This window comes from Protomyctophum parallelum (genome assembly GCF_964188405.1).
Source record: "Protomyctophum parallelum genome assembly, chromosome: 14".
Classification (NCBI taxonomy): domain Eukaryota; kingdom Metazoa; phylum Chordata; class Actinopteri; order Myctophiformes; family Myctophidae; genus Protomyctophum; species Protomyctophum parallelum.
The window spans coordinates 49219561-49290881 of record NC_139709.1 but is presented as its reverse complement, the minus strand read 5'-3'; the positions used below and the strand labels follow the sequence as shown (position 1 = coordinate 49290881).

At 43.5% G+C, this 71321-nt stretch overlaps 1 protein-coding gene across 1 annotated transcript; it reads left to right on the top strand.

Moving 5' to 3' along the window:
- Positions 1-31962: 31962 nt before the first annotated feature.
- LOC310871372 (sodium- and chloride-dependent glycine transporter 1-like) lies at positions 31963-46947 on the top strand (the record flags this gene model as incomplete). The annotated part of the gene is made up of 7 exons (XM_083782858.1): positions 31963-32111; positions 43502-43739; positions 44115-44249; positions 44833-44932; positions 45339-45439; positions 46238-46408; positions 46693-46947. The coding sequence occupies 7 exons, from the start codon at positions 31963-31965 to the stop codon at positions 46945-46947; spliced, it is 1149 nt and encodes a 382-aa protein (XP_083638984.1).
- Between the last annotated feature and the right edge of the window lie 24374 nt (positions 46948-71321).

The following is a 71321-nucleotide window of genomic DNA, read 5'->3' as shown; positions in this document are numbered from 1 at the left end:
TGGACAACCCAATTAAGCATTACACTTGTTTACAACAGGGTCCACATTGTTCAATTCATCAAAACATTTAGAGACATACAAATAGACACTTCTATGTAGTTAAAGAACAGAACAGGAATTCATCATATAGGAAGCAAAAAGGGAAAAGATACATACAGTGAGGGGGAAGGGGGGGGGGGGGGGGCGGTGGGGGGGATTCAGATTTTACAGAGGCCAGTTTCGAATTGCAGCCATCCGTAGGTGCCCTTTGAGAGCGGTTTTGAAGGAGTCAAGGGATTCACATGTCTTAATGACTGTTGGTAGGGCGTTTCACATTTTGGTGGCATAGGAGCGAAAAGAATGTAGTCCCTTGTTTGTGCCGAATCTGGGTTGTACATGGTTTGTTGCACTCCCTCTGGTGTTGTGGGTGTGGACTTCGTTTTCATTAAGGAAGTATTTGGACAGGTACATGGGTATCTTGGTGGTGTATTGAATCTTGTGGACCAGACCCATTGCAAGATGCTGTACTCTGTCGTCGACCCTAAGCCATCCCAGCCTGTCAAAGTGGTTTGAGGTGCTGTGGTACCAAGAGGTGGATGCATAGTCAAAGAAACCTTGTACGAGGGCTCCTGTTAAGGTCTTCAAGGTGTTTTTGTTGACCAGTGAGGAGATCCTGTAAAGGAATCTTGTTCTTTGATTGACTTTTTTGATTACGTTGGGGGCCATTTTATCACCGGAAAGATTAGCCTCCAGGATGGAACCTAGGTAGGTAATTTCATCTTTTCGTGTGATACTATTGTCACCCACTCTAACCAAGAAGCCATCTGCCTTGCTGAGATTACTATTAGATCCGAAGAGAATGGATTCTGAGAATGGTCTTCTGTCCTTCCAGAGAGCAACATGGAGTCCACCGTACGGTCTTCGCAGATTTGCGTCTGGCCACTGAGAGCACTTCTATGTTTTACTGGCAGGTAGCGAAGGCCAAGGAATTTTCACTGATCATTGCAACGGTTCACGAGATTAGCCCCGGGCAGACATGAGGCAGGCAGACAGGCAGACAGACAGACAGACAGACAGACAGACAGACAGACAGACAGACAGACAGACAGACAGACAGACAGACAGACAGACAGACAGGCAGGCAGTGTATATGTATACAGTATGATATGTATACATATGTATATATATATATATATATATATATACATATATGATATATATGATAACAGTGCCTCTCACTTCACACGGGTGTGATTTGTTTATACTGTGCGTCGTGGTCGATCTATCATAATCTAGCTCTATGTTCTCCACACGGTCATGTGACTGCTTTGCTCTGGTCACACTCACTGTTGCCATGTCCGTTTATTATAAGCGACTTTGGGCTTATTTTTTCCTTTAAAGTTGCCTGTAAATTATAGATGGTTGCGGCTTTTGTTTCTAAAGTGTAGTTGTTTATTTGGTCCTGTTTCTAAAGTGTAGTTGTTTATTTGGTCTTGTTTCTAAAGTGTAGTTGTTTATTTGGTCTTGTTTCTAAAGTGTAGTTGTTTATTTGGTCTTGTTTCTAAAGTGTAGTTGTCTATTTGGTCTAGTTTCTAAAGTGTAGTTGTTTATTTGGTTCTTGTTTCTAAAGTGTAGTTGTTTATTTGGTCTTGTTTCTAAAGTGTAGTTGTTTATTTGGTCTTGTTTCTAAAGTGTAGTTGTTTATTTGGTCTTGTTTCTAAAGTGTAGTTGTCTATTTGGTCTTGTTTCTAAAGTGTAGTTGTTTATTTGGTCTAGTTTCTAAAGTGTAGTTGTCTATTTTGTCTTGTTTCTAAAGTGTAGTTGTCTATTTGGTCTTGTTTCTAAAGTGTAGTTGTCTATTTGGTCTTGTTTCTAAAGTGTAGTTGTTTATTTGGTCTTGTTTCTAAAGTGTAGTTGTTTATTTGGTCTTGTTTCTAAAGTGTAGTTGTCTATTTGGTCTTGTTTCTAAAGTGTAGTTGTCTATTTGGTCTTGTTTCTAAAGTGTAGTTGTTTATTTGGTCTTGTTTCTAAAGTGTAGTTGTTTATTTGGGTCTTGTTTCTAAAGTGTAGTTTTTTTGGGGTCTTGTTTCTAAAGTGTAGTTGTTTATTTAGTCTTGTTTCCTATAATGTTGTTTAAAACAGTGATTCTCATACATTTCCATGTCAAGTACCTCCACATTAAATGTATTAAAATATTCCACAAAATGTGTTCGTTTTTTCCCCATGGCTAGTTTTTTTTACCCCCCAAGATTTTGTTTTGGGAAAATATCGATCTACAAGCTCACATCGCGACGCGTTGTGAGCTTGTAGATCGGATATTTTCCAAAATCAAAATGTTGGGGTATTAGATATTTTCAATTATCATATTAGTCGCATCTTGTTGGGATTGTTTTTGGATGATTTCCTTATTTTTAATTTTTTTAAATAGAAGTGTATATTTGTACGTCTCTAAATGTTATGATGAATTGAACAAGGTGGACCCTGTTGTAAACAAGTGTAATGCTTTATTGGGTCGTCCACTCGAATACTGGACCACTCGCCCCGGTGCTTGCCCGTTTTTCCTCCCGGAATTTTCCCCAGTGAGGGGGATAACTTTGTAATTATGCTATTGGCTGTTTGTATTCTTTTTGGAAAAATATAAAAAGATACTCCTGTGGAAAGGCTATATTATTTTACTTATATTGACCATATAAACAATTTAGTATTATGTAAGGTTTTGCCCACTCAAATGGTACCTCGTCAGATAATCCCCACATATCCTAGAACAACTTCACTGTACTAGCTTTTCATAAATTATATTTGTACTTAGGCTGTTCTGCTGTCATGAAAGTTTATAGTTAGAAAAATTCAAAGTCCAGCCCACCCCTCACTGGGGAAAATTCTGGGAGGAAAACAAAAACGGGGCGAGTGGTCTTGTTGTCGTCCACTCACAGTTAACAGTCTTTGTATTGAGTTTGTGCTTGAAATGTATTGTAATTCTGCAAACTGTTAATCAATCAAATCCATGGACCTAGCTGCTTATTTCTTTCACGCAACCACACAACCTGGCAACACTGGTCACACTTCCTGCTTGGTGTTAAAAAAGTTTGTAGGAGATTTATTTAGTTGCTTTGCTTTAAAAAAAAAAAAAAAAGTTTATTATAATTATTATAATAATTATTATAAAACAACACTTTGACAGTGAACACTGTGACATTCATAGTTCTCATAACAGCAACAACAACAACGTCGTACAACGAGCAGCAGCCAGGCGGCAGGCAGCGGGCCGGAGGCTGGAGATGCCTCTATGTTTACAGTTTATTGAGATGAAAGTTCCAGTCCCCACACAGTGACAGCACTCCATGTTTACGGCACGCACAGACAGACATAATATTCTGTAGGCTATAATACTATTAATTACACTGCACTGCACATTGTTTGCTTCATTTCCTTTATTTACTGCGGATTGCACCGAGGTTTCCATTGGGAAGCTTCTTGTAAAGAAATTTCCCCTGAAGCAAACCCGGGTTCACAGAGTCCTGCATGCTGACGTTTGATGTGGCACGCCGCACTGTTCATTAATTTCACCCGTGTCCGGTTAGGTTAGGATTTGTTACCACCCGCTCTCAGAGTAATTTATTTCACCTTGTCCCTGTTAGGTTAGGACTTCTCCCTCCCACAGAGTAATTCCGCCAGGTAAAACTATCAAAGTGAAATTCCTAGTTTGCTCGCTTTATGCAGTCAATGCAGACCCAGCTCCCAGACCCAACTTTGAGAATAGAATGGCGATAATTTTTTTGTCGCGTTACCGCAGCACGTTAACGCTGATAACGGCCCAGCATTAATATATATATATTTATATATATATATATATATATATATATATATATATATATATATATATATATATATATAGTATAGGGTTGGTATAACCGTATACTTCTACCTACTACCTAACTGCACAGGACAGCAGTTGTATCCCTGTTTACTTTAGTGTTTTAACAATTTTTCGGTTTTGTTGATAAATTGAATACTAGAGCGTCGCAGTCCCGCCCCTACCAGGGCCCAGGAAATGATTCCCCGTTCATTTTCCTCATAGACATTTCAAACAGTATTTATTTAAAAACCTTTTAAGCCTCGTACAAATTTAAGCCAACTCGAGTTGTGACAAATCATGACAACAAACACAATTTGTCAGGCCGAACAAATAATTAGAAAAAGAAGAAAACGGCAGGTTACAACACATTTTTGTTGTTTTTCTTCTTTGTAATTATTTGTTTGGTCCAAATTATTTGTTTGTTGTCATGATTTGTCACAACTCGAGTTGGCTTTGTCTTTGGCTTATAAGGTCTTTAAAAAAATACGTTTTGAAATGTCTATGGGAAAAATGCATTGGGATTTATTTCCAGGGCCTGGCGTAGCACGCGCACACACACACACGCACACGCACACGCACACACACACACACACACACACACACACACACACACACACACACAGGCTCGGAACTTCGGAAGTGGTGGAAGCCAAGGCAACGTGTGCATTAAGCTGTGGAACCTGCCTGATGCATGCGGCGCAAAATTGTATAGGCCACTGTTTGTTGTGTTGCGGCGGTAGCTAGAGGAAGCATGCCAGTGGGGTAACAGCGAGAACGGTGGCCTGTGATGCAGGTGTCGCGGAGGCGGAGGTTGCGCATTTTAATTAACTAATAAAGTAATTATTAATGTTACATTTGTGAAATGGAAAAAGGCGCTTACGACCTCCATAATATTATGCTCAATGCCTGTGTGAAAAGTGAGAGTGATTGGTGCAGGAGCTACGACAGTGTTTCTGACACAGACAGACATTCATTCAGACATTGAGTTAATTATAGTTTGATGATTGATGATGATTTGATTTGATGATGAGCAAGGTATACACTTTCATGTAATGACATTTACATAAATTAATAATGCATCATTATGAAATTGGTATGCTTTAGCCTTTATGCAAGTCATTCTCACCTTGTGAAGTTTCTAATCTGTGAGTCAGCCTTCAAATCGATGTAGCCCAAACCTACATTTCAGTGACAACTTCAAGTCCTCCACCCGTTTCTTCAGTCGAGTGATTTCATCCTTCATCTCATCCCTCTCACTCGATGCCAGGCCAACAGCGGCAGGTTCAGGGGCTGTGCAGTAGTCGTGGTCACAACAAGGCACTTTTATCGCAGTTTCAGCATCACCATCCACGCCTCTGACAGTCTGATCTGGGCTGTTAGTGGGTCTTTCTCTCCTCTGCCAAACACTAACGCGTTGACGGACTTCATATCCATTCCACTAGAACGCAGGCAAGGCCCCCTTTCTAAGCCAATGAAGTCCACCTGGAGTCTATCACGTTCTTTAATAAAGTGCCTATAGCACCGAGGAGTGACGGTGAAGCTTGCATATCTATGCCATCAGATGCCAAGAATATGACGTATGACCCCTTCCCCCAATATTAAGCATCATCATTCAACCTCTGTTATTTGTCCAAAGTCTGCCATAAAATAGTTAACGGTAGGCTTAGCCTACTTACTCATGCTTTATCCTCAGGACGGCGCGCCATACATCGATCCACTGAAGTGACATGAACTTGAAATGACTGGGCTGAATGAGAACAGCATGTGATACTGTACGTGTAGTGTACAATTAATCTAAAATTTACCTTTGCATACTTCATATTCATATTTTATAGAAACAATGTAGTCAGATATATTATATTCCTATAGTATTACTTTCAACAGTGAAAGTTAATTATTCTATTGCAATATTTTGGCTATGAAGAGAAAACACTTTTTATCTCCTCAAGTGGTCCCTGGACCACTGGTTGAAAACCACTGCTCTAGTGAGAACATAGAAATAGAATATGTTTGCAGCTGATGTGGACATGAAACGAAACATGAAATATGACCCCATATTATGCTACATCAACTAAAAACAAAACAATAGTGACAACAATCCTCATTCCCCATACCTTCTCTTTAAATAGAACATTGTTTCCACCTACTGGACCTGTGCAGTTACTGCACCATGTATCACTCCCAAGCAGAGTTGGACATAATTTCTGTTTTAGTTTAGGCCTACTAAAGAGCTGGTGAATACTCATTCCTTTGTCAATGTGAACTTCAAACAATATGTAGGGTCTTAATAATGCCCGGTATGATCTGTTTACATTCTTACCTTGTCTCTGCATTCTTCCACCAAAGAACATGTTGAAAATATGGGGGACCAATATTGAACAAATGGAAAGTAGTAAAAAAGTGCTTTGGACAAAACCACTTAACTAAATTGGACCCTCAAAATGTCTGCTAAAGCAACTAACTCCACCACCTCTCCCCCTCTCATGGAAGTCATTGACAATATATAAAGTCACACCAACTTTGAGGCAGTATTGCTTTGTTTTCAAAATGAAGGTTCTTAATTTCCTGAAAAATGAACATTTTGGAGTTTCCTCCCGACAGCAGAGATATAGTCCATATAGACGACACCATCAGTGGCTGGCGACATCAAGTCTACAATGTTCCCATGTTGATCCACATGATTAGAATTATTTTGGCACCCTAGTTTTTGAGGGGTGCTATTCCCTCCGACATCTGGCTTTCGTTATTACATCATGTGGCAGCCAAGTGACGCCAAGTCTATGGACTTTTAACATTAAATGGTTTGAGCAACAAGTTAACTACAGTATAGGGTTGAATAGAATTGACACTGTGACCAATGTGCATGTGGAATGATCAAAATGGTGAATGGGTAAAGATGCCGTCTGGGAAACCGAAGGTCTCCAGTGCACCCCCTGGCTCTGGTCTATGGGCCCAAGTGTCTGTGAGCAATTACTGCTTCCCCACATTCTGTATCGAAAGATGCCTCCTGCTCCTATACAGTGGTGGAAAATGTACTCACATGTTTTACCAAGTAAAAGTACCAACCAGATTGTAGAAATACTCTGTTAAAGTAAGAGTCCAGTCATCAAAATTTAAAAGTAATTGCATCAAAATATACTTCAAGTACTAAAAGTAAAAAGTACTCTGTGAGAGGGAGGATGACTGATTTAAGCAGTCCCACCTGGCCTGAGTAAAACTAGAACTGGACTCAGAGCTGGGTGTGGCTGTGCACCTGTTGTGCATGGACTTGATCAAGGCACAACAGGTTAAATCAGTCATCTCCACAAACACTCGGGAGAGAGCCTCTGTCCGGACAGTAGAGAGCCATCTGCTCTCCTGTGTAAAGTATTATTGTGATGCTTTCAAATGGTTATGCCTGGCTTAAGAGGAATAAAACAGCCTACTTGAGAACAACTGCCTGTGTCGTGTCCTTCCATGCCCTGGGTTGTGACCCACTTCAGCCGCGTCAACTCCGGGGGTGCAGAAGCGCAGCTGCACCCACTGGCATTCTGTTTTAATAGCAGAATATGCACCCACTGTATAGTGACTGTCCTGAATGAAAATGTCACGTAGTCACATACCAGCTTGTGCAGCGTCGGGCGTGGGCCAGAGAGGTGTTGGGTCGCCGCCCATGGGCATTCAAATGCTAATAAGGTGGCTTTTGTTCTGCTGCCAGGTAGAGAGTATGTCGCATACATACATTACAGTACAGGATGCATTTCCATTTGACTACGAATCTACGATGATGAACACCGACTCTACAAGTAGCTGCCGAGGCTGACAGCACTATCTTCAGCGCCAACACAACGGCTCTTTTAAGAGCAGCTAATAGCCAGCCGCAGAGCAAAAGCCGCAAAATATGCCCGAAAATATCAACCCTACTGGAAAGAGACATTTACCTGGATCACGTACATTAAATGGTACGTCAATAAGCGACCGCCAGAAAGCGACTGCTAGCTGTTTATCATTGATCATGCTGAAATGTTGAAACAAAATACTGAAACAATTTAATGTGTTCGTTGTGAACTGAAACACTGTGTTCATTAGCAAATTGTAAATAAAGTAGGGGAGAGCCGCCAACGATGTAACACTTTGCACGTTTCATTTTTTTACTCAGAGATCCGTTTATCTACACATGTAATATTTTCAGGCAACGGACCTACACATGTCAGCTACCATAAACCACTTCAAGTTATTTTTTTTATAAAACAGGTCGGGAGTTATTAAACCGAACGTGGACGCTGTTCCAGTGTTACAATTGCTGCGCATGTCGGATTAATTGGCATGCATGATAAATGTAACAACGCTAAAAAACATCATTAAACATATCGTTTTCAGCTTAAAGCAATTATATTTCATTGAAGCAACTCCTTAGCATTGTTTTCATACCATAGACGTGATAAGAAAATGTATCAAAAATAAGGGAAATATTAAATAGTAGCCTATCGGGTGTACCAGTTTGGGCTTTTTTTTATTATTATTTTTTTGGCACCCACCGCCGTTATAGGAACGTGACGCGCCTGACCCACTTGGTAACATTTGGCGCCTGAACAGGGACATGGAGGGACAGCAGCGAACTCCTGGGACTCTGCAGAGGTGCAGCAGAACACTGCCACTCGGCATCAATTTCAGGCATATTTATCGACATGCGCCTGCAACAGGCGGAGGCACAGCGGCAGCAGTTGGACCTATAGGTACAAACCCCAGCTCTCCTCGGCAGCAGCAGCGGAAGGCAACAGTGTTGTCCACCTGAGGGTGGGGAAGCAGAGCATCAGCCACCATGGACAACGGCCTGCAGCTGGAGAACTGACCCCGCAGGAGCTGCGGGTCACTTCTGGTCCCTGGGTAGTGACTACACTGTCACATACTCATTATGCAGAAGGTCCCGTTTCACAGGTTTTCAAATGTATAAGTTATTTTAAAATGTCAGAGCTACAAGCTCACTTTGGCAATTTGAAAATAGCCGAAGTGATCTGATCAGAGGCTCAGAGCTAATAATCAAAATCTACAAAGTAGCTATAACTAAAGTTTTCAAACAATTAAGATCATTTGTATCACTCCCTCAGCTCTTGTCCAAAAATGAATCGGTTGTTCTGCATACTGCCACCAACGAAAAACTCCCCTTTAGGAGAGGAGAAAACGTCAGGCAGAACCCGACTCTGGGGTGGGCGGCCATCTGCCTCGACCGTGTCGGGGGGGGGGGGGGGGGGGGGGGAAATAGCTATTGGAAAATAGCAGATCTGCCGCAATACGAGCTTGTAGATCTGCCATTTTTGAAAAATTGTGAAAATGTGGCGAAAAATCTTTGACTATATGTTCTTTCAGAGCAAACGTTTTAATTCAAACCTTTGCTTCTGGGGGTGTCCCTGGAACTACATAACTTTCAGATGGGGGTCAGCGGCCAAATACAGATAATTCTGGAGGTCCTTGACATGAAATAGTTTGAGAACCACTGACATAGAAACATGGGTTTTTCAGAAAACTGTCAGGATTTAGAAGGCATTTGTAGAATCATCCTCAGGTCTAAATATGGCTTTTAAGTCAAGCCATTAAAGGTATATTCAGTGATTTCACTCAAAAAACCTTAGGTTTCGTTTTTGGCTGTGGGACCCAGCCTTTCGTCCAATCAGGATAGAGAGTCAAAAACGAAACCTAAGGTTTTTTGACCCCCAGGGGTTAACTGGGGACAGGGAGGAACTCCTTATATGGCCAGCACACTCTATAGTAGGGAGGATTATCACAACAAAACAAAAAAATAAGTGATATTTGAATTAAGTGAAATCACTGAATATACCTTTAAGCTATAACTAGACTAAGTTTGAACTTAGTTTGAGGTGGTGCAACTGGCTCCAAGTGCCTAACCTTAAAATACAATCGAATTCTCTCATAGAAGTTCAAGTGCTTAAACTTTACACAAAATGTAATCCTCCCATGAAAGTAGGCTACTAATAAAAGCATTCTGTATTAATCCATACAATTCTATATGTGTAAGGTATATGAAATAAAAATGTCTGCCCCAGCGATGGTCATGTTGTCATGGAAGTCTCCAAACACGGTGGGCTGGATGGCCACGCCTCCTCCCCAGTCCACACATCAGCTTGGCTCCTCCTTCCCACTGCTGATGTAGTAAACTGCTCCTCATCCACCTGCACAGAACAGGTTGTGTTTGATGGAGCAACAGGCCAAGTTGGAGGCACCGTAGTTAATGCTGCAGTAGTGGGCGAGTACTTTACCTCTTACCACACCCAGACGCCCCATAGGCAGACGTTGCAAGACGCAACCTAGAGCCTGGCCCCGCAAGACGCCAAGGCCAGTGACCATCACAGGGTTGAAGGGCACCTCAAGCTAGCCCACCAGACGCGAGGCCAACTGACTGACGATGATCAGCACGCAAGACTCCGTCAGTAGAAACCTGCGGAAAAACTAGTTAGTGCAGAAAACAGACAGGCAAACAGACAGACATTACTTTTTTTTGTTGATGCAATACTGGTCAGAATACTGCTCCGTTCTGCTGCTCTGTGGAGAGAGAGGGGGTTTTATTTATTCGTTTTCTCCGACTATTATTACTTGATGTTAAAAGTTAAACCCTATAGAGTAGAGATACAGTGTCAAGTTTCTCTGTGAGGCCTAGCACATGTGGAGGAACAAGATCTATGCCTCCAAGATCCACTTCCTGCTGAAAAGGCACCAAACCAACCTGTAGCAGAGGTCCTTAAGAGCTGCTTGTCATCTTGGAAAACAAATTTATTTTTATCAATCAATTAATGCGACCACTAATGGCAGGTATTATCTACACAGCTTAAAGTAAACAAAAAAAAAACTAACTAACCCTTTAATCTTGTTCCATGTTGAGTAGAGCTGGGACTCGATAAAAAAAAAAAATCGAATTAATCAGAGGCTTTGCGATTAATTAATCTAGATTAATCGCATTTTAATCGCATATCATTATTTGACCCGAGAACAGTGAGAAAGCAATTTTTTCAAATGGATTTTGGTATACTAGTGAATCAAGGAATAGTGAATACATAAGTTTAAGCAATACAACATTGTTTTTGTAGTAATAGGGGTAATAATTCTTTATTGAATAATTGCACACAACTGTGCTGTAATCCACGCTACCATCGGATAGCCTTTTAAATCCTATTTCCAATCCACGGGGACAAGCAAAGTGATCTCAGCGGCTTCCCCCAGTCTGGTGAACTGTCTGCGGTTTCTGGTGGTGTTATTGTCTGAAGAGGACACGGACACTTGGTGCGCAGGTCCGTCTGAAAACTGTCCAGTGACAACGTTCCGCGATGAAGAAAATAGTGCGATAAAAATGCGTTAATTTTTGGAATGCATTAATTTTTCTGTAGTTAATTAATCGTAATTAATCGCAATTAGTCCCGGCCCTAATGTTGAGACATGCCAGTAAATGCAAAGGTGTATGACAGTATGGGCCTGTTGCAGAGTCTGTTCTGTACAGCATTCAGTAAAGGGCAAGCCAAGGCCACAAAGCCTCAGGAGTCAGTACAAGCTAGCCCCTTTCGGGACCCTCGGTTACCTTTTCTGTATTTTGGACGGCGGGTACCGTAAGTTAGGGTCCCTTGAAAGTTAATCCACTCTCAAATAGACGCAGCTGTACCACTGTCTGGTCACGGACACCGCTTGAGTGTGTTTGAGATGTTTAGATGCAGAGTAGCAGTAGGAGACTGCGGGAACGTGTGCGAATGAGCGTTAATCGGCGTTGCCGCTTCTCTGAAATTCTCTCTTCCCAACTTTTTTCAGAAATCAGAATTGGATCTTGAAGAGGATTGCAGTCCTCGACAAGTCAGAGATAATCATTATCTCATGAATCCCCATTCATCATGTTCTGAAACAGTTTCCTCTTTAAAACTGTGTTTCTAAAATGTCTGAGCCCAGAGCCTAATAGAGGAGTTGCGATTAACGCTTCGCACACGTTTCCACGCTCTCCTGCTACTCTACACATCTTTGAAACATCTCATCAGCACTCCGTCTATTTGAGAGTGGATTAACTTTCAAGGGACCCTAGGGTACCGCCGTCTAAATTACAGAAAAGGTAACCGAGGGTCCCGAAAGGGGCTAGTAGTCCCAAGCCTCATCCACGATGTCTCTGGCTGGGTCTTTGCATGCTATTGGTCAGCCATTTCCACACCATGCTTCCAGAACGTGTCAGACCGGCTGGTGGAGAGCTGAACGATGCCCGAGGCTGCATGCTGGACCGCCTGGACGAGGCCCAAGGCTGCAGGCCGGCCAACGTGGGCTGATGGGCTCTGTGAAGAGGCACGGTCACACTCGACAGTCAGTTGGCTCCATGGTCCACGGAACTGCGGAGTGGAAGACAAAAGAACTCCAGGGAGTGACCCCCCCGGATGTTGAGTTAGTGGCAGGCCTTACTGGAGCCTGTTGTACAGTGTTGATTACAATATAAAAAAAGATATATACACACACACACAATTTACAGATTAAACAAGTGTAATTCTAAAGTGACAAAGAATTGAGCAGACAGCATTGGAACTTGAACATTAAAAAATTAAGCTGATAAATGGCTACTCTCTCTTGATTGGCTGAAACGAGAAATGTATTTTCTGTTTATTAAAGAGCTGGAGAGACAGGGAGACCCCTGTTACTGAACAAACACTCTAGTCTATAGCAATGATTATGGCCACTATCCGAATATTCATGAGTTTCAAATGTGGTCTTACGCCTGCAATATTGGGATCAACACAGGTGTTTCAAATGTGTCTGATTGGCATGATAAAACTATGTTCTACAATCAGACAAAATGATACACCCGTGTGTCCCCAACATGGCAGGTGTAGAACTACCTTGAAACGCATGAAGTGATTTAACAAAACACTTTTTGTTTTAACCAAAAAAATATCACGTACCGTAGGAGTAGCCCTAGGAGTGACCAGAGTCAGGACTTAGCTCTGGTCCATGGTTAGCCCCTCTCGGCACCCTCCATAAAGTTTCTGAAATTCGGACTGCGGCAGATAGGCTCATCATATGGAAGGTATTGTGCATTTTATGACTAAAGCATGAAACTTTCTACAGTGTTTCTATATACTATGAAGTTTGTTTTCAGACGTGGAACCACTTCTGAGTTGATGTCTGTAACTCGTTAGAGGCTGTACACATATCGGGTTGTCAAAAACATGCATTTTTCCCTTTTTTGCAGGCACAAAGACAGTATATCAATAAGAAGAGTTCTGGAACCCACTAGTCATCATCAAATTGCTTTAATAGGTTAAATTAACAGTAGAAGATATGTCAATTGGGTTTCATGGGTCATTAGGTCACACAAACACCTCACATAAACACAGACACAAAAATCGGATTTTCAACCATTTGTGTTCAATTGGATTGAGCATTTGACATATCTTCTTTTATGACTAAAGCATGAAACTTTCTACAGTGTTTCTATATACTATGAAGTTTGTTTTCAGACGTGGAACCACTTCTGAGTTGATGTCTGTAACTCGTTAGAGGCTGTACACATATTGGGTTGCCAAAAACATGCATTTTTCCCTTTTTTGCAGGCACAAAGACAGTATATCAATAAGAAGAGTTCTGGAACCCACTAGTCATCAAATTGCTTTAGTAGGTTAAACTAACAGTAGAAGATATGTCAATTGGGTTTCATGGGTCATTAGGTCACACAAACACCTCACATAAACACAGACACAAAAATCGGATTTTCAATTGGATTGAGCATTTGACATCTCTTCTTAACATATCCTATTTGCAGTAAAGAGTGTCTACAATGCAATGACATTATTAGAGAGGCCTAACAGTCTCCTGAGCATGAACAAAGGGCAGAATTTTTGCACTTGCATCGCTTCGTGCACCCTTTCTTACAACCACAATGTATCAGTTCATAGCAGCTCTGTGAGGCTTCTGGAAGGGTGGTCCACAGTGGCTGCCATCCCAATTCTTCTTTCACCCCAATCAGAAGGGCTAGGCTGGATGAAGGGAATGGCATAGAAGCCACATTGATGACCAACAGGGCACATTGGCACAAGTCCTGTCGAGTAAGATACAATCAAACCAAACTGCAGCGACGGCGGAAGTTGCCAGAAGAGGTGAAACAGTCTGTAGTACCCAAAGTTCACACTCGGTCTACTGACACTGACAGCCATGTCTGTACTAAGGACAGGGTGTGCTTCTTCTGCAACAAGTTAGCAGGCTCTCAAAAAAAAAAAAAACTCAGAAAAGTGCTACGTACATGAGGCTTCAACAAAACAGTTGGACTTCAATGTTAGACAAGCTGCTTTGGAAACGGAAGACACTGAGTTACTAGGCAAACTTGCACCTGGGGACATGATAGCCCTCGAGGCAAAGTATCATCGAAACTGCCTCCGGATGCTCTACAACAAATCAAGACAGGCTCATTCAAAGGATGGACATGAGGAAGAGACTCAGGTGCATGGTATTGCTTTCGCAGAGTTATTGGCCTTTATGGAGGAAAGTATAAGGTGATGACTGCGCCCCAGTATTCAAACTGGCAAACCTGGGTAAACTGTACCAAGAACGACTTAAACAGCTCGGTGCTACAGTAGATTATCGTGTCCACACAACCAGACTGAAGAACCGGCTTATGTCTCAGTTACCTGATTTAACGGCTTGTACACAAGGAAGGGACACACTATTAACATTTCAGGATGATATCGGAGATGCTCTCAAGAAGGCCTGTATATCTGTATATCACAAACCCTACTGTTGCGATTCCCAATATTATTTCCATCTTACATAACTTTAGCTCTTTCTCAGGCTACAAACTCAATCTCCAAAAAAGCGAATGCTTCCCCCTTAACATAACTGATTCCCAACTTCAACAACTTAACTTACCTTTTAAGATCACCCAGTCAGGATTTAAATACTTAGGGGTCCATGTTACTCGCTCCCAGTCGGCTCTACTCTCTGCTAACTTTACACCGTTAATGTCTCAAACAAATTCAGATTTTCAGAGATGGAAGAACCTTCCTCTAACACTAACGGGTCGTATTAACGTTATTAAAATGTCCATCCTGCCTAAATTTTTGTACTTATTTCAAACTATTCCGTTATATCTACCCAAATCTTTTTTTCAATCGCTAAACAAACTGATTACAACATTCATTTGGGCAGGGAAGCATCCCAGAATCAGTAAAAATGCACTACAGGAAAGCAAGGCAGAAGGAGGCCTCGCTCTCCCAAATTTTATGCATTATTACTGGGCTGCAAATATCCAAAAAACACTCTACTGGTTACATGATATCAATACTTCCTGGCACCCGACTGAAGCCAACTCCTGTATCTCTACATCCCTCCCGGCCTTACTGTGTTCACCTTACCCAATATCTCTATCTCAGTTTACAAAAAACCAGGTTGTCCTAACCTCATTAAAAATTTGGTTCCAGTTTCGGCGACACTTCAAATTCAGTTCTGCTTCCATTCTAGGTCCTATCACTAATAATCACAGATTCCCCCCCTCTGTTTTAGACGCTTCATTTTTACTGTGGAAACTAAAAGGAATCACTAGTTTCCAAGATCTTTATCATGACAATATATTTTCTAGCTTTGCACTTTTATCAAATAAATACAACCTTCCAAGTACACACCTGTTTCGCTACTTTCAGGTGCGACACTATATCTCCACACAATTTCCCTGTTTCCCATCATTACCAACTTTTCAACCATGGGAAAAAATACTAAAACTTAACCCCAATCAGAACTCACTCATCTCTAATATTTACACTAGCATTACATCCCTCAACAGTAATACAAATACAATTAAGAACAGAGCCGCCTGTGAGAATGAAATTAACACAACCTTCTCGGACAATTGGTGGGGTAAGGCAATTGAAAGGGTTAATTCTTCCACTTCGTGTGCACGATTGAGTCTTATACAGTTTAAAGTCCTCCACAGGATCCATTACTCCAAAGCCCGACTAGCAGAGATATATCCTAATGTGAACAACAGATGTGACCGATGTAACCACGCCCCTGCTGATCTTAGTCATATGTTCTTTTTTTGCCCTAAACTATATATATTTTGGGTCTCTTTCTTTAAAATCCTATCAGATGTCCTGGCACTGGACATCCAACCATGCCCTCGCATAGCCATCTTTGGGGTCCCCAGTGACACACTAATCCTTCAATCCACCCATGCAGATGTAATCGCATTCACCTCCCTTTTGGCAAGAAGGAGGATTCTGCTCATGTGGAAATCCCCTTCCCCCCCACCTATATCCACCTGGCTGGTAGACGTGATGTTTTTCATAAAGCTCGAAAAATTCAAATTCAAAACTAGAGGCTCAATCGGGAAATTCCATACTAGATGGCAGCCCTTCATAACATACTTCAACAGCTTGGTAACACTCCCGAGCGATCAGTCGTAATTTTATCTATTTTATTTAACTGCCCAGCATCAATTTCAACGTCCCAGGGAGGTATGCAGTAGGCTATATTATAATGTTTGTATCTTATTTTTTGTCTGTCACGTTCCTTTATTATTTTTTAGTTTTTTATTTATTTTCTATTTTGTTCATTCGTTGTTCTTTTTTGTTTACCTTGCTTACTTTACTATTTGTTTTCTCCTTATTGTGTTGTATTTACATTTATTTTGGTCCTTGTGTTCTGCCTCCCCTGTGACCCATGGGAGGGTGGGAGGGTGAACGGGAGGGTGGGCTGAGCAACCGTGACCACTTTTGGTCACTCTGCCCAGCCCAAGGGGAAGGGTTGCACAAAAAAAAAGAAAAAAGGGCGGGAATGTCACCAACAACAATGACTATGTGAAACTAACTTTGTACACCTCCCTGAATAAATAAATATATATAAAAAAAAAGAAGGCCTGTGATCACTACCGTGACGCCATGCATTTAGTGAGAGCAGCACAAGTGGTACGGAGAGAGATGTTTTCCAAGAAGTTAAACTTTGATGGCTCATTCCATCCTAACTGTCAGAAGGAGTCTGTACCTACATCTCTTTTGGCCTTGGTGAACATGATCCTGGATGGGGCCAACATCAAACACCAGACTCAGTTCTGGAAAAAGGAACTTCTACCGCTGCTCTTTCAATCTCACAGCTGTTGGTTTTCAACAGTGTCAAACATACACGAGCAGAAAAGTCATCAGGTAGGCCTACAGTACGTCACAACCGTAACCGTGGAACTCCACTTCCTCTGTATGTGGCAATGAAAGTCCATGCTGTCACACACAATAGAGGGCTAATTGACACTCTCTTCAGTCTGGGTATGTGTGTGGCATATGATCGCCTGCTGCAGGTGTCAGCTGACATTGCCAATCGAGTCTGCCAGCGTTTCATGGCAGAAGATGTTGTGTGCCCGCAAGAAATGCGCAATGGACTCTTCACAACAGCTGCGGAGGACAACAATCCGAGCTCTGGAACAGCAAAGGACTCCTTTTATGGCACTGGGATCTCCTTGATGCAGCACCCCGTGGTGTGCTTGTGATTAACCAGTCCACTCTATCCACTAGGTCATTCATGCCACTGCCACAAGCCTACACCAATGTGCCACCAGTTTCTCGGAGACAAAGACCTTCAGAGCCCCTCCAGTAAAAGGCCCAGTATCAAAGTCTTGATAGCAAGAACAAGAGAAGAAGAAGATGGGTGGTTGAGAACTGTGAAGGCAGCCTTGGATGATCCAGAAACCAACCAGGCAACCTGGGTGTCATGGTCTGCCTATCATGCTCACATCCAGCAGACAGTAATCCCCCCTGCAGCCATCAATGCACTATTGCCTTTATTCCTGGACAACGCAAACTCTGCTGCCATGATAAGACATTCAATGGACCTCATCAGAGCAGCACACGCAATAACCCTCTATTGCGTGTGACAGCATGGACTTTCATTGCCACATACAGAGGAAGTGGAGTTTCACGGTTATGAAACGCTGGCAGACTCCATTGGCAATGTCAGCTGACACCTGCAGCAGGCGATCATATGCCACACACATACCCAGACTGAAGAGAGTGTCAATTAGCCCTCTATTGCGTGTGACAGCATGGACTTTCATTGCCACATACAGAGGAAGTGGAGTTTCACGGTTACGGTTGTGACGTACTGTACGTGATGACTTTTCTGCTCGTGTATGTTTGACACTGAAAACCAACAGCTGTGAGATTGAAAGAGCAGCGGTAGAAGTTCCTTTTGCCAGAAGCTGAGTCTGGTGTTTGATGTTGGCCCCATCCAGGATCATGTTCACCAAGGCCAAAAGAGACTTCCGCCGTCGCTGCAGTTTGGTTTGATTGTATCTTACTCGACAGGACTTGTGCCACTGTGCACTGTTGGTCATCAATGTGGCTTCTATGCCATTCCCTTCATCCAGCCTAGCCCTTCTGATTGGGGCTGGGTGAAAGAAAAATTGGGATGGCAGCCACTGTGGTCCACCCTTCCAGAAGCCTCACAGAGCTGCTATGAACTGATACATTGTGGTTGCAAGAAAGGGTGCACGAAGCGATGCAAGTGCAAAAAGTCTGCCCTCAAGTGTACTGCCCTTTGTTCATGCTCAGGAGACTGTTAGGCCTCTCTAATAATGTCATTGCATGGTAGACACTCTTTACTGCAAATAGGATATGTTAAGAAGAGATGTCAAATGCTCAATCCAATTGAACACAAAAGGTTGAAAATCCGATTTTTGTGTCTGTGTTTATGTGAGGTGTTTGTGTGACCTAATGACCCATGAAACCCAATTGACATATCTTCTACTGTTAATTTAACCTATTAAAGCAATTTGATGATGACTAGTGGGTTCCAGAACTCTTCTTATTGATATACTGTCTTTGTGCCTGCAAAAAAGGGAAAAATGCATGTTTTTGACAACCCGATATGTGTACAGCCTCTAACAAGTTACAGACATCAACTCAGAAGTGGTTCCACGTCTGAAAACAAACTTCATAGTATATAGAAACACTGTAGAAAGTTTCATGCTTTAGTCATAAAAGAAGAGATGTCAAATGCTCAATCCAATTGAACACAAATGGTTGAAAATCCGATTTTTGTGTCTGTGTTTATGTGAGGTGTTTGTGTGACCTAATGACCCATGAAACCCAATTGACATATCTCCTACTGTTAATTTAACCTATTAAAGCAATTTGATGATGACTAGTGGGTTCCATAACTCTTCTTATTGATATACTGTCTTTGTGCCTGCAAAAAAGGGAAAAATGCATGTTTTTGACAACCCGATATGTGTACAGTATGTGTACAGCCTCTAACGACTTACAGCCATCAACTCAGAAGTGGTTCCACGTCTGAAAACAAACCTTTAGGTGTGTAGATGATATGCTGAAAGTTTCATGCTTTAGTCATAAAATGCACAATAGGTTTGCTTATCTGCCGTACTATTACTGAAATTCTATTGACTGTACCGCCTCCAGCACCGGGACTGGCTAGCTGCGTGTCCCTACGTTCCTGCCTCTGATCTGCTCTGTCTATATTTGTCATAATGACTGGATACCCACAAGAAATGTAATTGGGCCTTAGATGTCAAATTCTCAGGCATCTTCAAATCATGTATATATTGATTGATTGATGGATTGAAATATATAACAGTTTGCAGAATTACAGTACAATTGAAGCACAACTCAATATAAAGACTGTGAGTGGACGACCCAAACAAGCATTACACTTGTTTCCTCTGTAGGACAAATTCATCCTGAAACAAAAATAATTGTGGGTTAACGTCACCAACTCAGCGAGGGTGGTGATGCTATGACTTTATGGTGTAGAAGGAGCACTGTGACTCTAAGAAATGCTCAAGAGCCTGAATGCCTCCATCATGTGGAACATTTGTGTATAGCGCTTCCACAACAAAAGTCACCAATATACAATCTGAGGGTAGTGGGGCCAGGGACTCCAACATTGCAATTAAATGACCAGTATCTTTTACAAAAGAAGGGAGCTCTTAGGCTATAGGTCTGATAAAATAATCTACAAAAGCAGAGATATTAGAGGTTAGAGAATCGATGCCTGACACTATGGGGCGCCCAGGAGGTTGTGTGGGATTCTTGTGGACCTTAGGAATGGTATAAAACACCGGAATTCTGGGATTTTGCACACAAAGGAATTTAAACTCTTTTTGGGTTATTTCTTCTGAATGAGAAATAATAACCTCCGAAATAATCGTTTGGAATTAAAGGGTAGGATCGCCTGGTAGACGACTATAGAAGTGTCCTGCAACTGTCGTGTACACAATTATAAAATATTAACAGACATTCGTTAGCCAATCACAAGCACATATTTTCTGTGGTCACATGGTACAAGTATACCATTAATTATTAATTGGACTGTCATTGTAGAATTACTGTTGCCATAGTATTGTGCATATCATGGATATATATATTCTGGTTTATTTCACTTCATATTACACATTTAGTTGTATTTCTAGGGACTCTGTGTACTAAACCTTAGTTGGTCTAGGGACTTTAGGCACTAAACCTTAGTCAGCTGGTCTAGGGACTTTATGCACTAAACCTTAGTCAGCTGGTCTAGGGACGTTGTGCACTAAACCTTAGTCAGCTGGTCTAGGGACGTTGTGCACTAAACCTTAGTCAGCTGGTCTAGGGACTTTATGCACTAAACCTTAGTCAGCTGGTCTAGGGACGTTGTGCACTAAACCTTAGTCAGCTGGTCTAGGGACTTTATGCACTAAACCTTAGTCAGCTGGTCTAGGGACGTTGTGCACTAAACCTTAGTCAGCTGGTCTAGGGACGTTGTGCACTAAACCTTAGTCAGCTGGTCTAGGGACTTTATGCACTAAACCTTAGTCAGCTGGTCTAGGGACGTTGTGCACTAAACCTTAGTCAGCTGGTCTAGGGACGTTGTGCACTAAACCTTAGTAAGCTGGTCTAGGAACTTTGTGCACTAAACCTTAGTCAGCTGGTCTAGGGACGTTGTGCACTAAACCTTAGTCAGCTGGTCTAGGGACGTTGTGCACTAAACCGTAGTCAGCTGGTCTAGGGACTTGGTGCACTAAACACAAGCACAACTACTACAGACGTAACGCCTCGGGATCTCCCAGAAGGAAGCCAATAATGTTGCTCTGGAGAAGGAAGTCTGGAGCACTCTGGTGGAGCTGTTGCCCCCCGTGACTCGACTACGGATAAGTGGTTGAAGATGGATGGATGTATGAACATACTGAACTGACATATTTCCTGAAACAGAGAGCTGGTTGTTCTGTTGGAACAGGTTTTCTGCATAAGTGATAATTATTACACAATAGTCAACGTCATTTCTAAGTTTACATTTATTGTCACATCACATGGTACAAGCTCTTTGTGTGTGTTCACAAAACTAAAAATTATATTTCAATTTCTCTTTTTAAACAACAATTTGAACACATTGAAAATAGCAGATCTACAGTATAGGCTATTCTCACCAATCTCACCCCAAAAAACTATGGGAAAATACAAATAACAACACTTTAACAACAAATACAAACTTAACTGAAATTGAAAAAATAAGAACAATGATAAAAGTAAAACAAAATAGAACCTTTTCTCCCCCCCCCCCCCCCTCTCTTCTGATTGGATAAAGTTGGTATCCCGACCCAAAAATGTATTTTCCATTTGCTAGAGATGAGAGACATTGAGACCCCCATTGAGACACCAAGCTTGTAGGTCTGCTATTTTAGAAAAATCGAAGAACCACTGACATAGAAACATAACTTTTTCAGAAAACTGTCAGGATGTAGAAGACATTTTTAGAATCTGATCTCAGGTCAAAATGGGTTAAATAAATACTTTTTGAAAAGGGTTTCTAGCCACGGCTAATTTAGAACCCCTGTATAGATTCTCTGGAGCTCATGCTGAACCCTTTACCACATTGGTTACATTATGGTGCTTGTCTCCTGTGTTTCTCTGATCATCTATCACTGAACCTTTTCCCACCCTAATCAGTGGTAGGGCTTCTCTCCTGTATGGATTCTCTGGTGCTTTTTGAGAGACCCTCCCGCAGTGAACCCTTTCCCACACTGATAGGGTTTCTCTCCTGTATGGATTCTCTGGTGTTGTTTGAGAGGACCTTCGCGGCTGAACCCTCTCCCACACTGGTCACAGTGATAGGGTTTCTCTCCTGTATGGATTCTCTGGTGTTGTTTGAGATGATCTCTGCGGCTGAACCCTTTCCCACACTGATCACAGTGATAGGGTTTCTCTCCTGTATGGATTCTCTGGTGCTTATTGAGAGCCCCTCCCTCACTGAACCCTTTCCCACACTGATCACAGTGATAGGGTTTCTCTCCTGTATGGATTCTCTGGTGTAGTTTGAGATGAGCTCTGCGGCTGAACCTTGTCCCACACTGATCACAGTGATAGGGTTTCTCTCCTGTATGGATTCTCTGGTGTAGTTTGAGATGAGCTCTGCGGCTGAACCTTGTCCCACACTGATCACAGTGATAGGGTTTCTCTCCTGTATGGATTCTCTGGTGCTTTTTGAGAGTCCCTCCCTCACTGAACCCTTTCCCACACTGATCACAGTGATAGGGTTTCTCTCCTGTATGGATTCTCTGGTGTCGTTTGAGATGATCTCTGCGGCTGAACCCTTTCCCACACTGATCACAGTGATAGGGTTTCTCTCCTGTATGGATTCTCTGGTGTTGTTTGAGATTATCTCTGCGGCTGAACCCTTTCCCACACTGATCACAGTGATAGGGTTTCTCTACTGTATGGATTCTCTGGTGTAGTTTGAGAGGATCTTCGCGGCTGAACCCTCTCCCACACTGGTCACAGTGATAGGGTTTCTCTCCTGTATGGATTCTCTGGTGTAGTTTGAGATGAGCTCTGCGGCTGAACCTTGTCCCACACTGATCACAGTGATAGGGTTTCTCTCCTGTATGGATTCTCTGGTGCTTTTTGAGAGTCCCTCCCTCACTGAACCCTTTCCCACACTGATCACAGTGATAGGGTTTCTCTCCTGTATGGATTCTCTGGTGTAGTTTGAGAGTATGTCTGCGGCTGAACCTTGTCCCACATTGATCACAGTTATAGGGTTTCTCTCCTGTATGGATTATCTGGTGCTTTTTGAGAGTCCCTCCCTCACTGAACCCTTTCCCACACTGATCACAGTGAAAGGGTTTCTCTCCTGTATGGATTCTCAGGTGTAGTTTGAGAGTATGTCTGCGGCTGAACCCTTTCCCACACTGATCACAGTGATAGGGTTTCTCTCCTGTGTGAGCTCTCTGGTGTATTTTGAGTCTCTTGCTTGTTGAGATGTTTCTCCCAGCCTGATCACAGTAGGTAAGTTTCTTCACAGGTAGATGGTCAGGAAACACATCTAGGATGTGGGGAGATAATTAATCATAAAAAAAAAATATTATTTATATATATATGTCAGAGTCTGTTCCATGCACAATACAGAATTCAGGACGGCAACAGTAACTTTCAGGCCATTGGAGATTTGGCGAGTCGGGGACTGATTTGTTCCACAGCTGATTATAAGGGGTCCCCAAACTACAGCCCGCCGTAGTTTGGGGGCCGTCATTTTATGTGGCCCGCCTGCCTCAAGCAAAAAGAAGAAAAAAAAATATATATATAGGATTTTATTACATTTTTTCATTAGCACTGGATGAGAGCAAATAATTAGATTAATAAATTAAGATTCATTTGTATTATTGCTCTTGTATTGCTATTGGAGACACTGGGGAGGCACTGGGGGGGACAATGGGTGACGCTGGGCAGGCACTGGGGAGACACTGGGAAGGCACTCAGGGGGACACTGGGGAGGCACTGAGGGGACACTGGGGAGGCACTGGGGAGACACTGGGGAGGCACTCAGGGAGGCACTGGGGAGGCACTCAGGGGGACACTGGGAGGCACTGGGGAGACACTGGGGAGACACTGGGGAGGCAACTCAGGGGGACACTGGGAGGCACTGGGGAGACACTCAGGAGGACACTGGGGAGACACTCAGGAGGACACTGGGGAGGCACTGGGGAGGCACTCAGGGGGACACTGGGAGGCACTCAGGGGGACACTGGGAGGCACTCAGGGGGACACTGAGGCACTGGGGAGACACTGGGGAGGCACTCAGGGGGACACTGGGGAGGCACTCAGGGGGACACTGAGGCACTGGGGAGACACTGGGGAGGCACTCAGGGGGACACTGGGGAGGCACTTTGCAGACACTGGGCAGACACTGCAGGGCAGACACTGGGGTGGCACTTGGGGAGGCACTGGATGAGAGCAAATAATTAGATTAATAAATTAAGATTAATTTGTATTATTGCTCTTGTATTGCTATTGGAGACACTGGGGAGGCACTGGGGGGACAATGGGTGACGCTGGGGAGACACTGGGGAGGCACTCAGGGGGACACTGGGGAGGCACTGAGGGGGACACTGGGGAGGCACTCAGGGGGACACTGGGGAGGCACTGAGGGGACACTGGGGAGGCACTGGGGAGGCACTCAGGGAGGCACTGGGGAGGCACTCAGGGAGGCACTGGGGAGGCACTTTGCAGACACTGGGCAGACACTGCAGGGCAGACACTGGGGTGGCACTTGGGGAGGCACTGGATGAGAGCAAATAATTAGATTAATAAATTAAGATTAATTTGTATTATTGCTCTTGTATTGCTATTGGAGACACTGGGGAGGCACTGGGGGGACAATGGGTGACGCTGGGGAGACACTGGGGAGGCACTCAGGGGGACACTGGGGAGGCACTGAGGGGGACACTGGGGAGGCACTCAGGGGGACACTGGGGAGGCACTGAGGGGACACTGGGGAGGCACTGGGGAGGCACTCAGGGAGGCACTGGGGAGGCACTCAGGGGGACATTGGGAGGCACTGGGGAGACACTGGGGAGACACTGGGAGGCACTGGGGAGACACTCAGGAGGACACTGGGGAGACACTCAGGAGGACACTGGGGAGGCACTGGGGAGGCACTCAGGGGGACACTGGGAGGCACTCAGGGGGACACTGGGGAGGCACTTGGGAGACACTGGGGAGGCACTCAGGGGGACACTGGGAGGCACTCAGGGGGACACTGGGGAGGCACTTGGGAGACACTGGGGAGGCACTCAGGGGGACACTGGGAGGCACTGGGGAGACACTCAGGGGGACACTGGGGAGGCACTCAGGGGGACACTGAGGCACTGGGGAGACACTGGGGAGACACTCAGGGGGACACTGGGGAGGCACTCAGGGGGACACTGGGAGGCACTGGGGAGACACTCAGGGGGACACTGGGGAGGCACTCAGGGGGACACTGAGGCACTGGGGAGACACTGGGGAGGCACTCGGGGGGACACTGGGGAGACACTGGGGAGGCACTGGGAGACACTCAGGGGGACACTGGGGAGGCACTTTGCAGACACTGGGCAGACACTGCAGGGCAGACACTGGGGTGGCACTTGGGGAGGCACTGGGGAGGTACTGGACATTTCATATCACACACACACCATGATTCACTAGGCCCCTGGCCTAAAAAAAAAAAAAAACAGCTTGGCATGGCACGATTTATTTCAAGCATGGCGCAGCGCCATGCCAACAACATTGTGCAGGAAACCCTGGCACTGTTGCATGTACAGTACATGCACTATGCAGCCCTGTAGTGCTGCATGTACAGTACGTGCACTGGTTATCAATATTTGGTTATGTGTGGCTTTCTGGAGAAAAAAAATGTTTACGTTTAGGCACCCCTGCGATCGTCACACCTTTTCTGTTACAAAGTCACAGAAAAGAAAGAAAGAAAATCACATAATAGAAATATTCGGCGATGTACTCCAATCCAATCCACGATTGCCGACATATTCGTCCCATCGACCAACCTTAACTCCTGCGAGTTGCTTGATTCCATATTTAGATATTATCTTATCTTATCTCTTATTGACCCATAACCGATTGGAAGTTCAAACTTGGTTAAAACTAAATGTTGACTCATTGAAAAGTAATTCTTGCTTGGATACATATTTTTTTAGCAGACCTTGATTTGTACCGTTCTTCCCCATGCTTGTCCATGCAAACTGTTAATCAAGTTTTCAATCAATGGATCAATGAAGCAGCACATACCTATTCCGTGTAACTTTACGACAGGATTCAACATGGCTTCCTCCAGCAGTCTGCGTCCCGAGTCCATCTCTCTCAGTTCAGCCTCTGAAACAATAATAAGTTTGCACTTAAGTTTTCACACAAATATTCTTCCAAATGTAGTTTTTTTTTGTGGAACTGAATGCACGCCTTCCTGAGAGATTGTGTGTTAATTTTATAGAGCGTCGCAGTCCCGCCCCCCTTTCATGACGACGTGAGATCCAGAAGTGAATTCCCCCGTTAATTTTCTCCTTAGACTTTTCAAAAAGTATTTATTTAAAAGACGTTTACGCCGCAGACAAAGACAACTCGAGTTGTGACAAATCATGACAACAAACAACATTTTGGGCAGAAACTAATAATTACAAAGAAGATTAACAGCATTATAACTTGGGTCTCAACCCATGTGGTATACATGATCAGATGTCCCTGTGGTTTAGCAAATATCGGTGAAACTACTAGACAGTTAAAACAGAGAATGAGTGAAGAGTGAAGAGCTCTATTCGAAGAAATGACCGTGAATATCCTGTTGCCAGGAGGCAACAGGATATTGGTTCGACATGCGTCCGCACCTCCGACTAGCTTGTTATGGTTAGGTTAGGGTTTGAGGTGGGTTGTCGTTTTCCGGACCAATGGTATGTCGGACCAAATGCATGCACCCCCTGTTGCCATTCATTTCAATGATCTTAAACATGACATCTCCACTTTCCGCTTTATTGGTATAGAACAAACTACCAGCAAGAGGTGGGAACCATGATGTCCTTCTCAAACAACGCAAGGCTTACTGGATACACACATTGCAAACCCTCCACCCAAAAGGGCTGAATGATGAGCTATTATTAAATGTTATGCTGTATGTAATCCATAAAATGTATTCATTTCATTATTGATTTGAAATTCTTGTCCAGTGGGGTGCCACAAGCACTATGTGTGGTTTTTTTATACTTCATGTCCACTCTTGTTTGAGTATGGGTATGAGTATAACCTTATTTTGATATTAATTTACTTATAAATTGTACGTTGCGTTTGTGGCACGACTTTGATATTATTCCCTGTATTGTTGCAATTGGTGACTTTCAATAATATTCTAGGAATGTTCTGCAGAAGTACTGCACCTTAAGTCACATGGCTGGGTTTTTCACAGCTGCTATCTGATGAATGATTAATATATTCAATTTGATTGGTTGTCTAACCCTACAGTTGTGTATTTAATGAATGTCAGCCAATTCTTAAACTATGCCTGAAGAAGGCCGAAACGTTGCTACGACTCTTATCTAAATAAAAAACTCCTATGACCAGCTTTACAGGTTGAAGACAAAAAATTTAGGGCAGAAAAGTGAAGACGGAAAAGTGAGGACACGCATTGTACATTTGTGATGATTGCATTGGTTGAGCATGGAATTTGATGTATGATCATAAGATCTTAAGAGCGCCCCTCACTTCACACGGGTGTGATATTTACACTTAAAACACACACACACACACACACACACACACACACACACACACACACACACACTCACACACACACTTTTGCAATTCATACATGTATTGAAATGTATTGTAAAGCTCCAAGCTGTCCATTATCCTGCACTCTTTCTAAATAAACATGCATTTCTTCAAACGTTGCTATTCCTCTCCTGCAGTCTGTTATTCACCAGCCTGGGGGTCCACCTATGCTTTCTATGGCAGTGGTTCCCAAACTTCTTCATGTCAAGGACCCCCAAATTGACATGAATTAGCCCGCGGACCCCCATTTGAAAATATATGCCAGGGACCCCCATAAGAGAAGTTTTTTATGTCTCTAGCAGTGATTTTCAACCCGTTTAATTTCAAGGACCCCCCCAGTTTGACATGCATTAGTCTACGGACAGTACATTTAATAATGAATAGCATTTCTAATTAATTAGAGCGACAGAGAGAGAGAGAGAGAGGGGGGGGGGGGGGGGAGTGCGTGTGTGCGTCAATTTAGCAAAGGTGCAGACGATCAGAAATCAGCAGAAAGAGACCGAGGTTTGCGCTACTCTATGCCGAATTGAAGTGGACTCGCTCGGACCCAGACTTTTTCCCCTCCTCCCTGGAAATAAAAACGTCTGGGTTTCCATTCCGAGGCTAGTTTTGTTCACCACCATTCAGTCATAACTTAAGTTCTCAACGGTTAGACCAACCTGTTACTCTGTGTAACTTGAGGACGGGCTTCAGCATGGCTTCCAGCAGTCTCTCCATCTCTCTGTGTTCCGTTGGAAAGCCTCTGGGCGACATCATCTCTCTGTTGAAAAGCTCCAGTAGTTCCAGCTCGCTCCGCGGTGACAGTCCGCATTTGAGGTATGCTTTCAGCAGCTCTGATACAGTGACTGACATGGTCTCTGTCTGTCTGTGTGGAACAATAACAATAAATACTAATAATAAATATGTGACAGTCTAGTAACTGGAGATGCGTGAATCTTCGTCCGAGCATGGACATGTAAACACCCCGCCTGCCTCTGATTGGCCTACCGACACCCTCCGAGGTATGGAAGCCAAAAGGTGCCAAAATTCAAATTAAATGGCAAGTATACGAAAAGTCAATTGAAATAAGAGAATGCTTTTTCATTTTAAGGTCATTAACACTTTTTTCAGACAAAAATACATCTAAAATGCAATAGCATTTACATTTCATCTCCAGGTGTGCTCATTCTATGACAGAAATAAAATGATAAATAAATGATAATTAGATTTTACATTTTCATAAAATTGTCTGCTAATTTAGTGGACAATATTAAAATGCTATTGCAATTGTGAAAATGAAAATAAAAAAAGATAAATACTTTTTAATCTTCAGGTCATTAATGCATTTTTTGAGACAAAAATAAATAAACAATGCAATGGTATTTACATTTCATCTACTCATTCTATGATAGCCCTAGAACGGCTCTTGTTGTTACATACAGTATGTACAGTATTTACGAAGTATAATTAAATGATCACAGGCATTCTAGGTCTAATTCTATGACAGAATGAAAAAGCAAATCACATTCAATTCAAATGGATCCTTAAACCAAATTCCAATACCCCAAATCTCGGCCACTCGCTCACTCACACTCGCTCACTCCAGCATGGTGGTGTTACGGTGAAATTGGTGACCTGCTGAAATATGTGAAAATCTTGCAGACATCACATAATGCAGTGTCCGAATGAAAATCGTTGCAGTTTGTTCATTAGCAAAGTTCAACCTAGCGGTATTCAGGCCACATATTTAAAGACCTCCATGTAGTTGTGTGAAGTCCACAGGATGGTAACATATTTCGGCAGGTCACCAATTTCACCATACTTTGCCATGCTGTAGTGACCGAGTGGGAGTGAGCGAGTGGCTGAGATTTTGGGTATAGACCGATTCCGTACCGGTTTCATGGTCGCAGCCTACGTATTTCCTGTAGGCGGACTCGACGTAGCTGCGGGGGTAAAACCCTCACCAGGCGCACCTCTTCCACTACAGTGAACGGCAGAGTGACTGATGTTAGTTTGCCTCAAACTTTACTCCTTTACCTGCTTTTTTACTAACACTAACATTACAAAGATGCCCAGAACATCGAGATGAACCTGTGTAGTTTATGGCTGCTCCAACAGTAGTGGCAACATAACAAATAAAATAAAACGGATTGTCTAATATCCACCGCGATGGCTGAGACCAGAGCCATTGAGTAATGGTTGAGACAAAGCAGTGAAGAATCCTGCAAGATACATAATTTCAGTCTTATCCAATACCCAATCTTTCTGTTTTATGAACACAAGGCTGCTGTATTTTATACCTCATACTAAGCATTTAAAGTATGAGGTATAAAGTACAGCAGCCTTGTGTTAATAAAACAGAAATATTTGGTATTGGGTAAGACTGGCGTTATGTATCTTTCACTGCTTTGTCTCAACCATTGCTCAATGGCTCTGGTCTCCGCCACCGCGGTGGATATTAGACATTCCGTTTTTATTTTATTTTTATGTTGCCACTACTGTTGGAGCAGCCATAAACTACACAGGTTCATCTCGATGTTCTGGGCATCTTTGTAATGTTAGTGTTAGTAAATAAGCAGGTAAAGGAGTAAAGTTTGAGGCAAACTAACATCAGTCACTCTGCCGTTCACTGTAGTGGAAGAGGTGCGCCTGGTGAGGGTTTTACCCCCGCAGCTACGTCGAGTCCGCCTACAGGAAATACGTAGGCTGCGACCATGAGACCCGCTACGGAATCGGTCTATTGGAATTTGGCTTTAGCTAAAGTGATGGCTCTGGAAAGTGACGTCATAGGCCGACACCTTAGAGGTCTACTCTCCAACCGTGAAAGGTGATAGGTGGCAGTATGCTCATGCAGGTAGTGCTGCAGGGAATGGAATATCTTCTCTGGTATGGAAGCATAACGCAGTTACCTTGAATTGTAAACCATCGCAGACTAATGAATCGTATCAAAATAGTTTTATGGTATGCTAACAACACACGGATCTATCACTCATCAATCTTCAATCATGAAGCGACTTTATCCTTCAGGAAATGATAAAAAGATAAATAAAATGCGTAAGGATGAACTGCGGCAGCAGCAATCATGTACATAAACTGTTAAAAATGTCAACTTGCAGGCTGAGCCACCCTGGCTATAGCGGCCAGGCTAACAGTACTGCTGCTGCTTGCTGCAGTTTGTAATCAATAATCATCTATTAGTTGAGTCACATACTAAGGTTATGTGACCATCCTCTGGCAAGGATGTTTTGATGATTGATTTTACCTCTATGGACCCTTTATAAAAGATTTAGCTCCCAGGTCCCTCGCAAAAATCCCGGCATTTTTTGCTAGAGGGCCAAATTCAAAATGACGTCCGGCGCCATAGCCAAAAATGAACTTTTGATCTCTAGATGACCTAGAATCATGTATGAAGACACTTTTCCATACAAGTCAACCATGAGGGTTCCACATTTGACACAATTTTAATCATAAGACCTCGTTTTGGCCCCGGAATTCAAGATGGCCGCCATCCAGTGGAGTGAAAACATTACTTTTGAATAGGAAAGCAATCTATTTGGGGGTTGTAATTTTTACAGACACATAACACATATGTGTCAGATAGCATTCTGTCACTGGTTTCTGAATCATCAGATTCAGGTGACTCCACCCTCCTCTGTGCATCATCCTCCTCCTCATCCTCATCCTCCTCCACCTCCTCACTCTCAACTTCCTCGTCATCTTCAACTGGTAGGAGTGTTGGGAGAGCAGGCCGCAGGTGGAAGACAGGACGACAGCGACCACCCACCAACTCTCAATCTGTCTGAGTGGTGCTTCAGTGTGGGGTGGAGCACTAGATACACCAAGTAGTTGGTGTGGAGGCAGTGTTGGCGTAGGCTATCTCCATCTGGAGGGAGACCGATTCATTATTTTTTCTTCATTATCTTCTACTTGGCAGCACAGGCTTCTTGTCTCCATAGATTACCTGTCCCGTATATGCAAAGAACTATTGTTCTACCTCCTTCTCAAGGTCAAGGCTATCTCCACACCGTGAGAGCTGCTGCTTCAGTGCAGGTTTTATAGTGGTTTAGTTCCCGAGTTTTACGGACACGTACTGAATGATCTACAAGCTGAGTTGTAAGCTTGGAGATTTGCTATTTTCGTCACAACTGCGCAATCGTAACCATTAAACTACCTGTAACTAAATGACCCCGTGACCCGGACTACAACGAAATGAACATGTCTGACAGTGAGAGTGGCGTGCCGGCCTCCTCAGCAAGTTCAAGTGAAGATGAAGATGATGATGATGATGATGTGGCGATTGGTGGTGCAGCAGCTGCTCACGTCCAACCTTTTAGGTTTGAACCTGTAGCAGCTGCACTTGCAGCTCAGCCTCAGCCAGGCCCAGCTAGAGGATCTCCTCCAAGAGTGGGCAACACCAATTGGTAAATAATATAGTCTGCATAGTTCATTTTCATATCAAGTAGCTTAATAGTGGTAACCGTAAATCTATATTGCTGTTGCAGGTGTAACTGTGGGAAGTGCACTGTGCGGCCAACCCATGTAGAGTGTAAGTGCTGCCATAGCTACGCACAGACACTCAGCACCATGGCTGAGACTCAAGAGCCGATTCGATGCATCACAGACCACCCTGGGTTCCCAACTATCTGTCTGGATGTCAACGTCCTCAGAACAGCATACCATCATTGGTTCTACGACCACAGAGATGATGCTGAGGAACTTCACACTCAGCATGAGTGAGTGTCATATACATACATAGTCATAATAATATACATTACACAACCAAACACTTTACCTTTCCTTGATTCCAACATGGAGCTCACGCCTCATACATTGCTTTGCTTGCCAATAATTATAGTGGTTTTTAAATCGTCATTTAAACCTTGTCAAAGTGATGATACATCTCTAGAGGACCCCACTGACCAAATGGCTATGTTACATTATACTACTCACATCTCCTTATACAGGTTTTTTTACCAAATTGACATTTGCACCATGTAATTTACCTTGCAGTGTAGTAATTGATACCAACACATTACTCATTTAGTTGCCACAACATAACACAATGTCAAAAACAATATTTCACCAAAACCAGAAAACTATTTTTTTATTTCTTCTTTCTCAGGAAGTTCCGCTACATCGCCTACAGACAGTTTATTTGGTGGAACTGGCACAGACTTGGGAGACGCAACAGAATCCCCATTCCCTCATGTGCTGTTCATGTCATTAGACAGACTTTTCCTAATGACCCCGGAATTCCCTACACTGGCTTCAGGCTGCCATAAAATCCCAATGTAACCTTTTAATTACAATAAATGGCTCCTCTACATATTACCAACTAGAAAAAGTGCCCTACTGGGCACAGGTCTCCACCAGGATGAGCAGATGTGAAGAATTCCAGGCAAAGGTTTTTCCTTGGCCTCTAGGGAGTTGGCATACAAAGTTATCCACAGATCCGTGCAGTTAGAGGTAAAAACACTTTTTGGCCAGTTATAGCGCCACCTTGAGGCTGAGTTGAAATTGTTCATGTGGCATTTCGTCCTCTGCCTAGTGGGAATGTGGGTGCACAATTTCACGGAAATCACGCGATGTGTTCATGATTTGCAGCATTTTGTTTGAAACTGAGCACTCCTGTGAACTTTGGAAGCCAATCTTAACCAATCAGGATGGAGTCTGAGAAATCTGAAAGACCGGTTTCGTTGAATGGCTCTAGAGAGACTGTGTACCAATTTGCGTGATGTTTGGACAAAATCTGTAGGTGTACTGTGCAAAAACTTGTTTTGCACAAAGCGGCCTCCTGGTGGCGCTATAACAGGCCGTTCTGGAAATCTGAAAGACCGGTTTCGTTGAATGGCTCTAGAGAGACTGTGTACCAATTTGCGTGATGTTTGGACAAAATCTGTAGGTGTACTGTGCAAAAACTTGTTTTGCACAAAGCGGCCTCCTGGTGGCGCTATAACAGGCTGTTCTGGAAAGTTTGGGGCAGAGGTTCATCGTTGGCATCCAGGGAGTGTGTGTGCAAAATATGGCATCGACCGGGTTAACGGTGGCCGAGATTAGCTGTTCACGGACACACGGACGGACGGACACACACACGGACGGACGGACACACGGACGGACGGAGTGCAAAACATACTCTCCCCACATGCCTTCGGCCTGGTGGAGACAATAATGGCTTCAGGTGCTTTCATTTGTGCTTGTAGTAAATGTCTTTGTGCCCCTTCATATTTTGATTCTTGAACATAAATATCCAGACATAAACATGTACTCTGTGAAAAGTTCAGGTCGTAGGCATTTCGGCAGGATCACATTGCAGGCATAGTAGATTGTAAACATTGAAACGATTTCCTGGATCTCAGATGTACTTATTATTATAATTTATTAACTAACAGCTTTGATGGATAAGCACAGGGAAGTACAATCTGCTAAAAGGATGAATCCAAGAAATGCTATGGCTTGTTTCCGTTGGGGTCCTTTTGTACTCAATTCATCAAAACATTTGATAGACAAATACTGTATACAATACTATGCAAAAGATCATCATTAAAAGAAAACAATGCGTGTTGTCTTCTAGTATACTTGTCTGCTTGGAGGTGCAGGGGCAGGTAGACCATATGACATGCCGGGTGCATGATTATGAAATCCGATTATTTGCAGGATCATATCTGCCGATACCGATTCAGATATTATACAGATGACCACAATGGAAACAAGCCTAGGCCCTAGGGGCTTGGACCAAAGCCTGTTTATAAAGTATACAATCAATCAATACTCTTTCCCCGTTTCTATTTTCACTACTGAAGGAAGGACTAACAAATGAGATTAGTACACAAATTAAACCAGCAGAACCAGCAGAGTAGTTCTGGAGCAGCGGATTGTGTGTCCCTTGTTTTTCCCTAATGGGACTGATCGAGGGTAACTACTGGGACGTAAGTCGGGACTTGATCACCCCGACTGGGTCACCCGAGTGAGGGGTATGATGTTGGAAGACCTGAAACCTGTGTATTCTTTTGGTATTCATTTGTTTTAGTTTTTGTTGGGATGGGTAGATCTAGGGTAGAGCTGGCCAGAGCTGGTCATTTGATCTCAAGTGTGGGCGCCCCTGGTTCGATGCTGGATGATTCTGGGCTGTCCTATCAACCTCACCACCATCACCACCGCAAATTCTGTCATTGACACACACACACACACACACACACCAACACACACACACACACACACACACACACACACACACACACACACACACACACACACACACACACACACACACACACACACACACACACAAAAGCAGTATAACAATGACGGAAGTATGCATAGTATATAGGGATATATCAATGTAATAACTGCGTGAGACAACATAATGCTATTGTAGAAACTCACCGTAGATTGCTACTTGTTCTTGAAGCGACTCACATAGGACGCTACGGCATGGCTCACCTCAGGGCGAGTAGCATCGTGGCACAAGGGTGGTGGGGACAGAGGCATTGCGATCTGGGTGCCATCAATGTCTCCCGACACTTTGCAGACAACCATCTGCATCATTTTAGCTGTGTATTCTGTAACCAAATGGCAATATGTTCAAGATAACTGCTACAGCAGCAATAGTTGCTACAAGGCTGCTAAATTATATTGTAGAATGTAGACACTCACCATAAGTGGCTTCAGTTTTCACTGGGCGAAGTGAATACTCTCCCTTCTTGGCCTTCGGGAACACAACTGACCATCTGAGCCTACCATCTTTTCGAACTGCCTGCATGCGGCCACTGTTCTCATTGTAGTGCATGGCAGCAAGGTATGTTCTAATGAACGAGTAGAGAACAAAAATAGAGCATGTCTCTGAATAGTAAAGCCATACATACAATCGTAATACCAGGGGTAAGCAACCTTTGGCACCGGTTCCATTGGCACAAATGAGGGTTATCACTGGCAAACTGGCATATTTCGGAGAGAGACGATTTCTGGTTTTAAATATGTCATTAAAATGAATGTTGACACGGCACGCTGATTATCTAGAAAATAAAAACATGGCACTTAATTTAATTAGGTTGCAGACCCTTGGTTTATACCATAACATTATTTCAAAATGTATTGCCTACCTGGCATGCATTCCTGTGTAGGAGAAGGCTGTGTGCTTTGGGAGGAATTGGAGGATCAGTGAATGGTACGCCTCTAAACTGGATGTCTGGTGGTCTGTGGACAGCAGTGAAATGTCCTTCGAGATCATAGTGAAAGAGAACAATCTGCCACTTGGCCAAAATCATGTCTCTTTCTTCTTCTGTGCTTGATGCAGCAGACCAGTACAGGTGGTTGATGATGGACTTCCGCCAAAGCCCCGCATCAACGCTTTCCTTCCTGGAGGCCAGCAAGTCGATCTGCTTGGCGATGCCTACACATAGTATACATAAGTATATGTAATTAGTCTACAATATAAACACGATTGTTTGATTGTTAGTTACAATTACTAAATATTAGTTATTGATTAGAAATGGTGAGTTTGTTGGTTTACTAATTCAAAATAAATACAAAATAGCACAAGCACTGTAAATACACATTAGATCATACCTTTGGCAATGTGCCATATGTCAAACCGATGGTTGACTCCAATCCAGAACTCCCGAACCCACTTTGCTACCTGACGATTTCTGTCAGTGATGAGTGTTCCCACTTAATCCAGCAGTGTCTAGGAACACCTTGGTTCTCTGCAGTCCAACCAGTTCACACCATGATGAGCTCTTGACCTCGTTACTCTAAGATGGAGAACAAACAAAACAAAACAAAACAAAACACATGTAAAGGAGAAACCAGATGGATCAGCCACTACAGATCATTGAGCATTTTACAACTTGAAATGAACACAACAGAACATACCTGGACAATCTCAACATGCAAAATTGTGTTGATTCTCTGCTCAATGACGCTGACTGTTCCAAACTTTGCCGAGTGTCCAGGGCTGTCACTCCTTCCATCCCCTGACAACACCAGTGGTCCAGGCATCTCTTCAAGGGACCTGATGATGTCACTTTGCTCATCCTTCCACAGTTTGACAATGGCAGGTAGAAGGTGTGCTTTCTGGTGCCTGAAGAATGTGTTGCGATGGATTGTTGCCAGTCCCATAATATTGAGCATTCGAAGAGCTTTGGTCGGCATGCTTCCCGAAACAAGAATGGCAGCGGAAAGCAGCAAATTCCCAGCAGCAATCTTGCCAATCTTTGGCTGGCTGTTCCACTGCTTCACATGGCCACACGATGTGCAAGACTGAGTGATGTAGACTGCTGTTCCATTTACTCTGACTTTGCCAGGTGTCTTCTCAAAACACAACTCACAGGTTTGGAAAAGGGTCATTAGCTGCGACTCAAACACAATGTATTTCTGGTCCTCCACAGGACCTCGGTATGCGGTTGCTGGCTCTCTGGAAAAGAAAGAATAAATTAAATATTAACCACTTATTCTGAGACAAACATTCTCCAAAAATAACAAATCTACATGTTCACAACTTGTAACATTTACGGCACATTGTGAGCTTGTAGATCTGCGTAGAGATATCCTGTACAAGGGACACTGGAGGATGTCAAATAGACTATCATACGGAAATACAATAAATTATGGTAAACTTCATAAAGTATAAAGGGTAAGTGATAGAACTCTCAGATAGTACAGATTTAGAGCTATCAGCTATGGGTTGAATAGTTGTGATTTCATTGTATTGGAAAATACAGTTAGAGCTGTTAAACGATGGCTTGAACATCAACACACCACATGATGTGTTTTGGCAAAGCATAAATGTGGCACCAAACTAAATGGCCACTGACCGAGTCACAGATGTCATCTCCTCATCCGCTTCATCCTCTGATGGGACATAATCTTCATCATCATCATCATCCATCCCTTCCTTCTCCTCCTCCTCCTCCTCCTCCTCCACCTCCATGACCTCTAGCTCACATAGGAGTTCACATTGTAGGCCTACCCCAATGTCGACCATTTTGGGCGAGCATTGAAAACCTGCAATTATAGTCAATTGAGTACTTGTAGTTATATGGTGAATGGTGAATTTACTAAAGCGCTTTATATAGATTGAACATTACATTCACCCATTCTCACACACCGATGCCACAGGAAGCCATGCAAGGCAAATGGGATAAATTAGAGGTTCAGTGTCTTGTTCAAAGACACTTCGACACACAGGGCCAAGTCTGACACTGTTTACATTACTCACCAACGGTCTTATGTGGAGTAGCTATCCAGGAGCACTGCGTTCCTCGAGTTACAGCAGGAACTTCAGGAAGTAAAGCCATGGATATTGCCTCGGGCTCGACGGGCTGACTTGGGGTCACAGAGGAAGACATAGACGTCGAAGGAGCCTCTACCTTTTGTGTGACCGCGGCTGCCAGGCACTTTATAAAAAAAAGCACAGAACATAACCATTACAATATGCAGTGCCAATGTAATAACTGGATATGGGGGGCGGCCAGTACACTACCAGTACTGAATCTATTAAACTATAATATATTACACTGTAACATACACTTGCTGCTGTTGGTAGTTTACATACCTAAAGTTTACATACCTAAACTAGGTTCATATCTAATTAATTTGCCGTTTTAATTTTAACAGTTTGACTGTTTTTTACGATTAACCCGCATTTTAATCAACCCCCCTTCACTGCCGAGATTGTTGTATTACCTTTAGAGCACACGCTGAATTATTTGGGCTTTTAATCCGCGAAAATCGAGCGAAAATAGCTCCCCCCGTTTGTTATGAACGATCGAACCACCCGCCATCTTGCTACACCGAGAAGAGGCAGCACAGGACCCGCCTCCATGAGGCGTTGAACCCAATGCGTTTGCATTGGCCTCAATTTCCCAGAAGCCCTAGCAGCTCACAGCATGTGACGATTTCCGGTTCATTGTCAACACGAAATGCACCTCCTCTCTTCCTAAGCGGCGAAAAAGAATTTTCTTTTTTTTGTTTACATTACGGCGGATTAAACACATAAAACAAAAGTCGCGTAAGTCTTTTATGGCAGCGACATTAACCTGGAGTAATCCATTCCCGGCACGGAAACTGTTAAAATCTTTCCATCCAGATAACTTTTCAGAAGGTGTAATCCCTTACATAATTATGCAAATCAAATGTTCATTCATATACATTTAGGCCTATGATTTTGATTGACTGAAAATGAATACAGTAACAGTTTGCAAATAGTACAGTGGTATGATTTTACAATGATGCTAAAAGGATAAAAAAAAAAAAAAAAAGGCACAGTGGCTTGTTTCTACTGTGGTCCTGTGTTTCTCAAATAGGGTCAGGGTAAAACTAACCATAGAACCTGTGAGTAATTTTTTCCAAATATAACGTGAGTTGCTCTGAGTGTACAAATGGAACAAGAGTCCATTAGGTTCCATGTGTACAAGATCAGATTTAAATTATTACGGATGATAGATGTGGGGTCCCAAAGATCAAAATGTTACCAAATATCCTTCCCTTATAGGGATGGGGTCCCCGACATATATTTTTAAATGGTGGTCTAGTATTCATGTCAATTTGTGGGTCTTTGGGAAAGATTGAGAAACCAGAACCACTGCTGTGTCATTATGTGTTAGCTACCGAGTTCAGGTCTATTTGCAATTCAGTCTACTTGGGATGTCAGCAATTATTCGGTATTACATTAGTAAAACTACCTGAGACGTTATTCAATTATTATAAACCGCGACATTATTATAAGTAATTACAATACAATGGCGGGATATTCTAAACCACGTTGGTAGGAGAGTAATCAAATAGACGTACTGTACATTACTTCGGTGACAGTATTCTACAACAACACAAAACAAGATTCTTACCCTGTTTACTTCCATAACGTGTAAGGCCCTCGACTTCGGCCGAACTACTGTCGCAGCGGACTGGCCACATACACCAACAGTGGATCGATGGACAGAAGGGACGGCGTCTTTTTTTAGTCGTGGCCTCGACACAAAACCAGCCTTCCACTGCCCATATGCTTCGTAATCCGTAGGGACGAAGTGCTCTCCACATATATTGGACACGCCTGGGACTCCCTTGTTCCAATCGGACCGTTTGATGCGCACAAAGGTGTCCCACTTCTTGGCTGTTTTGTCGTTCTTGGGCCAAACATGTATTGGTCGGCCTTCCACAGCGACATTGCTGCACCCACCGATCACGCACCGCTTTGGCATAGTTTTTTTAGAGAAAATAAAAATATATCGCGCCAAGCTCTCTCTCATGGGACCGGGTTTGTGCGTGCGTAGTGTGTGCTGTGCCAAGACAAGAGTGAAGTAGTGAACGTCGTCAAATCCGTCAAGAACTTCTGTGCAGTCCTTTTCCCCCGCGCTGCTGGAGGTCTGATAAGGAAGTGGGTGATAAGGAAGTGGGCGTGTCTATCCGAGTTAGCATCCACTGTTGACGTCACACAACCGTGTCATCAACAGATTCCGAAGATTTTCCCCAAAATGGTGGATGTAATGATTTTATTTTATAAACCTAAAATGTCAAATGTGTATTTTACCCCCAGACATTTGTTATATATCGTTGGAAAACGTAAAGGTTTTCTGAGAGACGTGTGTCAACAGTTTTGCAAATAAAAAATATGTTACCCTCTCTTTAACTGCGAAGGTGTGAACACTCTTGGCCACATTGCGAGCCAGGCTTCCTGCTGAGGCGGCCTGGCTCACATCGAGTTCACATCCCAGTGAAGTTTAGGTAGCTATTTGGGCACAATCTAGACCAATTAGGCCTATGTATTGCATTTATGCCTTGAACGCTGAAAACGTCCTACATGCTTGGTTGTTAAATGCTTATTGGTCAGGCCTAGGGATGTTGAATCTGGATTCATGTCTGATTGTCACCATGCTGATTGTGTAATTATGTCATTAACTGTTAAGGATCCCTGGCTATTGAGACAAATATGCCTTAAAACATTATACTTGCCCTCTATAACTAAAAATAAAAACACCATAAACATTTTATTTCTTTCGTGAAAAGATAATCTTTCACTCAATAGGAACTGATTCCGTCGCAAGTTGACGATGTCATATGTGTGGTCCAGCCCTATGTAATGTTAGCACATGCTAATACAAATTATTTAAAAATATTGCTTTGATGCTCATATTAACCTTAGGAAGTATTAAGTTGTTTTTTGAGTGGTGCAACCACTCCAAGGAACAGCAATGTCCGTGTCCGAGTGTCCGCCTATGTGTTGGTTCACCCGCCTATGTGCCGTTAATGAGCACGAGTATGACTATTAGTACCAGTAGGGGCGCTGTTGTGCCAGAAACAGAGAGAGAGAGATAGTGCTGTACTGTTGTCTGCTAATGAGAGAGAGAGAGAGGGGAGTGGGGGAGAGGGGAGTTGCACCACTCAGTTCACACAGGTGTGATTTGTATTAGCATATGCATTCCATACATTCCATAGGCCATATGACATCATCAACTTGCGACAGGAGCAGCTCCTATTGAGTGAAAGATTCTCTATTTATGAAATAAATAAAATATTGAAGGTGTTTTTATTTTTTTATTTTAGTTGTAGAGGGCAAGTATAATGTTTTAAGGCATATTTGTCTCATTAGCCAGGGATCCTTTTAAGCTTAAAAGTTACAGTAGACTATGTAAATCAATGGTCCCATTACTGTAAAAAGCCAAATGTTTTTGTAGCATATAACCTAGGGCCATTCTATAAAAACTACAGGTTGGATTGCCAGGTACTTACTGTGCAGCATCATTATTTTTAGCATCATTATTTTTAGCTCCTGCTAGTGGCAGGGGTTGAGGCTTGGCTGTTGGTTTGGTCCCAAATATCATATCTTGAAAACTGCAGGCTGGATTCCTGTGTAACATCATGCTCCGCCTATGATTGGTCCGACTGATTTTGGTGACCCATATTCCTTCCTCTAGCGCCACCATTTCGCCAAAAAATAGGAAATACCTCTTGCTCACACTTGACAAGATATCTTGAAAACTTCCTCTGCTCCCCAGTCAACCAATGGCCTTTCCTAGTGCCTAACTAATGAACATAATTGCTAAGAAACTTGCTTGTTGAAGTTTTTGGTTGGTGAACCCTAACCATTCGAAGGACCCCATTTTCCCTGTAGTGACAATGACGATGTTGTTATTTTGGTCTGGTTTGGTTTAAGGAGCAGCACAACCACAGCAGTAGAAGGGCTCCCTCGTAACAGAGATCTTGTATCTCAATGGAATTCACCTGTAAAAAAATAACGGTCAAATAAAACGATAACGTACAATTCATGCTTAATTGCCTGATGGAGCATATATTATGCTCGAGCCTTTTCAGTTGTAGAATACACCTGCGTCTTCCCAAGTCCTGGGGCCTCACCCATTGCAAATCTGAGCAGGCATGTGCACTGAAATGTCAAGTGTGAACACACATGCGGACACACCTGAGTTGCGATGTGATTGCAAACATTTGCATTGTAAAAACAAGTGTAGCCATACCCGGAGATAAGCCTGGCAGGGGGTGGGGGGGGGGGGACTGCAGTAAGAGGAGAGGACAAGCATGCATAGGCGATGACGTAAAGATAGAGGGATGAGAAAGGAAGTGAAGGGCCGACTGTACATGCATGTCACAGTGGTGACAGAATAGAGAGCTTGTCTTAGACAGTACTGGAGGTAATGAGGCCACTGTACAGAGAGGGACACGAGGAAGGAGAAAATGCAAGGGGGGAGGATAGTTGAGAGGAGGAGGACCTGTCATTCGGCCTCTCCCTGTAAGGCACGTGAGGTTTCACGGCGGAGTGCGGAGGGCTCAAGTTGTAGGTGCCGAAGAGGAAAAGTCTTGACTAAATATAAATGAGGGACGGGGTGGAGAGACGTGAGATAAGGGGAGGTCAGCGGGAGCGACGGAGATAAAGGAAACTTTGTTTTGACTGCAGTTAAGGAACCTGTAAGCCTGTGTGCCCGAGAGCTGGTGTGCCTGAGGGTTGAGGGAATGGGGGTGGTGGGTTCAGGGAAGAAGATAAGGAGCAGAGGAAGATGCTGCTGAGTCCCATGTGAGTGAGCTGTAATGTAGGTTGTGTGCTGAAGGAGCAAGCGTTGGAGGAAATATAAACTGGGGGGGGGGGTGTTTGAAGGCAGAGCATTATCATTTTGTTCTTCTGCCAGGAGTGTGTGAGGTTGTGCGTGGTATCTCCTCGTGCAGCAGTACAGTCAGTCGCATAATCATCTTCCTTGGCAGCTGTGGCTCTGGAGGTATGAGTGGCCTTGTGGAAACCTGAAGGTTCCCGGTTAAATCCCCGGCTCTTCCTGGCTTCATGTTGAAGAAGTGTCCGTGAGATGAACCGCATTGAACTTCTACCGTTGCAGGGTGCTTCCCTGCATGGTGGCCTCCACCATCTGTGTGAATGGATGAATGTAGCACACATTGTGAAGGATATTTCATTTCATTCATTCATACATTGGGAGGTGAAGCGGCGAAGAGTCGACGCCAGCGTCCTCACTTCCCACTTTCACACACCAATGGTGGCGAGCTCACACCGACCGACTCATTGGAGGTCATGTAGGGTTCAGTGTCTTGCCCAAGGACACTTTGACATGTGGACAGGAGGAGCCGGGATTCGAACCGCCGACCCAGGGATCATTGGACGACCTTCTATACCAGGCCTCCTGCAGCACCCAAGTGACTTAAAAGCTGAAATGCAGTCATTGTACCTTAAAAACTGAAATGAAGTTTAGTATTAATACCGTATCTGGTCCTAAGTGGACATGGTTCTGGATTTGTTTGTCTTCTGTCAAAGCTATAGAGTTTTATGGGGGGTAAAATGGAAATTTGTGTCCTATACATCATTATTTGAATGAATTCATTTGACTTAATAAATAGATAAAAATACTTTTACTAACCCTTGCCATTATTACAATGTGTATGCTAGCAATCAATATGGGAACCCATCGGCCAAAAAAAGAAAAAACAGTGCTGTTCTTGAGAGATTAGCTAGCAATTAACTGCATCTGAAAAGACTGCATTAACCTTTACACTCAACTGCCAGCATGCTAGCTAGTTTCAGCCGCAGTGTCACTTCTCAACAGCATGCTCAACTGCACTGCTCAAGTTGAATCACTCCTGACGCTTAGTTTTCTCTGTCTCATATATCCAGGGACAGCATCATCATCAGCATAACGAACTGTGCGACCAGCGTGTACGCGGGCTTCGTCATCTTCTCCATCCTGGGCTTCATGGCTCACCACCTGGGCGTCCCCGTGGACGAGGTGGCTGACCACGGCCCGGGGCTGGCCTTCGTGGCCTACCCAGAAGCCCTCACTCTGCTGCCCATCTCGCCGCTCTGGTCCCTGCTGTTCTTCTTCATGCTGATCCTGCTGGGACTGGGCACGCAGGTGAGACCCGGGAGCACGTGTTCATGGACATTTTGTTTGGTTCGGTGTATTGGTGTGAATTCAGTCTCAAGGTTGAGAATACCACAATACGGGTATTGCAAGTGGAATCACATTATCTCTGTTTCAATTAGTTTTTACCATTTTTGTTATTTTCCTAATTGTTTGTTTGTTTTGTTTTGTAAAGCAACTTTAAGTATAGAAAAGCTACATAAAATGCATACATTGTGTGCCATGGTTGGAATGCCGTACTTTATGTCTAACTTCTTTCTCCTGGCTGATATTGTCTGAGACTTTAGCTCATTATTATGTGTATCTCTGTGTTTGGCATACTAAAGTTCTTGATTTTTGACCCTGTGTTGTTTGCCGTACTTGTAGTTTTGCCTGCTGGAGACCCTGGTGACGGCCGTGGTCGATGAGATCGGAACAGACTGGATCATGAGGAACAAGATGGTGGTCACTGGGGGAGTGGCTATAGTGGGCTTCCTGCTCGGGGTTCCACTGACCACACAGGTACATCACCGTGGTTACTGGGGGAGTGGCTGTAGTGGGCTTCCTGCTCGGGGTTCCACTAACCACACTGGTACATCATACACGTTGCACAAACACATAGCGTTGCTGTCGAGCGGAAAGCTTCATAGTTTCACCTTTTTCTTTTTATATATATATATATATATATATATATATATATATATATATATATAAATATATAATATTAACATACAAATATAAATATAACATATTAATGGCCTACTCAATCATACTACAGCATCACACAAAAGTAGCATTTAGAAAAATGTTTTCTAAATCATGTCAATTTTCTGAAAGATTTGAGGCACATTTTAACGATTTTTCCAAAATAGCAGACCTACAAGTTGTGCCACTCGGTGGTGCACTATGAGCTTGTAGATCTGCTATTTTTCAATAGCTAAAGTTTAACTTAACTCTAGTGGTGTGTGGAGTGCATTAGTGCTGCAGTGCATGCAGAAGAGGTATTGTGATGTTGTATGAGTGTAGTGTGACATCTAGTGGTGGAACGTTGTGTGTCGCACTTTTAATATTGACTTTTGCCTTTGTTTGCTGTGTGTGTGTTTAGGCAGGAATCTATTGGCTGTTGCTGATGGATAACTACGCTGCTAGCTTCTCTCTGGTGGTCATCTCCTGCATTATGTGCATCTGTGTTATGTATGTCTATGGTAAGTAACCACGGTCATCTCCTGCTGTATCTCACCACTACACACACACACACACACACACACACACACACACACACACACACACACACACACACATAGTAGTGAGTTATTCTATTGATGAATCTCTGGAATTATTTGAATTCGAATAATTCCAATAAACAATTTTCTTTTATTAATATGTTGCCTTTCTATGTTTTTATAGGTGTTATATATCAATGATAGATTATGAAACGATTATTTATTTATTTATTTTATAATCATTTAGAATTTTAGACCTTGAACACCTATAAGTTGTTACACTTTTCAACATTCATTTAGACTGGGTCTAAATGGGCTAACTGTTCCGGCCCTACTTCTCTGCGTGGTGGACTGTGACTGACTGTGTTGTGTTGCATGATGGGTGCAGGCCACAAGAACTACTTCAGAGACGTTGAGATGATGCTGGGATTCCCTCCTCCACTCTTCTTCAGGGTCTGCTGGAGATTCGTCTCTCCTGTCATCATCAGTGTAAGTGCACGCACGCACGTCGCACGCACGCACACACGCATGCACGCACTCACTCACTCACTCACGCACTCACTCACTCACTCACTCACTCACTCACTCACTCACTCACTCACTCACACACACACACACACACACACACACACACACACACACACACACACAGTTGAATTACTGTGACTCACTTTTGATGATACTGTGTATGTTGTCAGTGCCCTGCGAAAATGTGTTCCAATGTCATTTTCATGTAATCAACTTCTCACATCCCATGGAACATGACCTGAAATTTGTCAGAACATTTCATAAGTTAACAATGACAAATGCCAGAACATTTGGGATTGCATGAACCGGTGTAAACTCACAAAAGCCTGCCAACGCTGTATTTTATACAGTCCCTGGCATCATGACACATTGTCATTATGGACCTGACCTACATTTCAATCCGGCCGCTGTTGCTTTATTCCCGATATAAAGTTTTACACTTCTGCACGTCTTGCTAGAGAATTGAACCCTTGCAACTATGATCAGTGGTATTTCCACAGAAAGCATATTAGTGCACTAATCTGCTATGCCGACCAAGAAACACGGCGTGATGGATTAGTGTTCTGAACTTTTATTTTCTTTCTCCTTTTTTTTTTTGTCATGTGATAATATGACCAGCCATAGCAATTATTAAAATCTCACTGTTTTTAAACTAGTATTCAACAATAAATGCCTGAAACCAGATGATGATGATGATGATGGTGGTATTCAACTGAAGGCTTAATAAACTCTCTTCTTCTCTCCCACATCTCCTTCCAGTTCATTCTGATTTTCACGGTAATCCAGTACAAGCCCATCACCTACAACGACTACGTGTACCCCAATTGGGCCCTGTTGATCGGCTTCTTTATGGCCATGTCCTCGGTGGTCTGCATACCCATCTATGCCCTCTACAAGATCTCCAAGTCCCCGGGAAACACCTTCATGGAGGTACGGCGCTGTGTCCCATTGAACGCCCGGGAGAAGAGTGCTTCTCCTGGCTTATCTGCTGCATACTCACTGGTGTTTTGCACAGTGGTTGGTTATAATGCACCATAGACCATAAAAAACATACATATAATATCTACTACAGAGGACCTGGCACACAGTTTGACAACACTGGGACCGAGGTCTTCATTTCTATTTGTTTTTCATTCTCCCTTTCACTTATTCTTTCTTGTCTGTCTGTCTCTCTGTGTGGCTCTCTCTCTCTCTCTCTCTCTCTCCCTCCCTAGCGGGTGCGGGCTGCATGCCGGGCAGACCCAAAGTGGGGCCCTGCCCTCCGCGAGCACCGGATAGGCGTCTATGCGCCCATGGCGTCCGAGCCGGACGCCGTGGAGGTGTGCCCGCTCAAGGAGAAGGAGAAGGAGGAGCCGAAGGAGGAGGAGCAGAAGGAGCAGGAGAAGAAGGAGGACATCAGCCTCACCATCCAGGGAAGCAACGGCTCCACCACCACCAACACACACAACAGCCCCAACCCCAGCGCATAGACACTCGGGGGGCGGGGGGAGGGGTGGGGCCACGCAGCCTCGGTCGCCCACATTACTGAGGGGAGGGGAAGGCTTCGGCCTCGGCCCTCGGCCGCCCCGGCATCTGCTCCCTCATTCACCTTCTCTCCCTTTCCCTCCCTTCATCCCTCCCACGTCCTCCAACCTCATACCCACCCATTCTCCTCACCCGACTTTCCCACAGTCCTCTGTGGGGGAGATCCCATTCGCTGGAGACCTTTACATATTGTAAGGGCTTATTATTTCTGTCCTAACCTCTTCTATCTGTCTGTCGTCTCTATAGAAAAGAAGAAAGAAAGAATGAAAGAAAGATAAATTAGGTCATCGTCCCAAAAGTTCCTTTTTATTTTTTATTTTTTTTAATCTTTTTTTCTTTAGTCGGGGGTTTGGGGATGTTGTTTAATTTGTTTATTTTTCCTTTCATTTTTCTTTTTTGTACAACTTGACCTATGTTTCTTCTTCTTCTCATTGGGGAGATGGAGGCAGATCCTGTGGAAATACGCGCAGCGTAGCAGCTGGAGGGGCACTCACCTTTTCCCCCTTGTTTCTTTTTTGTTTGCTAACGTTTATCCGTTTGAAATCAGCTGCTTTCTAGTGAACGTGCTGGCGGTTTGAAAGCTGGAGACAGAATGACTTTTCATAGTATGATTCTGTGCAGGGGTAATTGAGGAACGATACGTTGTTTCATGGCACAAAAAACTGATCTCCACCATAGTCACCCTCCGTTGAGACGAAGCCCGTCATTTCATGTTGCTGCTTGAGGGTGACTCAGAGCACAAGGAATTTACAAGCACACTTCCTGATCGTTGTTTTTTTTGTACCTTTTTAGTGTCACCGCTGCTTTTAAAAATGGCCACTGCTGTTAAACATGTGTATTATGTGCACATGCTCACAATGCGCACACAAATTACACACATGTTCAAACACAAGGCATGTTTGTCTCCAGCTTTCTAAATGTCCATCCTGACCGAAGCCCAAGAGATCCTAATAATACCCAATCTCAGGGTCCCAAAAGAGCTACAATTCCTGGGTGGACGTTCTTCCTTACCTGTGGAAACCTTGCTTCGACTACAGGTGCTTAATAATCTAGGATTGCAGATTTTAGGGAACTAAAATTGGCTAGTGTTAATGTTTCATTGTTGGAAATCCAACACGTACGAGCGGCGCCCGTGCAGAAATAATATAGGTGGATGCAACTCATTTTTGTACATAAAAGTGCCATCTCTTTTTAAGTCTTCCAAGCGTTCTTTCCAAGTGAAATGCATCCTGGTACGTGGCGGGTCACTTCAGGCGGCTTGACCAGAGCATAGGATAAAGACGCACAACGTTCTTGTGTCACGGTAGTCTCTCACAACATGTAGCCATGTGCCCCCATCAAGGCATGTTACCAAAAACGTGTTCAACATGCATGAACTTTTGTGTCTTTCATCACTTTTTTTTTCTTTTTCAGATAGAAAAAATATATATATATCAGACTGGTATCCATTCTGTCGCTTTGCAACGGAACCTTAAATGTTTTTGTAGGCATTGTTTTTTTAAAAGCTCTGAGCCAAGCGGTCGGGTGACTATACGGGAAAACGGGAAGGAGAAAGGCCAATCGGTTGGCTTGGAGATGGAGCTTGTCTCCATTAAGGAAAAAACAAACAAAAAAAAAACTTTACTGAATTACGTAGGTTAAAATGTAGTTGTATAGTATTGTTATTTCAATAGAATTGTCTTATTTTACCTCTCATTATTGTAAAGTAACATAGTAAATAATTATAAGGAAGACAACATATGTTTATTTTGTAAAGAAGTTACAGAATCTTATTGAACATAACCGTACTGTTTACCATTCCTCAACCATGACTTGATTCGCTGTCACTTTGTTGGAGGGTGTGATAGGGTAGCTTTGATAGGATAGTGACTGGTGTTCTGTTATCTCCAACATCTCAGTATGACCACGATGGACATATCATAGTAGAGCTATGATCTTAGCAGTATTGACTGGGTTTACACAAAGAAAAGTTTACTTCTGAAAATGTGACATTTTAATGGGAGAATAACAATGGGGGAAATCACCACAAAGTCACGCTAATACAGCAAGGATTAGGAGTCCATAAGGACACTAAAACTAAGTCTAGGTCATTAATATAGCCAGCCTAACAGACTAAAGACTCAAGGTGCTGTGGCTGGACTCAGAAGTTCAGAAGGTTCAGAAGAGATGAAGTTGAAACGTTCATCACAGAGTAGCCTTAGATATAGTGAAGGCGAACACAATAAGCTCAAAGTGGGTCTTGTTTTCCAAATGGTCATGAATTAAACTCACTTGTTTTTTAATTAGTATTTTTTTAATCTGCTTTTTGTAATAGAAAGCCTCTCAGTATTTAAATAAAAGTTACTGTCTGTCACACAACGCAAGACTTTATAGAGCAGACGAGATCCTGTTAATCACTGTGCCAGTTCAACACTGGTTCAAAACATTTTAATCTCATCCATTCACATGTATTTTTTACATAACTATTCTCCAGAAATGATATCTAAAAAAGAACACAACATCAAATTGTTTCATATCAACTACAGCTAAATCGGGTTCTTCCAACACTTAGCAGCTCTGTACACTGTAAAAGAAAAAAGCTGCTGTTTTAAAAATAATATTTTTTTATGATACCCCATTTGCATGAGTAAACTGGCTGAAGGACGAAGTGTTAAAATGTCAGTGCATGATGGGGGTGCTGGTTTCATCATTATGTCTTGCTTAGGGCTGCAACAGCGATGTAATCGATTACAAATATATATTAATAATCAATCCCTATATTTGGGGCATGTCATTATTGGTGAAGTAAAAGAAAATGTAACAAAGTATGTTTCACTATTTTTGCATGACACTGTTGTGCAACAAAGTAGAAAATAACACTTAAAGGATGCATTTAGACATTTTCAACCTATCTTCCTATAAGTGGTAAACATATCATGAGCGTTAGTGAGGACCAATTATAATATGTGGATAGGTTGAAAATGAGTGAAGTCGTCCTTTAAGTATTTAATTGACTTGTTGATGTGTAAAATTGATTTAAATGTCTATAATAATAGCTTTTTGATTAGCAAAGAGTAATGGAAAATTCGCTAAGACTAAAGGATAGTTGCAGCCCTAGTCCCGTGTATATCTGCCTTCTGTATAGCCAGTGGTGCATAGCCTCCACGATGCTACCATGCTATCTAGCTATATCACACCCCTCAACATCTTTGCTGGTCTGCCTATCCCTTTGTACAGTCATGTAAAAAACAAAAAAACATAGTAATTGTAAGAGCGATGTGTGTACGTGTGTGTTTTTCTTTGTTTTTATTCGAGGGACGGGAGGTGTGTTTGAGGTGTGCTGGGGTTTGATCACTGTGTTAGTGTCATTTAGGCCATGTTGAGTGTTTTGTGTATTTTCTGTGTAGTGGATTTACTGCTGAGTCTGCGTGTAGCGCAGCCATAGTTTCATATTGATGTGTGTGTACCTCTAATCCACCACAACTAGCAAAGTCCTTATTCTGCTAATGTGTATTTTAATAATTTTTTTTCTTCTTTTTTTTTTCTTTTTTTTACTAAAAGTGAAAGAAAGCTACACATGTTATGTTCAGATTTTAATCACCATTTATCCACGTTCAAAGACACTGCTCTTTTGTCTTATTGAAGTTGTATTATGTAGAGAAATAAATATGAGATAAAAAGCCAGCTGATATCAAAATTGCCAAACAAAAAGCTTTGGATTGAAACTTGAACTACAAAGGAACGCTTCGTTTTTACAGTGAGGTTGGTGAGATAGCTGCAGGGGGAGGAACGTGCTTATCTGTGTAACACTGGCGTGTGTTACAGTACCTAAAGCATTGTTACACATCACAGGGCCGGCGGTGGTACAGGATAACATACAGCCAGGCACACTACAGTGTAAACCCGTTTACAATCCGTTTACAGAGGTACGTGTTTGGCCTTTTACCCAAACTGTTGTTTTTAATCTGGGATTCGTGTTTTATAAGACCTTACATGTGGCAAAAAAAACAAACAAACACACACACACACACACACACACACACAGTGATAACTCAAATGCCAAAATCACTAACATGGTAAGAGAGATTGAATCGACATTTTCACACTTTTAAAGCTGCTTTTTATGAAATGCCAATATCCACATAGTTGCTTCCAAGATGAGCGTGAGAGGCACATTCTTTACTCAACTGTGGTAGTGTCTCTGTTATGACACTGTACAATATCACTCGTCACCTCCTCAATTAGTTTTACCTTCCATCTTGAGAAGCACTTTGTTATATATTGTTGATACCAGGCTAGTATCCAGTTACTATTTGAAATGGACTTGTTTTGCTTCTTCTCAGCTGGTCATTTTAGACTGGAACATAGCAGATAGCGTTATCTCATATGGGTGAGACTACACCCATTTGGCCTTCCAGGAAGACCAAATCCAACTGTGAAATTAATTGAAAAGGGTTTCAATGAAGGATTTACACTGGCCTGGACATACTAACACTATATGTAGTGACCTCATACAAAGATGGCTGTTAAGCCTCTGGATGTTGAAGAGGACTCGTAGGTTTTGAGCTATTCTGAACACAAACTGACAGTGCAACTCCTCTACTGTACTAAAAAAGAAAGTAAAACTGATCCCCAACTTTATTATTTTTGCAGTTATCTGTAAATTGCAGAAATTACCTCTTGAAGTTCTTACTACTACTCATAAAAAGAATTATGTCATCCTTATCGTCTCAGCACTTTAAAATAATTTGTGTTCATAAGCAACAGGAAAAACATTATAGTAGCACACTTCCAAGCACATACAAAATACATCAAGTTAATGCCTTTTTCAATGGTCTGGCTGGAAAAAAGAAATACTCAGTGGATGAATTCTGTGTTGTTACTATGCCAATGTAATTATCATGGGGAAGAGAGGAAAGGAAAAGCACAAATGAAAAAGAGAACACAGTTCTTCTGGTGTCTTCTATCATATCTACTGTATCTATATCTATCTATATCTATCTATCATTCTATCTATCTATCATTCTATCTATCTATCTATCTAACCATGTCTCTTCTTGTTCTTCAACCTTTAGGGCCAAAATCCATTGAAATGTTTTAGTCCTGTCAGATGTATATCGTAAACTGTTCAATTACAAAATGGAAAATAAAATCTATTTTAAAGATCAACGCATTGTGACGTTTTTGTCCCACATACTGTATTCATGTTGTTTATTGATTCCACTAGGCTAACTATATGCTCTGCTGTTCTTTCTTTGAGATATAGCACATGACAAACTGGAGCAAAGAGTGAAATTGACACATACATATTGTGTCCGTACTACATACGTACCTACAGTACAGTATATGTAGGACTAGTAGCGTACCAAAGTTTGTGCTATTGCAATAGAGAATGCATTGGGCGTTTAAGTTAAATAACTACAAAACATTTCAAAGTAAAAAGTTTCAGAATGTGTCTCCACCATAGCTGAATTATATAAAGTGTGAATGGAGTTTCTAGGTGAAAGTGATTTTTTGACGTGCCAAAATTAATTGACCCCTATTATAAATGTATAACATTTGAAAGCACTATATTTCTAAAACTATTAAACATGTCCAACGTAAGAAGAACCTAAATAGGTTATAGGCCATGGTCTCGGAGTGATTTTCATCTTTTTTTCAAATCCTCGTTTTTAATCCTTTTTCACTTTGTACAAGTGAGCAGTGCAATGTTGTGCAACATTGCACTGCTCACTTCACAGGGGTGTGATTTTTATTATTATTACAGTATTAGTTTTTTTCTTATGAAAGCAGAGAGTCTTCTGTTTCATACGGTATATATTATGTACATGTCGCTATAGGCCTTATTTTGTGAATAATAGTTCTTCAGGTCCTTCATTCTCTGAAATCCTCTCTGAAAAATAGTATTTTAGACAAGGCATATAGCGACATGTACATACTATAGACATATCTGAAATTGTCTCAGTAACAGGGGGGGCAACACATGTCTTGATCAGTGTACCAGGCAGTCTACCTTCCGATCGTTTCAGAACGATAGTGTATTGTGTAACGGTGAGACACGTTAGTCGTTGTTGACAGACATGTCTGGACATGTTCTGGGGCAAAGAACCTCAGGAGAGATAAGCGGTGGAAAGGAGGAGAGAGAGAGACTCTAATCAATGTGTATTCGTTATACTGTACATTACAAACGGGTCGATTACGTCGCAGACGCCTTCATTGCGGTCTTATCACTGCAATTATAATGAATAAAAAGTCGGTTACAACCACACTACGGAGTACGGATAGTGTTGCCTGGCGAAGGCTCTATGGCTAATGGTGATCCACGGTGTCGAGTCGAGAATCGCTATACGGGCTTATTTGCCCAAACATGGGTGGTCAAGACATATAAAGCGGCCAGTTGATCATCTCTCTCATAATACGTCATTCGTTTCGCGTATCATTATGACATGGCGACCGTTGCAGATTATTCTTATATACGGGCAGAGGGCTCTCTTTTTTCGAGAATGAGAGGACGAGGTGGAAAGCGATCGCAACGCGGGCCTGGGGGGGGTTCCACGGCGGTGATCTCTCCTAGTAACGTCGGGCAGAGGGCTATTTTTCCGAGTGAATGAGAGGACGAAGCGGCGGTTGCAGTTGGAGGCGTTATATCCTTTTTCCGAGAATGAGAGAGATGCAAAGCGATCACAACGCGGGCCTGGGGGGGGTTCCACGGCGGTGATCTCTCCTAGTAACGTCGGGCAGAGGGCTATTTCTTTCCGAGAATGAGAGGACGAAGCAGCGGTGAAAGGCAGTTCGAGGCACAGCCACAGTGGGTAAGTGAGTGGGGGGGGGGACTGAAACTGAAATGCGACGATCCGAAACGAAGAGGGGGGGGCCTACATTGCTGCCTCGGGAGAAACCATGTAGAAACAGGAGGGGAGGGGAATCAAGTGTATTCACACACACACTAGCATGGGTACCTCCATTTTAGATCCCCTTGACATCTGCGTTGGTCTATGCCGTGCATGCCGGCGAGGCCGCCTCCAGTACGTCGTAATGGATACGGCATGCAGCATAGACCAGACCTCTTTTCAGGAGGGGGGGGCTTTTAACTCCCGGATCACATAACGGACCTTCCTAGAGACATCGGTGTTACTTTCTATGTTGTCCGGGCGCGTATAAATATGAAGCACATTAATCATAAAAAAAACCAATAAAACGCTTTAGAGCGTTATGCGCAGACGGCATTCGATATTAATAAAGCGCTTTAGAGCGTTTTGCGCAATCGATGTGTTAATGAGCACCGAAGTCCTGACATAACTCGCTCATCCCTTCGATTCCCCTGGTTCGCAGAAGTAATTTCTCTATGGAGAATAACATAGGCTCATCTTAAAATCGTTTCATATAAGCGTTGTGGTCCAAAAATAAACAATCTGTCTCAGTGTTATTGTCAGGGAGGTGTCTCTGTATCGTTTCAGTCACTCATATGATACAGTCTGCTTCTAGCGAAAATGTAACTAATTCAGTAGCAGTAACATTAGCGTTTTCTCTCAGTCAGTTGATTCTTAATATCCATATGAGTGAAGCGGCCAGGGTGACATGTTTATTTTTCAAACACAGTTCTTATATGAGGAGATCTAAAATGGGGATTATAATGCAAATAAAAAGTACACGAACCTGTTGATTTGCGCCCTCTACCGATATTGACGTCAGACTTCGGTGCTCTATACACTTCTAGAGATAGATTATTGTACAGTAAAATACAGCCTGCCCCTTTTCTCAACTGTCCACTATTTTTTTCCACTGGATCTCTATTCATTAATTTCATTATTTGTCTGTCATACAACAGGGCTTAAGTGGTTAATAAAATGTCCCCCTCTGTCCGTTTAACAAATCAAACCCTGAGTATATATTCACCCTTAAGTCAAAGGTCAGAACCTGTCCTATAGTATCAGTTCTGGGTGGACTAAACTACATACTAATTTACTAAAGTACATACTAATTTGACTTGTATTACACTTTGTTTTATCATATCTTATTCAGTTTATTTTATTTTAGATATTATCGTGCGATACAGACAGGTTTCGACACTGACTCTGGGGGAGCCTTGAGCCCGGGAGCGAACTGGTAACCTCATGGTTCCCATCTAGCTGCTCTACTGGCCACCCTACCCCTGAGCCACTGCCGCCCCATATAGGCCTATATGTAAAGAGTTCTGCACTGAAATAGAATTAAACTCAATGATACTGTCATTTTGCAAAGTTTCAAATTCATCAATCCTTATATTGATTCTTTGAATCAGTGGACAGTGGAAAGATTGACAGACAGACACGCACCCAAGGGACCCTGCTCACATGAACGCGCATGCACGATCGTGCAGTGTACGCGTGTGATTTATTTTAAGAATATCCAATATGTTTGGAAACCTTTGAATAATTTACATATCTACATAAATCTTCTCTTCTTGGCATCCCTGGCATAAAACCTTTACAGATGGGGTTCTTTGGCCAAATGCAAATACATATCAATTTGGGGGTCCTGTACTGAATAGCGCTGAGTCCAGTCTGCTGATCCGCAGTGAACACTGACAGGAGAAGAGACACTTTGCACTGCAGTCCCGAAGAGTCATCATGAAGTGAAGTGAAAGCAGCTCCTCCGAGCACCACTAGAGCCCGCTAGCATTCTACTATCAATCTCAATAGACTGGCTGCTTTACACACATGCCCCAAGTGGAGACATGCCTACTTACTTTATCATTTATAACCTAATTTAATTATACACAGTATAGTAGCTTGATTTCATTTTATTCTCTTAATGTCTTTGTTGCTCATTTGTGTGTGTGTGTGTGTGTGTGTGTGTGTGTGTGTGTGTGTGTGTGTATCTCAAGTGTAGTCTTCTTGAAGACATCTCTTCCTTGGATGATGCTAGTCATTACTACGTCTTTCAGTTGGTGGTACTCCTCAGTGGTGAGGTGAATGGACTCCAACAAAGACCCACAACATCTGCACACACCCCTAAATACACACATCACACACAAGAAAGTATATACAGACACAAAACTGTACACTGACTGAGTCACAGATACAAGAATACCCATACTTCAAATATATTTTGAATAGTGTATATGTGAAAATAATCGTCTTATCGTGAACCAAAGCATATTCTCAGCACATCTTTTTGGGCAGATCTTTGTGAAATATATTTCCTTGGGATAATAATAAATACACACAAAGTGCTGTGAATTAGTCAATATGTTTTTACTTGGGGTTGATGGTGGTCCAACCTGCTTTCCATTTCTGTCCTGGAAGACTGGAGAGGAAATGATTTGATTGATTGATTGATTGAAATATTTATTAACAGTTTGTAGAATTTACAGTACATTTTAAGCACAAACTCAATACAAAGACTGTTAACTGTGAGTGGACGACCCAATTAAGCATTACACTTGTTTACAACAGGGTCCACATTGTTCAATTCATCAAAACATTTAGAGACATACAAATAGACACTTCTATGTAGCTAAAGAACAGAACAGGAATTCATCATATAGGAAGCAAAAAGGGAAAAGATATATATACAGTGAGGGGAAATGGGGTGGGGGGGGGATTCAGATTTTACAGAGGCCAGTTTCGAATTGCAGCCATCCGTAGGTGCCCTTTGAGAGCGGTTTTGAAGGAGTCAAGGGATTCACATGTCTTAATGACTGTTGGTAGGGCGTTCCACATTTTGGTGGCATAGGAGCGAAAAGAATTTAGTCCCTTGTTTGTGCCGAATCTGGGTTGTACATGGTTTGTTGCACTCCCTCTGGTGTTGTGGGTGTGGACTTCGTTTACATTAAGGAAGTATTTAGACAGGTACATGGGTATCTTGGTGGTGTATCGAATCTTGTGGACCAGACCCATTGCAAGATGCTGTACTCTGTCGTCGACCCTAAGCCATCCCAGCCAGTCAAAGTGGGCAGGGGTGAGGTGGGTTCGGGGGGTGAGGCCAAGTAGGAGCCTGACCAGTTTGTTTTGGGAGGTCTGGAGCCTTGTTTTAAGGGCCTTTGAGGTGCTGTGGTACCAAGAGGTGGATGCATAGTCAAAGAAACCTTGTACGAGGGCTCCTGTTAAGGTCTTCAAGGTGTTTTTGCTGACCAGTGAGGAGATCCTGTAAAGGAATCTTGTTCTTTGATTGACTTTTTTGATTACGTTGGTGGCCATCTTATCACCGGAAAGATTGGCCTCCAGGATGGAACCTAGGTAGGTAATTTGATCTTTTCGTGTGATAATATTGTCACCCACTCTAACCAAGAAGCCATCTGCCTTGCTGAGATTACTATTTGATCCGAAGAGGATGGATTCAGTTTTTCCCAGGTGTAAGGATAGTTTGTTATCAGCGAGCCAGGTGCAGATTCTACCGAGTTCAGAGCTGAGGGTCTTTTCAACCTGCAGTTTGTTCCTGTCCGAGACCAGCAGTGCTGAGTCATCTGCGAACAGGAACAAGCTGCAGTCACAAGCTGAAGTCATGTCGTTAACATATATTAGGAACAGTAAAGGCCCTAGTATGCTTCCTTGTGGGACGCCACAGCTCACTGGGAGGGGAGGGGACAGTGTTCCGTTCACCTCCACCATCTGTTCTCTCCCCTCCAGGTAGGATTGCATCCAGCTCACTGATGTGCTATCAAAACCAATAGCTTTAAGCTTGTTAACCAGTATGGAGTGGTTCACGGTGTCAAGAGAGACAGCAGAGAAGAACAAAAAAGCAGTTATAATTTCTTTTGGGGGGGGGGGATGAAAAAAGGGTTGTTTATGAGAAATCGTAAAACGGGAGAAGAATATACACTGTATATTGAAAGATTTGCACACGTTTTCACGATTTTTCTAAAACTCTACAAGCTCATACTAGCGCGGCACTCGGTATGAGCGGTATATCTGCTAATGTTTCAATCGCTAAAGTTTCAAATAATGGTTAAAAGCGTCCCAGGTCTTAATGGGCCAACAGAGTTCAACCAAGTATACTCGGTTAACCCGTTAAAACCGGTGAAGCATCTGTGTCATTTCAGAGCTGTGATTTACATTCGGACATTGACGCTGCGCAACGTCACATATTTGGGAACCACCAGTTCCATGCTGGAGGGATGGAGGGCGGAGGAGGCCGAAATTTGAGCATTGGAATTGTTGGTCGGTTGTTACGTCATACAGAGTATAAATTAGAGTCAGTACTCAGTATGCTCAGTATTTCAGATTAAACAATCAAAAGATAATACAACAAAAATGGGCACACTGGAGTGACACTGGAGCTGCATGGTGTCACCACCATGCAGCAAAGAACATACAAACAGGTGTAAAAGGGCTCTTATTAAGCTGACCGTCTAAAAACGAGTTATTGAGGGGGCGCTATAGGTGCTAGCCCCTCCCATGTCCAGCTTTGAGGGTCTGTGTAAACACAAACATTGAAGACAAAAGTGTGTAAACACAAACATTGAAGACAAATTGTGATTGGCCGGCCTGATTGGATAGGAGATGCGCCATTGGTTGAGAATGAGATGATCTATGATGACGTATAAAAGGAGATGATGAAGATAAGCCATAGTTACGACAACTCTGTAACCTTCATGGGGCCAGTCCAATGGCGGCTCTTCTACATAGTTTTATTGGCGAATAGTGACAAAGGCCTGAACCGGAAGTTTACAGAATGCATTGGAGTCTATAGGCTTCATCGTGACAAACGTGTTTAGTACAGTCACTGGAAGGGGGTATCATGCACCCCCCGGGAAATATACTTCTAATCAGTGTTTTCTTATTGGAAAAAAAATTGCTGAAAATGATGAGCTATGATGAGCTATTGTCAAAATGTCCCACCTACCTCAAAACACCCTTTTCGGTATATGGCTCTGCCTCTGGCGAAATTGTGTAAAAGCAAATATGAATTCACTAAAATTACATAAATAGACATGGTAGTCTGAAATTGGTCATGGAGTATCTTGACACATAGGGGTAAGTAGCAGAACAGGATTTGGGGGGTTGCTACCATTATATTCTTAAATATGACCCACATCATCCTCAAAAACACAAGAAAATATGCTTGACTAATAACAACAAAGATGGTTATTTTCCAACACATTATGGTGTGTATCACTGCCTCACTTACCTCAACACTACCCATATCCCTAAGCTTCAATTTGAGCCCAAGATAACCTTTCTATCTTTTAAATTACTCTTTCTGTAGCCAAAATTCTGAACTATACCTCAAATCGGTGAAAATTGTATATTTAGTCAGTATCAGCTGATACATTTGGAATAAATGACTGAGTTTGAACTGACTCCCACATCATGGAATATTTCTTACTTGAATAAGCCATGTTAAGAAGTTTGCAAAATGTCCCATCTACCATTTTTATGCAAATGAGTGCCTCCATATATCAAAATAATCGATTTTCACTATATCTCAGCCAATATTGTACTTAAATGAACAAATAAGGTGTCTAGACCTATGTTTTGAGGGTCAAGGATCTCAGTGAAACTATTCTTAAAGTGACCACATGTGCCCGTGGCATGCTGGTGTACAAATCAGTGCCGATTAAATCAGTTCCTCTATCTCGTCGGCTTCTTGTCCATGCTCTCCAGTCAGTGTCAAGGAGATCAACCAGTGAGGTTGGTAGGACTGCACCGCAGGACACACTGGATTAAAAAACTCTTTAGTTTCAACCACCCCTGCCCTTCATCATAGGGTTTTGTTTTTTCCAAAAAAGCTTCATCAGTTCGCTTGTATAAGGCAACACGGTGGTTCTCTTCAGAACAGAGTAGCATGGAGGAAGACGAGCCAGGTCAACTTTAGATTTAGAAATTAGTTTGTCATCTTCCCCCACCACTCTTTCACTGAAGACTCACAATTCAAATAGCTCTATAGCTCTAGCCAAGCCATGTGGCCCATAGGGCAGGAGTCTAACAAGTACACTCCCTGGCATGACTAGTATGTCGAAGGGACCCTTTGGTATTACCCAGCTGGGGATCGAACCCCTGACCATCCAGTCTCAGAGTGGACGCTCTAACTACAAGGCCACTGAGATGTAGATGATATCCAGGGCCTCTTACGGGTGTGTAACTCTAGAGTGTACAAAATGGAACCAAATGGACCTGTAAGCCTTGCGGAGCCATGAGGCCCATAGGGCAGGAGCCTATCTCCTGTTTCTGTAGTAGGAGGCAGCTTGATGTACACCACAAGTACACCCCTGGACATGATGCTAGTATGAAGCAGGGACTTACCCCAATCCAACCCTTGATGCTGAGTACGAAGCAGGGACAAGCAGGGAGGTACTGGGTCCCATTTTTCTGAGTCTTTGGTATGACCTGGCCGGGGATCGAACCCCGACCTCCCAGGCTCAAGGCAAATGCTCTGACCACAAGGCCACTGAGCTGTTGATATCCAGGGCCCCTTACGGGTGTGCAACTCTGAATGTATAAATGGAACCATACTGGTTATGGGGGTCTTTGAAATGTGCCTTGTGCTACACTATATGGAACAGATCCTTAATTAGTATAGTTGGAGAAATTCAATTCGTCTGCTGTATGGACAGAGTTGCGAGTCTTCAGTATGGTAAATGGTGCATTTAGAAAAGCGCTTTTAACCAAGGCGCTTTACATAGATTGTGCATTACATTCACCCATTCATACACTAATGGCAGCGGAAACCATGCAAGGCACCAACCTGCACATCGGGAGCTCTGGGGGAGCCCGGTTTTGAACATCCAGCCACTCTACCCCTGAGCCACCGCCGCCCCGGCCCCAGTGGACGTCACCCGTGCCAAGTTGCTGCGGACAATGGTGGGGGCAAATGACAAACCCACTTCTTAAATCTAAAGTTGACCTGGCTCGTCTTCCTCCATGATACTCTGCTCTGAAGAGAACCATCGTGTTGCCTGATAGCTGATGTAGCTGATGAAGCTATTGTGGAAAGACCAAAACCATATGAAGGGCAGAGATGGTTGAAAATCCTTGTCATTGGAGACCATGGACAAGCAGACAAAGAATACTGATGAGATCTATGAACACGATGACTGATTCATGCTAGGGTGGTCACAGTTTGTACATGTTGCTTACATTTTTGCCTTTGAGTGTGTACAGGAATATGATGGAATACTGTTACAGGATTGTGTGACCGTTTTAAATTTGTAGTGCATATTGCAGGCCATTCTATAGCCTAGTGTGTATACTGCCGTATACTATTGTTCATACTAAGGATGTTTTTAGTTTGTGATGTTATGCTACAGTATATTCTAAATTATAAAGCTTGCTTAAAAACACAGCACCTGTCTAGATGTTATATGCAATATTGGTATCTCTTACTTGGTATAAATGTGATGTTATTGCAATGGCGGCACTGATTTTTACACTAGCATGCCACGGGCACATGTGGTCACTTTAAGAATAGGTTAACTGAGATCCTTGACCCTCAAAACATAGGTCTAGACACCTTATTTGTTCATTTAAGTGCAATATTGGCTGAGATATAGTGAAAATCGATTGTTTTGATAATGGTGACACTCATTTGCATAGAAATGGTAGATTGGACACTTTGCCAACTTTTTAACATAGCTTATTCAAGTAAGAACTATTCCATAATGTGGAGTCAGTTCAAACTCAGTTATTCAATCATTCATTAAAAATGTATAGCTGATACTGACTGAATATACAATTTTCACCGATTTGAGGTATAGTTCAGAATTTTACAAGATAGAAATGTTATCTTGGGCTCAAATTGGATATGGATATGGATAGGGATATGGGAAGTTTTCTATAATTACGTATACAAGTGAGGCAGTGATTTTCACCCTAATGTGGACCACATTTCTTTGTGTTTCTTAGGATGATGTGGGTCATACTCATATTTAAGAATATAATGGTAGCAACCCCTCAAATCCTGTTCTGCTACTTACCCCTATAAGTCAGAATACTCCATGACCAATTTCAGACTACCATGTCTATTCATGTCATTTTAGCAAATTAATATTTGCCTTTACACAATTTCGCCAAAGCCATATACCAAAAAGGGGGTTTTGAGGTAGGTGGGACATTTTGACAACTTTTTATCATAGCTCATCATTTTCAGCTCATTTTTTCCAATAAGAAAACACTGATTAGAAGTATATTTCCGGGGGGTGCATGATACCCCCCTCCAGTGACTAGACTAGTTAGCCTACATGAACCACATGACCCGGTGACCGGGCTGTTTTCTGCCCCCTCAATGTCGTAACTCTGTCTTACTCTATGGCTCTGATAAGAGCGCCCCTCACTTCACACGGGTGTGATTTATTTGAACTGTGTAATAGGCTGAGTGGCCCATTGCCAATTGACTACTACTAAGTACTAATTAAGTAATTTGACTTCCTTTTTCACAAGACAAGACTAATAAAGTAGACTGAGGCTGCACAAGTTCATCAAATGTTATACAAAATAATATATCTACATCCCATATTCCTATGTTTATATCTTTAAATACAGTAGCATAAATGGACTGTGATATCCAGGGCTGCCTGCAACAGTTAATCGAACTATCGATTCAGTCAAATTATATTTCTGCATCGACCATTCATAAGGAAAATCAAACTTTAAAATGTACTGTAGCCTGTAGGCCTACTCCTTATCAAGTCAGATAATCTTCATGCATATAATATCATGCATTATGCATATATAATCATTTTTACCGTAGACAAAGTAGATCCAAGGAAGCCAGCAGTCTAGTCCTCCTGGACAACACAATATTACATTCCTAATGTTAGAAAAGCCAAACAAACATCAGATTGTCCTGCCTCCTCTCCTCACTATAGCCTCGCTCCCACTACTGTAACCCGACACCATGGGTAGCAGCAGCAATCCAGGCTGAGTAGCTCACTATGATGAATTGAACATGGTGGACCGGCAGTAGCTCCTCTGCCTGCCCTGCACCAATCACTCCTACTTTTCACACAGGCATTGACCATAAATAATACAGTGTAGGCAAACACATATTGGGGGGTAGCAGACACAGGCATGCACGGCACGCACACACCACACACACACATACACACACACACACACACACACACACACACACACACACACACACACACACACACACACACACACACACACACACACACACACACACACACACACACACACACACAAAGCGGCTCGGAATTTGGACAAAGTGGTGGAAGCCAAGACAACGTGTGCATTAAGCTGTGGAACCTGCCTGATGTATGCGGCGCAACATTGTATAGGCCACTGTTTGTTGTGTTGCGGCGGTAGCTAGAGGAAGCATGCCAGTGGGGTAACAGCGAGAACGGTGGCCTGTGATGCAGGTGTCTTGGAGGCGGAGGTTGCGCGTTTTAATTCACTAATAAAGTAATTCTTAATGTTAAATTTGTGAAATGGTAAAATAATGCAAAATAATGCATATGAAATTGGTATGCTTTATGCAAGTCATTCTCACCTTGTGAAGTTTGAAGTTTCTAATCTGTGAGTCTGAGCCTTCAAATCGATGTAGCCCAAACCTACATTTCAGTGACAACTTCAAGTCCTCCACCCGTTTCTTCAGTCGAGTGTGTTGGAATGTGATCTACTATATTGTAAATAATTCTTATCTTATTCTGAAGTGACAGGAAGTGCCTATTAACGTGTGTTCATATATTGGCCAAATAAACACATCTCATCAGTTCTGTTGCGTACTAGCCTGGGTAAACCCACTCCCCCTGCTGGACAACATTTCATTCTGCCAGGAGGGGTGAGTCTGGCTAAATGGTAATACAAAGTCCTTAAGATTGTATCAGCTTTGGTACGAGCCAATCCGCGACCGAGCTCAGGGCTCTGTGATTGACAGCGCACGTTGGCCAATCAGGAACGATTTTAGCAGTTGATGACGTGTGAACTCCTCGACTCATTCACAACAACAAACATGGGAATGAGGAAGTAGGAACGGAACGCGTTTAGATGACGCCTCTTGTTTTGATATACGCTGATTGGCTGAAGGGGTTGTCCGTCAACGCTACTCTCCCCCCCACGGCTAAACAGCCACACAGGCGATTATGCCAGACTCACCCCTCCTGGCAGAATGAAATGTTGTCCAGCAGGGGGAGTGGGTTTACCCAGGCTAGTTGCGTACAGCTGACGAGGAGGATGTGAACTGACGCTGCTGCTTGTGTCTTATTTAATTCCTCCGTATACCCACCAGTCTCCATAGCTATCTAGACTCTTCCTAACACTGCAATGGTAGCTCTGCTAACAGGTTATGGGACCCAGCAGGAAAAGTATTGGAAGCCGTGGAGTAGGCTGTGTTTGTTTGACGGAGACGGAAGCCATTTCGAGGTATGGCAGACCAGATTTTTCGCCTACCTGAGACTGCGAGGGCTGAAGAGCACCATATTGAATGCGCCTGACGACGGCGACAATGTGGACGCCGAAAGAAATGAGGAAGCATATGCTGAGCTTATTCAAGTACTCGACGAGAGAAGTTTGTCGTTGATTGTGGATGACGCAGCAGATGATGGGAGGTTGGCGTTGAAGATTCTGAACGATCACTATGCTGGTAAGGGAAAACCAAGAGTGACTAGTTTGTACACAGAGCTTACGTCGCTCCAGAAAGCTGATAATGAAACAATCACAGACTATATTATAAGAGCAGAAACTTCTATCACGGCACTGAGGAATGCGGAAGAGACTATAAGTGACGGCTTATTGACAGCTATGATTCTGAAGGGCCTGCCAGAGTCATACAAGCTATTTTCTATCCACATTACACAAAGTGATGACAAGATGACCTTCGCTGAGTTTAAGACCAAGCTGAGGAGTTACGAGAGCGCTGATAAGTTCAGTGGCAAGTGCAACTCTGTCGGCGACAGCGTGATGAAAGGCAAAGACGTGAGACTGTCCTGTTACGAAAATAAAAACAGAATATTCAAAAAAAAAAAGACTGTCCTGTTACAACTGCAGCCAGAGGGGGCATAAGGCTTTCGAGTGCACTAAGGCTGCTGTTGGTCGGAGGGAGCAGAGACAGTGGTGCAGTTTTTGCAAAAGTTCCACGCACAACGAGATCAACTGCAGGCGGAGAAGACTGAGAGACGTCAACGTGAAACAACATGCCATGGATGAAGAGGAGCACACGTCCGCTTTCAAGGTTTGCCAAGTGGACGCGCCGGGGGACCGAAGCAGAGACTCTGTCAGGGCATTGCTCTGAGCAGAGGGCTGATGGTCGACACCGGGGCTACGTCACACATTGTGACCGACGTGAAGAAGTTACGAAACTTCGACGAGAGTTTCGAGCCACGAAAGCATGTTCTGGAGATGGCTGATGGAGTGAGGGCCTCTGGCATAGCGCTGAAGAGAGGTACTGCAAACGTTTGGCTGAGAGATAACAAGGGTCGTGAGGTGGAAACGATGCTGAAGGGGGCGCTCTACGTTCCATCCTTTCCCCAAGACATTTTCTCAGTCAACGCAGCTATATCCAACGGAGCCACAGTCTTCTTCAAAGAGAGACAGAACAAGCTCATCCAAAATGATGGTACGACATTCGACATTAAGGTACATGACAGGATGTTTTACTTAAACACTGTTGATAAGATTACTAATGTTGATGAATGTCATGGGTGTTATGATATCAAAACGTGGCATGAAATTCTAGGACATTGCAACTACGAAGATGTGTTGAAATTGCAGAATGTAACTGAGGGTATGGACATTAAAGGCAAGGTTGATATTTCCAAATTGTCATGTGAAGTGTGCACAAAAGGTAAATTTGCTCAGAGCCGAAACAGAGAGCCAGACCAAAGGGCTAAAGCTGCACTACAACTTGTACACACTGATTTATTTGGACCAATCGATCCAACGGCTAAAGATGGATTCAAATATACTCTAGCATTTACTGATGATTATTCAGGAGCAATTTTTGTTTATTTCTTGAAATCTAAGAGTGACGCAGTCAAAGCTACAGGAAAATACATTGCTGATGTTTCACCTTATGGGAAAATTAAGTGTATTCGATCAGATAATTGTACCGTGTATGCTTCTGGTCTATTTCAAGCATTGCTAAGCAAAAATGCCATCAGACATGAGATCTCAGCTCAGAATGGGACAGCTGAAATAAATAGGAGAACACTGTTTGAAATGGCCAAATGCATGCTGATTGAAAGCAGTTTACCAAAAGAATTGTGGACATATGCAGTAATGACTGCTGCTGTTATTCGAAACAGGTGTTTAAACAAGCGTGTAGGACAGACCCCATATTATATGTTGACAGGAAAGAAGCCAAACCTTTCGAGAATGAGAACATTTGGGTCACCATGCTATGCATACAAGCAAGACAAGAAAAAGTTGGATTCACGATGTGAAGGAGGTATTTTCGTAGGCTATGACAAAAACAGCCCAGCTTATTTGGTGTTTTATCCTGACACAGGGAAAGTACTTGTAGCTAAACACAGATTGGTAAAGTTCATTCAAAAGAGTGTCATTGCGAGTCAGACACAAACCGAGCAAGAAATGGAGGAGGATGATGGTTGCAGTATAAGGGGGGCTGTAAACTATCTACCTAAAGTTAAGGAAACCATTGTAATCCCAAAAGAGACACAAAAACAAGAGGCAGAGGCAGAGATGAGTGATCTGGTTGACGTTCAGGCAGGTGAAGGTAGCCAGAGTACAACTTATCCAAAAAGAGAAAGGAGACCACCTCAATATTTAAAGGATTACGAGTGTCAAGCAAAATCTGATGACCAGGGAAATGTAACCTTTGATTATTGTTATGGAGTGATGAGAGAAAATTATAAATTTACCCTGACTATACTGCCAGAGGGCAAGAATGCAGTGGGGGGTGAAAACAAAAACAGGGTGATGATGCATTATTGTCACAACACAGTAAAACAAAAGAAAAGAAGGAAAAATAAGTGTTTATTTGTGTTTGGGTGATCTGATTGTGATTTATTTAATCTGCTATTTATTAATGCTTATTTGAAACAGGTATTTGAGAAATGACATGGGTATTTGAAGTTTTATTATTGCAACCAGTAATGTGATGTGACAGATGTAAAAGAGATGCTTGCATTTTGCACATTTATTGAAGATTTTTATTGATTTGAACAAAGTGATCATTGTGTGAAATGTTGATGAGATGCACTGTTTAATATGCAAGTTTAGGATTGTATTTTATTGTTTACCAATATGCGATCAAGTGGGGGTGTTGGAATGTGATCTACTATATTGTAAATAATTCTTATCTTATTCTGAAGTGACAGGAAGTGCCTATTAACGTGTGTTCATATATTGGCCAAATAAACACATCTCATCAGTTCTGTTGCGTACAGCTGACGAGGAGGATGTGAACTGACGCTGCTGCCTCCTTGTGTCTTATTTAATTCCTCCGTATACCCACCAGTCTCCATAGCTATCTAGACTCTTCCTAACACTGCAATGGTAGCTCTGCTAACAGAGTGATTCATCCTTCATCTCATCCCTCTCACTCAATGCCAGGCCAACAGCGGCAGGGTCAGGGGCTGTGCTAGCCCCTCTCGGAAAAAATGTCAGAAACTTCAGTACCATTGGGTTCTGCTTGGAGGGCTAGGGCTGTGCAGTAGTCGTGGTCACAACAAGGCAGTTTTATCGCAGTTTCAGCATCACCAGTCCATCCACGTCTCTGACTCTGACAGTCTGATCTGGGCTGTTAGGGTCTTTCTTATGGAGTTACATTTGTCTCTTTATTAACCAAACAAAAGAAAAATTAACCAAACAAAAGAAAAACATTTGAGAGAGAAAAAATCTAAACAGAACAAAAAACTATTTTTAATTCAAACAAATTAAAAACGCAATCAAAAAATATATTTGCAAGCCAAAAAAAAAATGATTTGAAAGAAAAGAAAAAATAATTGAGAACAAAACTTTTAAAAATTATTATTATTATTATTTTTTTTAATTAAAAATTAAAAATTAAACTACATAAAACAAAATACTTACTAAATGTTTGGGTAATAATAATATGTGTTGTGCTAAATAAAATGTTTTTAATGTTTTTTTTCCTTCGTTTGCGAATGAAAGTTTTTTTTTTCTCATTGCAAAACGCCTTCTCTCTCAAAACCTATGTCTTTGGTCTCGATTTTTTTTTCTCTCTCAAAACCTATGTCTTTGGTCTCGATTTTTTTTTTCTCTCTCTTGGATTATTTGTGTGAGGGGTGAAAGTTCAGAAGGCGGGTCCTACGCTGAAAAGATGTAAGACACCTCTCCATTGGCCACTGTCTTAAACCCTTGCTTAGGGTGCAAATCTCAACTGTTTTGGACGGGGGTGGGCTCGTTGGAATCGTGTCGCCCCCCTGGGGGCGTCTTTGGGGGGCTCAAGGTTCAGGGACCCCCAGGGACCCCCCAGGGACCCCCCAGGGACCCCCCAGGGACCCCCAAATGGTAACTGTCATTTCTCAACTGTTTTGGACGGGGGTGGGCTCGTTGGAATCGTGTCGCCCCCCTGGGGGCGTCTTTAGGGGGCTCAAGGTTCAGGGACCCCGAGGGACCCCCCGGGACCCCCCAGGGACCCCCAAATGGTAACTCTGTCATTTCTCAACTGTTTTGGACGGGGGTGGGCTCGTTGGAATCGTGTCGCCCCCCTGGGGGCGTCTTTAGGGGGCTCAAGGTTCAGGGACCCCGAGGGACCCCCCGGGACCCCCCAGGGACCCCCAAATGGTAACTCTGTCATTTCTCAACTGTTTTGGACGGGGGTGGGCTCGTTGGAATCGTGTCGCCCCCCTGGGGGCGTCTTTGGGGGGCTCAAGGTTCAGGGACCCCCAGGGACCCCCTGGGACCCCCAAGGGACCCCCAAATGGTAACTCTGTCATTTCTCAACCGTTTTTGACGGGGGTGGGCTTGTTGTGATTGTGTCGCCCCCCTGGGGGCGTCTTTGTGGGTCTCAAGGTTCAGGGACCCCCCCGGGACCACCCAGGGACCCCCAAATGGTAACTCTGTCATTTCTCAACCGTTTTGGACGGCGGTGGGCTCGTTGGAATGGTGTCGCCCCCCTGGGGGCGTCTTTAGGGGGCTCAAGGTTCAGGGACCCCGAGGGACCCCCCGGGACCCCCCAGGGACCCCCAAATGGTAACTCTGTCATTTCTCAACCGTTTTGGACGGCGGTGGGCTCGTTGTGATTGTGTCGCCCCCTTGGGGGCGTCTTTAGGGGGCTCAAGGTTCAGGGACCCTGAGGGGCCCCCCGGGACCCCCCAGGGACCCCCAAATGGTAACTGTCATTTCTCAACTGTTTTGGACGGCGGTGGGCTCTTTGGAATCGTGTCGCCCCCCCCTGGTGGCGTTCTCAAGGTTTTGGAGGTTCGGGGACCCCCCGGGACCCCCCAGGGACCCCCAAATGGTAACTCTGTCATTTCTCAACCGTTTTGGACGGCTCGTTGTTATTGTGTCGCCCCCCCTGGGGGCGTCTTTGGGGGTCTCAAGGTTCAGGGACCCCCCGGGACCACCCAGGGACCCCCAAATGGTAACTCTGTCATTTCTCAACCGTTTTGGACGGCGGTGGGCTCGTTGGAATCGTGTCGCCCCCCTGGGGGCGTCTTTGGGGGTCTCAAGGTTCAGGGACCCCCCGGGACCACCCAGGGACCCCCAAATGGTAACTCTGTCATTTCTCAACCGTTTTGGACGGCGGTGGGCTCGTTGGAATGGTGTCGCCCCCCTGGGGGGCGTCTTTAGGGGGCTCAAGGTTCAGGGACCCCGAGGGACCCCCCGGGACCCCCCAGGGACTCCCAAATGGTAACTCTGTCATTTCTCAACCGTTTTGGACGGCGGTGGGCTCGTTGTGATTGTGTCGCCCCCTTGGGGGCGTCTTTAGGGGGCTCAAGGTTCAGGGACCCTGAGGGACCCCCCGGGACCCCCCAGGGACCCCCAAATGGTAACTGTCATTTCTCAACTGTTTTGGACGGCGGTGGGCTCTTTGGAATCGTGTCGCCCCCCCCTGGTGGCGTTCTCAAGGTTTTGGAGGTTCGGGGACCCCCCAGGGACCCCCAAATGGTAACTCTGTCATTTCTCAACCGTTTTGGACGGCTCGTTGTTATTGTGTCGCCCCCCCTGGGGGCGTCTTTGGGGGTCTCAAGGTTCAGGGACCCCCCGGGACCACCCAGGGACCCCCAAATGGTAACTCTGTCATTTCTCAACCGTTTTGGACGGCGGTGGGCTCGTTGGAATCGTGTCGCCCCCCTGGGGGCGTCTTTGGGGTTCTCAAGGTTCAGGGACCCCCCCGGGACCACCCAGGGACCCCCAAATGGTAACTCTGTCATTTCTCAACCGTTTTGGACGGCGGTGGGCTCGTTGGAATGGTGTCGCCCCCCTGGGGGCGTCTTTAGGGGGCTCAAGGTTCAGGGACCCCGAGGGACCCCCCGGGACCCCCCAGGGACCCCCAAATGGTAACTCTGTCATTTCTCAACCGTTTTGGACGGCGGTGGGCTCGTTGGAATGGTGTCGCCCCCCTGGGGGCGTCTTTAGGGGGCTCAAGGTTCAGGGACCCCGAGGGACCCCCCAGGGACCCCCAAATGGTAACTCTGTCATTTCTCAACCGTTTTGGACGGCGGTGGGCTCGTTGTGATTGTGTCGCCCCCTTGGGGGCGTCTTTAGGGGGCTCAAGGTTCAGGGACCCTGAGGGACCCCCCGGGACCCCCCAGGGACCCCCAAATGGTAACTGTCATTTCTCAACTGTTTTGGACGGCGGTGGGCTCTTTGGAATCGTGTCGCCCCCCCCTGGTGGCGTTCTCAAGGTTTTGGAGGTTCGGGGACCCCCGGGACCCCCCAGGGACCCCCAAATGGTAACTCTGTCATTTCTCAACCGTTTTGGACGGCTCGTTGTTATTGTGTCGCCCCCCTGGGGGCGTCTTTGGGGGTCTCAAGGTTCAGGGACCCCCAGGGACCCCCAAATGGTAACTCTGTAATTTATCAAAGTGTGTGAGAGAGAGCTATAGTAAGAAGAATATGCAGATGAATATAAATTGTTCTCTCTGTCTCTCCCTCCCATCAATAAAGATCTATCATAAAAATGTCAAGAGTTACCATGTGGAAGTCCCCAGGGGTCCACGAACCTCCAAAACCCTGATAATGCGCCCAGGGAGGCAACACGATTCCAACGAGCCCACCCCCGTCCAAAACGGTTGAGAAATGACAGAGTTACCATTTGGGGGTCCCTGGGGGGTCCCGGGGGGTCCCCGAACCTCCAAAACCCTGAGAACGCCCCCAGGGGGGCGACACGATTCCAACGAGCCCACCGCCGTCCAAAACGGTTGAGAAATGACAGAGTTACCATTTGGGGGTCCCTGGGTGGTCCCTGAACCTTGAGACCCCCAAAGACGCCCCCAGGGGGGCGACACAATCACAACGAGCCCACC